Source organism: Dipodomys spectabilis, unplaced genomic scaffold (genome assembly GCF_019054845.1).
Source record: "Dipodomys spectabilis isolate Male_0828 unplaced genomic scaffold, ASM1905484v1 ptg000095l, whole genome shotgun sequence".
In the NCBI taxonomy this organism is placed as follows: domain Eukaryota; kingdom Metazoa; phylum Chordata; class Mammalia; order Rodentia; family Heteromyidae; genus Dipodomys; species Dipodomys spectabilis.
This window is the reverse complement of record NW_024870772.1, coordinates 42,616,411-42,687,358: the sequence shown is the minus strand read 5'-3', so window position 1 is coordinate 42,687,358 and position 70,948 is coordinate 42,616,411. Positions and strand designations below refer to the sequence as shown.

At 43.4% G+C, this 70,948-nt stretch overlaps 3 protein-coding genes and 1 pseudogene across 3 annotated transcripts in view; 1 reads left to right on the top strand and 3 right to left on the bottom strand.

Moving 5' to 3' along the window:
• Window positions 1-12,315: 12,315 nt before the first annotated feature.
• Window positions 12,316-38,064, bottom strand: LOC122112509 (28S ribosomal protein S31, mitochondrial-like). The gene is made up of 8 exons (XM_042685306.1): window positions 37,888-38,064; window positions 34,123-34,401; window positions 28,330-28,488; window positions 27,171-27,311; window positions 22,937-23,016; window positions 18,810-18,953; window positions 16,242-16,494; window positions 12,316-12,327 (listed from the first exon to the last, which is right to left on the bottom strand). Exons 1-7 carry the CDS (start codon window positions 38,010-38,012, stop codon window positions 16,265-16,267), a joined length of 1,158 nt encoding a protein of 385 aa, XP_042541240.1. The 5' UTR covers window positions 38,013-38,064; the 3' UTR covers window positions 12,316-12,327; window positions 16,242-16,264.
• Window positions 38,065-40,778: 2,714 nt separating this feature from the next.
• Window positions 40,779-41,159, bottom strand: LOC122112889 (putative KHDC1-like protein). Its single transcript, XM_042685843.1, has one exon. The coding sequence runs from the start codon at window positions 41,157-41,159 to the stop codon at window positions 40,779-40,781; it is 381 nt and encodes a 126-aa protein (XP_042541777.1).
• A 4,799-nt stretch (window positions 41,160-45,958) lies between these two features.
• LOC122112887 lies at window positions 45,959-46,832 on the bottom strand (annotated as a pseudogene).
• Window positions 46,833-57,372: 10,540 nt separating this feature from the next.
• LOC122112510 (mitochondrial ornithine transporter 1-like) overlaps window positions 57,373-70,948 on the top strand; it is a 14,663-nt gene continuing 1,087 nt past the window's right edge. The window contains 6 exon segments of the mRNA XM_042685307.1: window positions 57,373-57,481; window positions 61,015-61,273; window positions 66,821-66,958; window positions 68,281-68,325; window positions 68,608-68,732; window positions 70,575-70,733. Coding sequence (XP_042541241.1) covers window positions 57,427-57,481; window positions 61,015-61,273; window positions 66,821-66,958; window positions 68,281-68,325; window positions 68,608-68,732; window positions 70,575-70,733 — 781 coding nt within the window. The 5' untranslated portion in view covers window positions 57,373-57,426.

Below are 70,948 nucleotides of genomic sequence, written 5' to 3'. Positions count from 1 at the left end.
TCAGGGTCTGGGGATTCCCTCCAGCTCTGGTCTCCCTTGAGGGATTCACTGTCCCCTGTGGGGTACTCACCCTGTAGGTCGTCAGTTGTTGTTGCAATCCGAGTTCAGTTGGGGTGGTTGCGGGCTGGGTTGGGCGGCCCCCGCCGGGTCGTTGCGATCGCGATCGGGCGGGTGGTCTGCGGACAGGTCCTCTGGTTTTTCTCTGAGTGTTCGTCTTTTTGTTGTTGTCGGTCTCTTGGGGAGATTAAGCCTTGGAACTCGAACTCTCTTTTTGGTTGGAGAGAGCTGTGGCGTTTCCCTACTGCCCCGTCGCCATCTTGGTCCTCATAAGTCTGGTCATAGATTCTTGAGGTGGTCATACTGGAAGTTATTTTATTTTTATTTTTTATTTTATTTATTTATTTATTTTTGGCCAGTCGTGGGGCCTGAACTCTGGGCCTGGGCGCTGTCCCTCAGCTCTTCAGCTCAAGGATAGCGCTTTACCATTGAGCCACAGCACCACTTCCAGCTTTTTCTGCTTATTTGGTGCTGAGGAATCGAACCCAGGGCCTCATGTATGCAAGGCAAGCGCTCTACCACTGAGCCACTTTCCCAGCCCTGGAAATTATTTTAAACAGGTTCTGATGAAGAAATTTCAGAAGTGGACATGGGTAAAGCGATGCTGTTGAGAATCTGGGCCTTTCTTCACTTGGAACTAGATGTCACCTCTTTTCCTGGCAATGCTCATCTCCTTCCACTCCCCTCAGCCACTTTCCTCTTTCTGTCAGCAGGGGGGGGGGGGGCGAAGAATAGGAGACAAAATCTAGAGAAAGCTTTATTCTTTTTTGGAGGGGTGCCAGTATTGGGACTTGAACTCAGGGTCTAGGCACTGCCCCTTAGCTTCTTTATGTGGTAGGCTAGAGCTTTGCAACATGAGCCACAGTTCCACTTCCAGCTTCCTAGTGGTTAATCGGAGATAAGAGTCTCACTGGGCTTTCTGCATGGGCTGGCTTTGAACCAAGATCCGCAAATCTCAGCTTTCTGAGTAGCTAGAATGACTGGTGTGAACCACTGGTGCCCAGCTAGAGAAAGCTTTTTATATGTACTCTGCTATTCACCAGTGAGCCACTGCTTCCTCCTTTAAATAGCCCTGGGTGGAACTTAGTGTGGTGCCTTAGCCTGTATTGTGTTAAGTGCTAGATTAGATAGATTCCCATCTGAGGATAGATCCCTAGCTCTGGCATCTGCCTTTAAATCCCTTACATATGTATTCTTATCATATATAAAGTATTATTCTAAATAGTTATATGTATATATACTATTCTAAACACATACGTATATCTATATACAATGTTAAACTAGTGATATAAAAGATTGTCACTCAACAAAGCAGCTTATGAGTACAATTCATCTTAATGTCACTTTTTCTATCATTCTCTCCCATCCCTCCCAACCCTAACCCTTTCCTCAATTTTCTTCATTTTGTAGGCTATACATTGAATTTTAGGACTGCACTTCCCCACTTTCTTCTCTTCATTCATCTATCTACCTTCTCTTGACCCCACTCCCTACCTTTCTAGTCCCTGGCATTTATTTTACTGCACTATGAGTAGTCTTTCTAAAGAATTGAGTTCTCTGACTAATGTTAGCATGTCTAAGGTTTTTGCTTTCTTTTTTTCTTTTTTTTTTTTTTGCACAAGGAACCTGCTATTAGCTGAGCTGTCCCCTCCACATTAAAATATTAAAGTCCTAGCCTTCAGTGACTCACAACTTGGCTGGAGATAAGGCCTTTAACAAAGGGATGAAGTTAAAATGAAATTCTTAGATTGGGTCCTAACCCAATCCAACCGGTATCTTTACAAGAAAATCAAACAGATACAGAAACACCAGAGACATGCCTATACAGATACAGAAAAAGGCCTTGTAAGGACACACATAGAAAATGACCAACTGCAAGGCACAATGAGGGGTGCTTTGATCTTAGGCTTACAGACTCCAAAACTATGAGAAAGGAAGTTTCTTTTGCTTCTTTCTTTTCTTGTTTCTCTCTCTCTCTCTCTCTCTGCCTGGGTACTATCTCTCAGCTCTTCAGCTCAAGGCTAGTGCTCTACTGACCCGTCCAGCAGGTTCAGTTATTCGTTAGGCTCGAGGAGGCACCTCCTAAAAACCAATGGTGGTGAGAGAGAAAGGAGACCAAGCGCATAAAGAAAGACAAAGTCAGTCTGATTCACGTCAAGGTCTGCTTTATTAAAGTGAGGCAGGGTTTATATACCCAAAAGGACAGGGGAAGGGAGAGAATGAAAAAACTTTGCAGAAGCAAGGGTGAGAAGTCCCGGGGTCAGGGATGGGTCGTGCTTATCCTTTGGCCGTTGTGCTAATCTTAAAGGTACCTCCTGTAGTTTCTCTAGGAGACATTTATGGTTAGCCAGGCGCCGCTTGCTTAGGGCTGGAGATAAGAGAAATGTTTATGGTTAGTCAAATGTTGCCTGCTTAGGGTTGGAGGAATATTTATGGTTAGCCAAATGTTGCCTGCTTAGGGCTGGAGGAATATTTATGGTTAGCCAAATGTAGTTTGTTTGGGGCTGGAGGAATATTATCTTTCCATACACTTTCTTGGCTCCCAACACTCTACCACTTGAACCACAGTGCCACTTCCTTCTTTTGCATTTATCACTCAGACTTGGACATTTTATGGCTGCTCTAGCAGACTAATACTCTAACCAAATGATCAACTGTCTTTTCAAAGGTTAGGTTAGATTTTTTTGGGGGGGGGGGGGTTGGGGTGAGGTGGTAGTGTCAGTCATAGGGCTTGAACTTGGGGCCCGGGCACTGTCCCTGAGCTCTTTTGCTCAAGGCTAGTATTCTACCACTTTGAGCCACAGTGCCACTTTTGCTTTTCTGGTGGTTAATTGGAGATATGAGTCTCACGGACTTTCCGCCTCCCGAGTTACTAGGATTACAAGCATGAATCACCCAGTTCCCTGGCTTAGATTTTTAACATTTAGTTGAAGAACTAAAGGACTCTAATCCAGAAAGGCAGTTAAACAAATAAAATACTAATTTGACAGTTGAAATAGCACCTAACACTCTCTCTCTCTCCCTCTCCCCCCCTCTCATTACCAAACATTAAAAGTTATTTTCATAGAGAAAGACACAGAACTAGTACTTACTCTGTGCAAGGTATTATTCTAAACATACAGAAACTCAGGAATCCTTTTCCCTTCCTTCTTTTTTCCTTCCTTCCTTCCTTTCTTCTTTCTTTCTCTCTCCTCTTTCTCTCTCTCCTCTTCCTTCCTTCCTTCCTCTCTCTTTCTTTCTTTTGTTTTGGGGAGGGGGTCCGGTCGTGGGGCCTGAACTCTGGGCCTGGGCTCTGTCCCTCAGCTCTTCAGCTCAAGGCTAGCGCTCTACCACTTGAGCCACAGCACCATTTCCGGCTTTTTTTCTTTTTGCTTATGTGGTGCTGAGGAATCAAACCCAGGGCCTCATGCATGCAAGGCAAGAGCTTTACCACTGAGTCAACTTCCCAGCCCCTCTTTCTTTCTTTCTTTCTTTCTTTCTTTCTGCAAGGTTTTAGGCAAGGAAAGAACACACAGTAGAAGGTGAAGAAAGGAACGTTTATTGGGGTAAGCTCCAGGGTAAACTCCTTGGTTGGGATCAGAGAGGTGGCACTAAGTCTGGTTGTAGCAGGGTTTATATGGCCAGGGTCAGCAGGAACTTTTAGCATGTAACTTGTTTTGCCACTTTGAACAGTTTTTGGCTAGTGCTCCCGAAGGACAGGGCGATTGGGACCGGTGGTGTATAATTGGGACAGGTGGTGTATAAGGAAGTGGCTTTTCTCAGGGGCTTTTGCCCTCCAGCGGCCTCTCTTTCTTTTTTCTCTTTCTTTCTCTCTTACTCTTTCTTTCTTTCTTTTCCTTCTTTCTTTCTTCCCTACCACTTGAATAATACTTCCATTTCCAGCTTTTTGTTAGTTAACTGGAGACAGTCTCTGATTTGCCTGGCTGGCTTTGAGCCACTATGCTCAGATCTCAGCCTCCTGAGCAGCTAGGATTACAGGCACAAGGCCAGTAGCAACCGGCTTCAGGAATTTCTACAGATGGAAAAAAGTGAGGAGCCTAGAGATGTAGCTTGCTAGAGCATTTGCCTAGCAAATGCAAGGCCCTGGGTTGGATCCCAGCACCACACCCAAAATGATAGACAGACAGATAGAAAGATAATTAAAAAAAACTCTTAAAGAAAAAAGAAACTGAGGCACAGATTGGTGAAGTTACTTGTACATAGTCAAGTAGCTACCAAATCAGAGCTGAAATCCAAATCCAAACATTTTTGCTTTAAATGGTAAAGACACCAATTCTTCAGAGACTTAATACTTCCTACCCACCCCTCACAACCAAACTCTTTGCAATACCTAGCCAGGGAAATACACCTGGAGTTAAAACCCTAAACTCAGATTCCAACCCTACTTTTATCCACCACCAGGAAGTTTCCTAATCTGATTAATTGACATGTTAATAGATACCTTCTGTGGGGGTAGGCAGAGATGCTGGCTTAAAAATGCTTGCCAGTGGGGTTAGCCCCAGGCATTGCATGGCCTTTTATCTCTAGCTGAAGTGCTTTTTTAAAGGTATTCAGGGGGACTGGCTTCCAGGAAATCCTCTTTGGCTTTACTTCCACTGAAGGGTTCACAGCTCCTTCCTGTGAGGGTTGAATCTACTAGTCCTGACAGTTGAACCGGATCCATCCATCAGTGAGATCTGTCCATTATCCCTGGCCTGCTGAAGCCTCGTGAGCACCAAGGAAGAGGAGAATCACAAAAACTCTCAAGCACTTAACAGAAAGACAGGCGCCCACCAGCTCCATCCTTAGGCACTGCCATAGGGGATCTGCAAAATGATCAGACCTCCTTTCTACATTCAGTTCTCCAGTTAGGTTCCTGGTCCTCCATGGTTAGCTTAATGCACCCCAATGAAGGAATCAGCCTTCCCCTCAGCTGCCCCCATTGGATCAGAGGGACTGTGTGGATCTAGTCCAACCTGATTGCAAACTGCTCTTCCCTAGGTCCTGTGGCTTTCTTCAAGTCCCTTACAGTTTATCTCTAGGATTCATGGTTGGCTTTGATTCTGGTCGTTATTGCTTGGGAGGAAGGCTTGTTTGGGCGGTCTGGAGGTCTTCAGCCACTTTTGGCTTTTTCTGCTTATGTGGTATTGAGGAATCAAACCCAGGGCCTCATACATATAAAACGAGAACAGTCTACCCCTGGGCCACCTTCCCAGCTCCCTCATTGACTATTGGTATGTCTGGTTCGACAGTGCACAGTTGGAGCCACCACACTCCCAGCCCTTGAGGAGCAATTATTGATAAAGTGACTGGAATCGTCTTTGCCTCTGTCATCCACTTTTTCAGCTGGTGACAGCAGGTCTGATAACAGCACACAGAGATGGAGTGGGAACCACCCTTGAAGAACTCACTCTTGTAATCAGCACTCCCCAGGGCAGTCCCATTCCCCTCAGCCCACATTACTGCAGCTGGGCCTGAGTCTCATTAGCTCTGTCTCCAGTGTCTCTGTGTGGGAAGTCACTGTGAAGAGGCCCAGTGCAGAGTCTCCCCTCTGGAGCCTAGCTTTGTTTTTGTTTTGGTGCCTGTCCTAAAGCTTGAACTTGGGGCCTGGGTGCTGTCCCTGAGCTCTTTTTGCTCAGAGCTAGTGCTCTATCAGTAGAGCCATCAGCTTTTTGGTGATTGGAAATAAAAATCTCATGGCCTTTTCCTACCCAGACTGGCTTTGAACCATGATCCTCAGATCTTAGGCTCCTGAGTAGCCAGGCTAGGGCCCTGGTTTTGATATATGTCTGAACATATTCAGAGCCATAGGATTTGGTTTTCTTGCGCTGATGATTTCTTTCCTTGCTAGTAAAATTTGCAAAAACAAATTATTTTTTTAAAAATTGCACCAGGCCAGCCTAAAATCCAGAGCATATTCTTTAACTGTGCTGTGCGGCCTACTAAAAATGCATGAGCTTGCTTTTCCTTCTCGTTCCCATGAAAATAAACAATCTAAGAAACAGAGCGTTGGCCTTTTCAGAGCCAGATGCTTACTGACTCACTGGGTTGGTTGTTTCTGCTAGTTGATGAGCATGGCACCCAATATTCCAGCCTGACCAGGTGAATGCAACACACCAACACCCCAGATGTACTTGGCTTTATTATATACCCACACCACACATACTGCAGTGGATGGCTCAATAATGTCTGTTCAAACTACAACCAGTCTGGAAGCTATTACAGTCCCTATTTTTAAAAAGTATTCATTTCTCTTAAGTAATTACAAAGAGGTTTCAATTCCAGAAGTCAAGTACAATGCATCATGATCAATGTCACCGCTTTCATCATTCCCACCTATCTTTCCCCATTCAGTCCCTACACTCAAGTTATGTAATTCAATTTTTGCATAATGAATCCTAAATGCCTCATTTTTAAAAAGTTATATATTGTTGGTCATCTAACTGTATAGCTGACCATACACAATTGAGTTTTTCCTTTGTTTCAGAGAGGATTTCCATACTTAATTGCCCACTGAAGTTATGGACTATCCATGAGGCAGTCATCAAAATTAAAAATACTCTTCCAGCGGTTCTTACAAAGAAAACAAATCTCTTGTCCGCAAATTTATGTTGTAGTAACTTGTTTTGACTTTTCAGTGAACTGCTTCTGTTCCTTGTCACTTTCTTTTCCCATAGTCCTTTTTCAGTATTTTATGTTTTGTAAATGCATAAAACAATGTTGTATCGCCATCTACTGGCGATGTTATATAATAGTTATTAATAAGATATTAGTAGCTATTTACAATACAAAATCAAAACCAAAAACCAGTATGCATAAATGTAACCCCTTTGTGCAGCATCTTTACAATAAAACAAAAACAAAAAACAAAAAACCATTACAGGAACTTCTGACAAAAGATAATCTAATTTTCCAAAAGCATCTTCAAAAAGATCTTTTTATGCCTGGGCATTGATGGCTTGTGCCTGTAATCCTAACCCCTCCAGGAGATGATCTGAAGCTTACAGTTCAAAGCTAGACTGGGAAGATTTCCAAATTAATCATCAAAAAGCTGGAAGTAGAGCTTTGGCTCAGATGGTAGAGCACTATTTTTTTTTTTTGGGTCCGGTCGTGGGGCCTGAACTCTGGGCCTGGGCGCTGTCCCTCAGCTCTTCAGCTCAAGGCTAGCACTCTACCACTTGAGCCACAGCACCACTTCCAGCTTTTTTCTTTTTGCTTATGTGGTGCTGAGGAATCAAACCCAGGGCCTCATGCATGCAAATCAAGCGCTCTACCACTCAGCCACCTTCCCAGCCCAGTAAAAAAAAGCTCTGAGTCAGCACCCAGGTCCTGAGTTTAAGCCACAAGAAGGGCACAAAAGATCTTCTGTATATTTAGTTTCCAGACAGTTTTAGTGGTACAGGCAGGCCTGTAATCTCAGCTATTCAGGAGGTAGAGGTAGGAAGATCTTGAGTTCAAACCAGCCTAGTCTAAAAGTTGTTGAGATCCTATCTCAAACATAAAATACAAACAAAAGAAAGAACAGACAGGATGGCTCAAGTGACAGAGTGCTTGGCTAATAGCTAGGAGGCCTGTTCACATTGTTTTTTTAACGTAAAAGCTCACAAGTAATATAAATATCATTTTCACTTTTCATTATAAAGACATATTTTAACATTAACTGACCTGTCTACACTGTCTGCACTGTAAAATCTATGTAGCAGTTGCTTTGGTAGAAAGCAAAAACAAGCAAATACCTATCAGTTACTTTTTTTTTTAAGTTCTGGCAATAGAACTCAGTACTTTTCCCATGTTAGACAGGTGGCCACCACTGAGTTACATTCCCAGTCCCTTAAGATACTTAGACAATTTAGCCTTGTCTTCATATCCTCTCTAAACCATCTTTATTTCACCTAAAAATAACAATCTTCGTTGAAATAAAGGAAAGAAGTGGACATTGGGAATGGATCAACTTTTCTTTGTTGTTTGCATGGGTTTTGAAGTCAGGACCTTGCACTTGTTTGGCTGGTGCTCTGCCACTTGAACCACACTGCCAGCTGACTTTGTTGGTTAGTTTGGAGCTGGAGACTCATAGACTTTTCTGTCTGTGGTGATACTGAAATGTGATTGTCTGGATCTCAGTCTCCTGAGTAGCTAGGACTACGAATGTATTGGTATGTACTCAGGGTTTTGTGTGTTTGGATTTTTCCCCCCACATCTAGCTGGATCCATTTTTATTTATTTATTATTTTGTTTTTATAGGTTGTAGGGCTTGAACTCTGGGCCTGGGCGCTGTCCCTCAGCTCTTCAGCTCAAGGCGAGTGCTCTACCACTCGAGCCACAGTGCCACTTCCAGTTTTCAGAGTGGTTTATTGGAGATAAAGAGTCCCACGGTCTTTTCTGCCCAGGGTTGGCTTTGAACTGTGTTCCTCAGATCCAAACCTCCTGAGTAGCTAGGATTACAGGTGTGAGCCACCAGCACCCGGCTTGGATCCATTTTTAAATAACAATCCTGCCTTGGAATTTCATGACCAATTATACTCATTACAGAAACCAACTTCCTATAAAGATATAAAGATATAAAGGCTGTCTACATGAGCTGAGTGGATGGCAAGGTTTGCAAGAACAGGAGCTAAATAATGTTGCTGAGGTGTAAGAGACCAGGAATCAGAATGACTGTGAATTAAGAGTGGAGAAAGGCCTTGTCTCTAATAGGCAAACCCTGTTTCAGATGGTAAAACAATTTTATAGTATCAATTCATAATGAAAATAATTTTTTGTTATGTTTGGATAGAATGGAAAAGGGCACAAGATAGCTGGATAGGCAAACGTCCTCTCTCTACTCTTAAACAGAGAAAGGTCCTTCACCCACTACAGCCTCCCTTCAGGAAGTGGTCCCAGAGGTTAGGGGAACACAGCATCAGTGACTCAGTGTCTTCCAGTGCAATGATGGGTGCGCCCATTTTCCCAAAGCCAAAGGGAAACCAGACATTTAGATTCAAATAAAATATGAACCAAGCGAAGCAAGTTTGCTTATAATCTTGACAGATTTGAAAGATTAGCCTTGACATTAAATATATCCTCAGTGTATTACTGTTTCAAAACATGCAAAACTTCCAGGAAATTCAGATTGCCTAAAACACTCTTTTTTGTTTGTTTGTCAGTCGTGGGCCTGGCTACTGTCCCTCAGCTCTTCAGCTCAAGGCTAGCACTCTACCACTTGAGCCTTCGCACCACTTCTGGCTTTTTCTGCTTATGTGGTGCTGAGGAATCAAACCCAGGGCCTCATGTATGCAAGGCAAGCACTCTACCACTGAGCCACCTTTCCAGCCCCTAAAACACTCTTCTGTTAACTCCTGAAAGACTACTATTATTATTTGTGTCAGTACTGGCCTCATGTATGCAAGGCAAGCACTCTACCACTGAGCTACCTTTCCAGCCCCTAAAACACTCTTCTGTTAACTCCTGAATGAACTATTATTATTTTTGTCAGTACTGGGGCTTGAACTCAGGGCCTGAGGCCTATCCCGTGTGTGTGTGTGTGTGTGTGTGTGTGTGTGTGTGTGTGTGTGTGTGTGTGTGTGTGTGTGTGTGTGTGTGTGTGTGTGTGTGTGTGTGTGTGTGTGTGTGTGTGTGTGTGTGTGTGTGTGTGTGTGTGTGTGTGTGTGTGTGTATTTGGATATGAGAGTTTCACAGACTTTCCTTCCAGGCTGGCTTCAAACAGTGATCCTCATATCTCAGTCTACTGAGTAGTTAGGATTTTAGGCATAAGTGCCACCAGCAACAGGTCCCTGAAGGATTTTTTCTTTTTGGTTGTGGGTCTTGAGCTCAGGGCCTTGGTGCTGTCCCTGAGTCTCTTTGTGTTCAAGGCTAGCACTCTACCACTTGAACTACATACAGCACCTGGCTTTTGACTGGGTAATTGAAGAGTCTCACGGGGACTTTTCTGCCCAGGCTGGCTTTGAACTTCAATCCTCAGATCTCAGCCTCCTGAGTAGCTAGGATTACAGGTACAAGCCAGGGATGCCTAGCCCCTGAAGGATTTTCTAAGCTATTTTCAGATCATTATGCTTGATCTTCCTCTCATCCGTTTCTCCCTTATCCTAATTTTACTTTTAAAAGTCACCGGAGGAGTACAAGTGTCACTGGAGGACCTGTCAACCATTTCCACCTATTCTGTTAAGTGAAAAGTGAACCTTTAGTCAAGGTTTATACTTAAAATGTCCCAAACCATGGAATGCTCTGCCATAATCTTAATTCTAGGTATTTTAACTTCAGTTTTCTTAACTGCCATATTAACCATACTATAGGATTTTTAAAAGCTGTGTCACAGGCTGACAGTTCTTCCCCTGCCCCCCAGCCCCCAACCCTCACCCCACCAGCCTCAGGCTCTCACTTGGCTTTTTCTACTCATGGCTGGTGCTCTATCCCTTGAGCCACACCTCCAGTAACTGTTTTCCAGTTCATTGTAGATAAGTGTCTTCCAGACTTTTTGTTCAGGATCCTCAGATTTCAGCCTCCAGCGTAGTTGGATTACAGGTATGAGCCACCAGTACCTGGTTTTAGCAGCTTCTTTGGTAAACTGTGCACCTGTCTCTAACTCCAGGCAGATTCCACTGTCACTGGAGATCATAACTATAATAGTGGGTTTATAAGTAACTAAAACTATCCTCTATAAATAGTGAATGTCAAAATCAGTGGGAAGTGACAGATAAAATGTGGTTGAGTTAGCTCAGGGCACTGATCATTAAAACACTAGTCTCTCGGTTCTATTTTTGTACCACACAGGAAGGGGGCATTGGCAAAGTTTCAGATTTCCTAGAGTCCCTTAGGACTATATGAAATGGAATCAGTTTGAGGAGCCTGGTGCAATGGCTCACATCTGTAATCCTACTTTTTCAGGAGGCTGAGATATAAAGAGACTCAAAGCCAGCCTGAGCAGGAAAATCTATAAGACACTACATCTTCAATAGACCAAGAAGGCAGAAGTGGACAGAGCTCTAGCTTTGTGTGCAAAAGCTAAGGGATTGTGCTCAGGCCCTGAGTTCACCCTATGATCAACAAAACAAAACAAAATCCCAACAGTCTGGCCCGTTTCACTTATTCCTCTCTGCCTTCACTTCCAGGGGAATCTGGTGCAATTAACTAGTGATTCTTTTTTGTAGACAGGGAGAGGAATATTATGTAGTGTAAAACAGACAGCAGCTGTTTTGTATGGTTAGGTAATTCCTAATTATTCATGCATTATGCACCCACCTTCCAAAAGTGTTTAAATCTTTCTCTGCATTCTTCTCAATTTTAGGCTCCTCATATATTTTGCCAGTACTGTGATTTGAACTCAGGTTCTCCTAACTGCTTCCTTCTCAGGGAGCATTCTACCACTTGAGCCATGCCTCTCGCCTGGCTTTGTTTTGTTTTTTCCACAATTGTTTTGGAGATGGAGACTCTGGGACTTTTTTGCCTGGACTGGTCTTGAAATGTCTCCTAGGTAGCAGGGATTATAGGCATGTTACCAGTACCCAGGTGCTTCATGCCTTCATCCTTATACTGTCATTTAATGTTCTTTTATTGTCATTTAAATGAGCAGTGGATGGCATGTGTTTAATCCATTATCTTTAGACAGAAACTCTGGCATAGACTGCAATAATAATAATATATTAAAATAGTTAATATATTTATATATAAATATATATTTACATATTAAAATCATTTATACAACAGGTGTGGAGAGGTATTTGTCAGTACTAGGGCTTGAATTCAGGGCCTCACATTGTCACTTGGCTTTTTCTGCTCGAACTTGGTGCTCTTCCACTTGATCCACACCTCCACTTTCAGCTTTTTGCTGATTAATTGGAGATAAGAGTGTCTTGGATTTGTCTTACTAGGCTGGTTTCAAACCACAATCCTCAGAACTCAGCCTCCTGAGTAGCTAGGATTATAGATATGAGCCACCAGTGTCTGGAAATAAGAGAAAGTTTTGAAGATATACACAATACAGATATGCTGAGCTCATTACCCAGCAGTTCTCACTGGCCACATTCAGTAGTTACTAACCCATGGCCATTCTCTTCACATCTCTATCTGCCCTTTGCCCTTTCCAGCTTATTTTGAGGCAAATTCCAAACTTCATTTATAAATCAATTATGGATCTGAAGTCCTTATGTAACCCCCTCTAGAAAATGAATTTCTGATTAGGGTACTTCAATTGCTCACTAATTCCCCTACAGTGTGAATGCCTAATTAGAGTTCTTCAAATGGGAACAGCCCCTAGGGTGTAGATTAAAGCTAATCTATTTGCCCACACATTGGGGACTAGTCATACTAAAGTAGTTGAAAGTGAATCACCATACAGACCCCCTAAACACTGTGAAACTCAAATGACTGAGAACTACCGGGTTTTGTTGTATGACTAGCAGAGGATTAAGAGAGAAAATACTCGAGTTGATATGTTTTACTCTTGTGAGAAGAGAGTTATCAGGGGGCAAAAAAGGTATTTTGTGGATCTGTCTCCACAAAATACCTTTTTATGGCTGTTCTTGTGGAAATGTGTACAATGCTTTTGTGCTCACCTAAGAGAATTCTCTCAGTGTGGGAATAGTTCAGAATGACCTTGGGGGGATAGAGAGAGGAAAAGGTGACACAAGTTGACAGAGAGAGGGTCAGGCCTTCACTCCTGCCATTACGTCACAATCCTCTTTCACATAAGTGGTAAAAGAAAGGCTGTGTCTGCTACTCTCCTGGGCAGGGGAGGTTTTAAATCCCTTGTACCACTGAATCTTTTGATAGTCTGAAATTTGTGGACTCCCTCTCGGAATAATAATAGTGGATTTTTTTTGCGGGGGGGGCATTTCTGGGGCTTGAACTCAAGGCTTGAGCACTATCCCTGAGCTGCTTTTGCTCAAGGCTAGCACTCTACCATATGACCCATAGTGACACTTCTGCATTTTTCTGTGTATGTGGTGCTGAGGAATCAGGCAAGCACTACCACTAAGCCACATTCCCAGCCCACTTCTCTTTTTTCTTTCTGTGTTGGTTATAAGACTGTGTGCTGTCCTTGAGCTTTTTAGCTCAAGGCTAGCACTCTAACCACTTTGTGCCACAGCTGCAATTCTGGTTTTTGAGTGGTTAATTGGAAATAAGAGTCCCATGGGGACATTTCTGCCTGGTCCGGCTTTGAGTCACATCCTCAGATCTCAGCCTCCTAAGTAGCTAGGATTATAGTTGTGAGCGAGCATAGCCTGGCATTGAAATCATTTTCTTAAATACATAAAAGAAAATACACAGGATTAAAAAGAAGCCAATTATGTTGCAGTATAGTTACCAAAATATTTTAAACATGTGGTGCAACAATAAAAATTGTTCTTTTATTGACACATTAAGTAACAAGATCTTGTGGCAGGTATAATTAATATAATTTGGAAGTGGGAATGAGTATAAACTATGTTGAGATATCTGCAACAACTCTAAGGTGATACAAAAATAAGTAAATTCTTTAGGTGACAAATTCATAGGAATTGCTGGTTTGTTTGTTGTTTTGTTTTGTTCAGTCATTGGGCTTGAAGTCATGGCCTGTATGCTGTCCCTGAGCTTTTTCACTAAAGGCTAGCACTCTACCATTTTGAGCTACAGTGCCACTTCTGACTTTCTGATGGTTAATTAAGGTAACAGTGCCATGGACTTTCTTGCCCAAGCTGGCTTTGAACCACGATCCTGATCTCAGCCTCCTTCCTGAGTTGTTAAAATTACAGGCGTGGGCCACCAGTGCCCAGCTTACACTAGGTTCATTGCTTCGTATGTTCACCATGGAGGGAGTGTTCATTTGCAGTGAGCGTAAATAAGCCCCTTTTCTCTGATCCAAGTTTAAAAAACATCTTCCACTCAAAAACTGTATCTACAAGCTCTCTTCCTACCAAGGAACCCCAGAATCTTGGCTAAGACTCTAATGCCAGGGGAGTTCAAATGAGTGGTTTATGTTGTAAAGTCCATAACCGTCTATGCTGGACATAGAAATGCAGGAATAAAGAAGCCACATTTGGGACTGGGGAATGTGGCTTAGTGGTAGAGTGCTTGCCTAGCATGCATGAAGCCCTGGGTTCGATTCCTCAGTACCACATACACAGAAAAAGATGGAAATAGTGCTGTGGCTCAGGTGGTAGAGTGCTAGCCTTGAGCAACAGAAGCTCAGGAACAGTGCTCAGGTCCTGAGTTCAAGTCCCAGGACTGGCAAAAAAAAAAAAAAAAGACCCCACATTTGGCAGGTACAATGACAACTTACTGTGCACAGGAGTCCAGGAGAGGGACAGAGGTCTCTTGGAAGAGGGATGCCTGAAATGCAAATGTAAATAGAGATATGTGTATCTATATTTGATTTGAAGTCAAAGTGAACTTGGATCTTAGTATGGTGGTGCACAATGGAGATTGTGGGCGAACTGTCCCTATTATTCTCTCCATCTTGCCTTGGGGTCAATCTATGTTACAGCATGAGATGCCCTTCCCTCCTCAACACACGTACACTCAGTTCTTTCCTATGAGCCTCTTTCTTATTTAGGCAGTACTGGGGTTTGAACTCAGGGCTTTAGGTACTCTGGTGGAACCATACCTCCAAGTCCTTTTTGCCTTTTTTTGGGTGTGTGTGTGTGTGCAGGTCCTAGGGTTTGAATTCAAGGCCTGGGTGCTGTCGCTGAGCTTATTTTTTTCTTAACACTCTACCAAATTGAACCACAGGTCCACTTCTGGCTTTATGGTAGTTGGTGATAAGAGTGTCATGGACTTTCTGCCCTGGCTGGTTTTGAACCTTGATCCTCAAATCTCAGATTCCTGAGTAGTTGTGGTTATAGGCATGAGCCGTCAATATCCAGATTTGTGATTTTTTTTTAATACTTCAGGAAGCTTGATGAAGAACTCCGTTTATCACTTAAATCTCTTGATCTTACATAGCAATAAATAACATCCATCACTGGTAAAATTCAATATATCAAATCAGAAACTTCACGTAAGGACATATTAAACTCCTTCCCATCTACGCCTTCAGCAGTCAGACATGACATGCACACCGTAGTACTCTCCCCTTTTCTTTTAGATCTCTCCCACCCCCTTTTTTTGGTGCCAGTCCTGGGCCTTGAACTCAGGACCTTGGCACTGTCCCTGACCTTTTCTTGCTCAAGGCTAGCATTCTATCACTTAAACCATAGCTCCATTTCTGGCTTTTGGGATAGTTTGTTGAGATAAGATTCTCACAGGTTTTCTGGCCAGAGCTGGCCTTAAACGGCTATGCTACCTCAGCTTCCTGTGAAGCTAGGATTACAGGCATGAGTCATGTGTGCTTGGCCTGTTCTGGACCTCTTGAAGACCTCAGGTATTGTCAAAGTCAGAACCAGAAATGGCCTAAGTCACCAATCCCTGGATTATTATGAACAGAACCATTTTGTTCAGGACTGTAATGATCCTGGAAAATTTATTGTTGTAGCCATTCCCAAGACAGTGCTGGCCAGGGACAGCCTACTGCAGGGAAGGTGGAAATGTGACTCGCCTGAGGAGACGCTTCTCTACTTGTTGTTTCCACATTCTAGCAGTACCCCAAAGTCTCATGTGAGGAAGAATGGGCCTCTGAGTGGCCCTTGGTGGCAGGAGGCCCTTAGGGCATTATGGGTGTGCACTCAGAAAGGATGGTGGGACACCACCCATTTGGTTTCCTGTTTTGAGATGAGATCTTACATGTTCTTCATTCAAGATGGGACTTATACTATGCCATTTGGACTTGAAGCCTTAAAATAGGAGCTAAACAACCTTTTCTCCTTATAAAGCTTGCTGGCTTCACATAGTCTATCATAGTAATGAAAAGTGGGAAAATGTAAACAAGTACTCTGTTGCCATTTGAGATATGGCTAACTTACTGAATTTCAAAGAAGTATGGTCACTGAATGAAAAATGTTAGGAGGATTGTCTAAAATTTGTTCCTAATTTTGGGTGGAATTTTGTTTGTTTGTTTTGGGGTTAAGGAATGGGTCCAGAGCCTTGCACAAACTAAGTGCTTTCCCACTTGAGTCATGTCCCCAGTCCATTAGATAATAGTTTTGAAGCTTTAAACGCTGGCTTTTTTCTCAGGAATATTTTTTAGGTACCATCATACTTTTTCAAAAAAATTTCAACATTTATACTAGTCAAATTAGGAATAATAACAAAAATTTCTAGTAAATTTTTATTTATTATAATGTCCACCTTTTCACAGCTTGAAAAAAATTCCATGATATTAATTGATCTGTATGTTATTTTCTTTTAGAATGTCCCTTTTTTCATTGAAATAATTTCTAAACCACTCTATGTGTTCAACCTTCTGTTTAACACTCAGATATGGGTTTTTAGAAAGGCCACACGTCACCAGCTCCATGAAGTGGCGGATGGGACCTTGTTTTGGAAAACCTTCAAGGTACTTATCCAGAAATACATGCTCATGAAATTCTGAACCATCATCATCAAAACCTAGAAAACAAGACAAAATAAGTCACATTATAATGTTGAATGTGAAGCCTAAATCACAGATTTAATATCAACAAGATAACATATAACATGAAGGCATAAACCTTGGAGGTAGACCTAGGTTTAATCACAAATTTAATAACTCTAATTTCTGGCAAATTAACTTCTCCGAGTGTTAAGTTTCCTTAGGAATAATATGAAGGTTAAAAAAATAGGTTCTAGGGGTTTTTTTTTTATAAAGATTAACTACAGACAAAAATATCTAACCAAGCTGGGTGCCCATGGCTCACACCTGTAATCCTAGCTACTCAGGAGGTTGAGATCTGAGGATTGGGGTTCAAAGCCAGCCCAGGCAGGAAAGTTTGTGAGACTCTAATCTCCAATAAACCACCAGAAAACCGGAAGTGGCACTGTGGCTAAAGTGCTAGATCACTTGTCTTGAGCTGAAGGCCTGAAGGACAGCACCCAAGCCCAGAAGTCAAGCCCCACGACCAATGAAAAAAAAAACCCTCAAAAACAAAATATGTATCCCAAACTAAGCATCCAAAGTATAGAAGCATTAGTTGCTAATGAGATGTAATTTTTTATTCTTGGGAAAAACACAACCCAGGAAGTAAAATGTGAACAACAGGATGTATCACTGTGTCATTTTCTTTATTATGTCTCAAATGACACAGTGAGCCACTATAGACAAAACATCTTTCTCCAACAGCATCAAGTTTTGCATCAAAGTATGGAAGCTCCAGGTTACAAAGCCAGTCTCCTAAAGTATTCATAGGTTTCCAAGTTTGTACTGAGCAGTGATCTATGAGTTTCCTGTTTCCTTTGGATAAGCATTGCTTAAGGAGCTGGAATGAGACACCTTGCTTTACATACTTACAGACATTAACCCAAAAACATGTACGGCATATGTGGCACTTTTCAAAATTATCTTGTTAAAATTATGTCCCCCCACTGGGTGACACTGGCTCACACCTGTAATACTAGCTACTCAGGAGGCTCAAATCTGAGAATCACGTTCAAAGCTGGCCTGGGGAAAAAAGTCCATGAGACTGTTATTTCCAATTAATCACTCAAAAACTGGAAGTGATTCTGTGGCTCAAGTGTAGACCACTAGCCTTGACCACAAAGATGATCAGGGACAGTATCCAGACCCTTAAGTTTAAGTCTTGCAATTGACAAAAAATAAAATTTCCCAACTTGATTTAAACATCTCTTTTTTAGACCTTAAAACTGGGCTGGGAAGGTGGCTCAGTGGTAGAGTGCTTGCCTCGCATGCACGAGACCCTGGGTTTGATTCCTCAGCACCACATAAGCAGAAAAAGCCGGAAGTGGCGCTGTGGTTCCAGTGGTATAGCACTAGCCTTGAGCTGAAGAGCTGAGGGACAGAGCCCAGGCCCAGAGTTCAGGCCCCATGACTGGCAAAAAAAAAAAAAAAAAACAGAACAAAAAATAGACCTTAAAACTTCCTCAAAAGTCAAATTTTATCCACCATCATGCCCAGCTTTATTGGTTGAGATGAGGCCTTACTAACTTATTGCTGGGGATGGCCTTGAGCTGCAGTCCTCCAGAGTAGATGGGACTCTAGGTGTGAGCCACAGTGCCTAGCCCTCCCAACTTGCATTCAGCAGCTTACACAAGTACCTTGCATCACCTTAAGGCAATGGTTTATGAAGTTAAAACACCACTATGAGAATCTAAGAGTTACAGCCAGGTGTCAGTGGCTTACACCTGTAATCTTAGCTACTCAGGAGGCTGAGATCTAAAGATTGTGGTTCAAAGCCAGCTCGGGCATGGAAGTCTGTGAAACTCTTTATCTCCAATTACCTACCAGAAAACAGGAAGTGGAGCTATGGCTCAAGTGATAGAGCAATTGCCTTGAACTGAACAACTCAGGATAGTACCCAAGCCCAGAGTTCAAGCCCCATGACTGACTGGAAAAAAATAAAAAAAGAAAAAAAAAGAAAAGAATCTAAGAGTTGCAACATTCTCCAAAATTGAACAATAATTTCAAATCTAATGCTGTATATATTAGAAAACACACCAAGAAACGTCCCACTTGCAACTAGAAACTTTGATTTGTAATCCTTCATCCTTTTATCCTTAAATAAAACATTGTTGGGGTTTGAGGAATGGCTCAAGGGATAGAGCACTACTTAGCAAGCCTTGAGTTCTAGCCCCTGAGAGCAAAACAGCATTAATTTGCTGACATCATAAAGCTATCTACAATGTTTTGAGACTCATAAATCTCTATATTGTAAAATGTAACATCTTTCAGAAATATCTACATGTTGGAAACATCTGAAGGTAGCACTTACCTGCCTCATTGTTGATTGGGAACTCCCATAACTTGCCCTCCTTGGTCCACTGGATCATCTCTTCAAACCCATTCTGAAAGGGCTGTTCATTTACTGTGGCTAACTGCTTCGCAAATTCTATCTCCCAAAGGGAAGGCGATGTCTCTGTGTCATAAAAAAAACTTTAAGTAAGCACAAGGCAACATAAATGTCTTTCTTCTTAAAGATGTTATCAACTTGGAAGTGAGAATCTATTTGTAAATCTTGATATTCCTAATTAAACAGTATACAATGAGAACTAAAATTGTAAAAGAAAAAAATATATAAAGACTACAATAATGGCAAATCTTAATTCTGGCTGTGTACGCATGGGCATGTGCAAGCACACGTGTGCATACATTTACGTGCTAGTACTGGTGCTTGGAACTTGGGACCTGGGTGCTATGCCTTAGCTTTTTTGCTCAAAGCTGGAGCTCTGCCACTTGAGCTACAGCTCCATTACTGACATTTTGCTGGTCAATGTGGAGGTAAGTTTCATGGACTTTCCCATCCAGGTTTGCTTCAAATTATCCTCAGATCTTAGTCTCTTGAGTAGCTAGGATTACAGGCATGAACCACTGGCACCCAACTGGAAACCTTAGCTTTCATAGCACTGCAATGCCAAGTACTTATTATTTTTTACTGGGAAGGAAAAACAATGCATTTTTATTTATGATTGTGAAATGTACCTTTTTTTTTTTAATCATGGGGCTTGAACTCAGGGCGTGGGCACTGTTCTGAGCTTTTTTGCTCAAGGTTAGTACTCTACCACTTTGAGCCACAGTGCCACTCCAGTTTTCTGATAGTTAATCGGAAAATAGAGTCTCACAGACTCTGCTGCCCAGGCTGGTTCTGAACCATGATCCTTGTATTTCAGCCTATTAAGTAACTAGGATTATAGGTATGAGCCACAGGTGCCCAGGTTGAATATCTTTTATAAATGTGATCCTGATGCTTATAGTTCAGAATGTTAATTTTTAGTCTGTCAAAATTTATCACTGATGTAATATTACTACTAAAGACCAAAGTAGTTAAGCTAACTGAACAACAAAAATACTAAAGGGCTGGGCAGTTATGGCTCACTCTTATAAATTCTAGCTACTCAAGAGGCTGAGATCTGAGGATCAAGGTTCAAAACCAGTCCTGGAAGATAAAAATCTCAGATTTTTGTCTTCCTGGACTGGTTTTGAACCTTGTTAAACAGCACAAAGCAGAAAGTGAAGGTATGGCTCAATTGGTAGAACACCCACCTTGAGTGGAAAAGAATGAAGGAAAAGCTCAAGTACCAGCACAAGAAAAGGAAACAGAATCTAAGGGATACTGAATGCTGTGGTATATCAATATAATTTTCATAACCAACTCTATGAGTAAGATAATATAGTGGCTCTCTAGTACCATGTTACCATGCTACAAGCTTCATTATTTACTTTTGAAATTTAAGTCTTTTAGGAATGAGTCATATTCTTACCAGCCACATACAAGGACACTGAAAAAACAGTTTGATAGCTTCTTTCTTCATTATTTTTTTTTTTTTGCTAGTCCTGGGGCTTGAACTCAGGGCCTGGGTACTGTCTCTAAGCTTTCTTTTGCTCAAGGCTAGTACTCTACCACTTGAGCCACAGTACTACTTCTGGCTTCTTCTGTTTATGTGGTAGTGAGGAATTGAACCCAGAGCTTCATGCATGCTGGGCAAGCACTCTACCACTAAGCCACATTCCCAGCCTGATAGTTTCTTAAGAAGTTAAGAATATACTTGCAAGCCGGGCACCAGTGGCTCATGCCTGTTATCCTAGCTATTCAGGAGGCTGAGATCTGAGGATTGTGGTTCAAAGCCAGCCCAGGCAGGAAAGTCCCTGAGACTTTTCTCTAATAAACCACCAGAAAACCAGAAGTGATGCTGTGGCTAGAGTGGTAGCGCACTCTCCTTGAACTGAAGAGCTCAAGGACAGCTCCCAGGCCCCATGATTGACAAAAAAAAAAAAAAAAAAAAAGAATATACCTGTGGTCCAACACAGGCATTTCACTCAGCATTTGCCCAAAGAGAAAAGATAACATATTCACACAAAAATTTATCAAAGTGGATTTTTTGGTCATGTGGGGGTTTTCTTAGTTTTTTTGTTTTTTGTTTTTTTTTCGGGGGTCAGCCGTGGGGCCTGAACTCTGGGCCTGGGCACTGTCCCTCAGCTCTTCAGCTCAAGGCTAACGCTGTACCACTTGAGCCACAGCACCACTTCCAGCTTTTTCTGCTTATGTGGTGCTGAGGAATCGAACCCAGGACCTCATGCATGCAAAGCAAGCATGCTACCACTGAGCTACCTTCCCAGCCCTTGTTATTGTTTTAGACAGTCTTACTATACAGGTATAGTCTGGTCTCTAAATCATGATCCCAAGCCTCTCCAAGGGTGGAGTAAAAGGCATGCAGAACCATACTCTCACACTCTCTAGTCTAATAGGTTTGTATAATCAAGAACAAAAGACATTCTTGGGCTGGGAATGTAGCTTGGTGGTTGAGCGTTTGCATGTATGAAGCCCTGGGTTCGATTCCTCAGTTACACATAAACAGCAAAAGCTGGAAGTGGCGCTGTGGCTCAAGTGGTAGAGTGCTGGCCTTGAGTGAAAGAAGTTGAGAGGCAGTGCCCAGCCCCTGAGTTCAAATCCCAAGACTGGAAAAAAAAAAAAAAAAAAAAAAAAAAATATATATATATATATATATATATATATTTTTTTTTTTTTTTAAAGCCACACAAAATAGCTTATTAGAATAGAGTAATGTAGAGTAGAATGGTTACTACATAAATTGTGTGTTATTTATAAAAGACATAAACTTCAGTTTCCTTGCTAGCTAATTTGAGTTTTAGAAAACTGACGTTTGAAACTTTAAAAACTCGGCTGGCTCCTTCAAGAACCCAATGTCTCTTTTGTCTTGCTGAGATGCCCACAGCAGCTGCTCTGACAACAACCGCTCTTCGAGGCGGGCCTCCCTTCAGTTCCGCTTCACAGCACTCCATGGACGTGTATTTTATGGCTCATTTTGTTTGCAAAGGACTTAACATTATGATAACTATTTCTTATGATTTGTAAGTCACTTGAGTTTATTGAACAGGAGATGTTTATATTAGTCAGTGGTAATAAGATTAAATGAGCCAACAGAGGCTTTCCCAGGACACCTAACTTCATGCACAACAGTATTATTTATACTTGCATAACAGTATTGTTTATACGGAATTCCAAAAACCAACCTCCATTCTTCACAAATGTATACTGTATAAAAGCTAGAAGCCACTTGTATTCCTCTATCAGGAAAACAAATTGAATGTTAAGCAAAGAACACTTCTCTTTTGGTTAGACTTAAAATAGAAACCAAAACTCCAAACCAAGTACTGATGGCTCATGTCTGTAATCCTAGCTACTCAAGAAGCTGAGATCTAAGGATTCTGGTTTGAAATCAGCCCAGGCAGGAAACTCTGTGAGACTCTTATCTCCAATTAACTAGCAAAAAGCTAGAAGTGAAGCTGTGGCTCAAATGGTGGAGCACTAGCCTGGAGCAAAAAGCTCATAGACAGCAAGCACCCAGGCCGAGCTCAAGGCCCTGGACCGGGACACACAACACAAAAATGCTCAGGGATAGCACCTAGGATCTAAGTTCAAGCCTTAAGACTAGAACCAAACAAAACAAAACACTACATACTTGCTACATTCCCTGACTGTTTTTCTTCCTATCTTCTGAGTAAGGCCTAACCATCTCACCATTACTTCTATAAATGCCATTTTCTCTTCAAAATAGTGAGCACTCCTAACCAGGAACCACAGTTTATTTATCATGATATAAGAGCACAAAGGGTACACTCCAATGGCAGATGATTACTAACGTTCTAACCTAAATTACTACTGTAAATTACTAGTTCCTATGTACCTCTGGATGGTTCAGCTGGGAATCCTGACCTCCTGTGAGTCCACAGATTATAACATTTCCAGGTATGATCAGGATTAACAACCGCAACAGCTGCATTCCTAAACCGGCTATTCCCAACCACTACCCAATCACACCACCAAAAACATCTTTGAGAGACAGACATTTCTCCACTGGAGGAACAGTACTTTTAACAAACCTGCTTCAGATGCTTCTTCAGAAAATGTCTTTTCGTCAAAAATATTAAGTCTCTTTCCCACGAATAAATTTTTCTGCAGACTAAAAATTAAAATAAAATGTTTTAGTGATTATATTTATAAATTGTCAATAAACTGTTCATGAGAAAAAAATGATATAAAATAGTCTATACAGAAATTACTGATCCATATCAGACATTTAAGTTAAATTAGCCAAGTTTTTAGGACTCTTAACTTTATAAAAACAGGAACATAGCACCTTGAATTTTTGTTTCAGGATATAACAAATCAGTCATAAAGATTTAATTTGCAAATTCCCTCACTTTTTAAGTAAGCTTAGTTTTTTCCGTGATTTTTATTTGATCCTTTTCATATCAAAGTTTCAGAGAACTTAGTACAGTGGAAAACTACAAACTTTGCTAAAATAGAAACTGATGAAGTCACCATTTGTCTTTAAGGGCAGAAAATTATGCAATGTTTAATTACAAGTTATAAAAGGCTGCACAGATAAATCTAAGCGTTCTCTCTTTTTTTTTTGCGGGGGGGGGGGGGGGGGGGGGGGAAGAGTCCGGTCGTGGGGCCTGAACTCTGGGCCTGGGCGCTGTCCCTCAGCTCTTCAGCTCAAGGCTAGCGCTCTACCATTTGAGCCACAGCGCCACTTCCATCTTTTTTATTTTCTGCTTATGTGATGCTGAGAAATTGAACCCAGGGCCTCATGCATGCAAGGCAAGCACTCTACCACTGAGCCACCTTCCCAGCCCAAGCATTCTCTTTTATAATCATTCCACGGCTTAAAAATAACTAACTTCTTTTTAGATAACTATTTCCAATTAACCACTGAAATGGACGTGACAAGAATTAATAGGTAACTTTTACTGGTATGCTTTATCAAATGCTTTATGCAGTGATTCACATATTTACTTGAACAAAACAGTGGCCAGATTAAAGACCAGTTTATACATGGGAGAATGGTTTTTAAAAGAACTTCTTTTGTTGTTGTTGTTTTTTGTCAGTCCTGGGACTTGAACTCAGGGCCTGAGCACTGTCCCTGAACTTCTTTGGCTCAAGACTAGCACTCTCCCACTTGAGCCACACCTCCACTTCTGGCTTTTGCTGCTTATGTGGTACTAAGGAATTAAACCCAGGGCTTCATGCATGCTAGGCAAGCATTCTACCACTAAGCCACATTCCCAGCCCAAGAACTTCTTTTCTAGATCAAATTGATTTTGTCCACTAAGTAAAACTGGAAAAAAAATGCAAATAATATATTAGAATGAGATTAAGTAACATCATAACATGGAAGTTTTCCCCTAGCAAGTTCCCTATATTTGTAAACATAGGCTTATCTGCTTAGAACTATTCTCACTGGCTTATTTTCTTTTCCCTAGCAAATATATACTCGCTGGCAAATTAGGTAAACAGGATGATAGAATGAAGTAACTCATGACTATGGAATACTCCACTTGGTGGAGTATGGAACTTCAGAGGAATGTAAAAAGAGGAAAGGGATGCCGATTGTGGAGCACATACTCTGTATTACAGAGCTCACATACATTTTTTTTCCGTGCTCTTCAAGGAAAATATTTAAGCTGGGTATCACTTTTGGTATGCTGATCGAGGCTTTAGTCACAAAGTCAGTCCGTGGCAGGGCCAAGACTCCAAGGCAAGCCAGAGTGACTCCAAAGTTTACACTTTACTACTCACACCTCTGCCTAACTAGATCAGTTCACACCTGGGTTTTTTCTCAGGCTGCAACTGCAACAAATTCTGCCTCAGTCACTGTAGCCTTAGACAACTTAAGTTATCTCCCCGCTGCTTCCCTGTAACCCCTTTACACACCTCTTCAACACAGTACACACAGAATCCACTTTCCTACCTTTTAAAGTTTCTCCTTGCAGATGCTCTATTTTTTCTTTCTTTGTTTGCAGTGCTAGGGATTGAACTCAGTGCCTGGAGCATGCAGGGTAAGCACTCTACTTCTGAGCTCCATCCTGAGCCTTTCTTTGAGACACTACCCCCAAGCACAGGCTGCCTTCTTTATCCCTTGGAGACTTAAAGCTCTTTTTTTACAGTTAGAATACAGAGGTTTTCATTGTGATGCCATGGATGTGTACAGTGTACTTTAAAACAGGTCACTCCTCTATTACACTCCTATTAATCCCCTACTTCATCCCTGCTTTTGCTACCTTCATATATATCTGTATCTCCAGATATAGATGCACATGTGTGTAACATACTTGGATCTTCACAACCAAGTACACTCTCACAACCAATCTTCTGTCCCCTTGGCTGTAGCCCCCTTTCATACTCGTGTCCCATCCTTATCACTACTACCATCATCATTGTAAGTCTAAATTCCACCTATGAGAAAAAATATGCAATATATTTTTTTTTATTTTTTGGTGTGTATGTGTGTGTGTGCGAATCCTGAGGCTTGAACTCAGAACCTAGGTGCTGTCCCTGGGCCTACTTGAGCCATAGCTCCACTTCTAGCCCTTTTGTGGTTAATTGGAGATCAGAGTCTGACGGACTTTCCTGCTCAGGCTACATTTAAACCACGATTCTCAAATTTCAGCCTCCTAAGTAGCTGGAATTACAGATGTGAGCAAATGGCACCTAGATATTTTTTAATTTTTAATTACACTATGCTAAGGTTAAAAATCAAGTTATAAGCATAAACTCCAGGATGTGATCTCAGCACTGCAAATAATAATGTTATGATACACTGTACAGAAGTAGTCACAAGAATCGTGGAAAGACAATGGTTCACTTACATGTTCTTGGGCCTTAAATATACTTTCAATAATATGCCAGACACTAAGTCACTTTAAAAATTCAAATAATTATCCAAAGTCAGTGTTAACTTTAAAAAAAATTATTTTGTTGGCCATGGGGCTTTAACTCTGGGGCTTTAACTCTGTCCCTCAGCTCTTCAGCTCAAGGCTAGCACCCTACAACTTGAGCCACAGAGCCACTTCAGCTTTTTCTGCTTCTGTGGTGCTGAGGAATTGAACCCAGGGCCTCATGCTCAAAAGGCAAGCACTCTACCACTGAGCCACCTTCCCAGCCCGTGTTAACTTCTTGAACTTGAGTTAAATGCTGACTACCTTTTCCAATTTTCCTGCACAAATCAGTAATACCCAGAAAGAGTAAGTCAAGTGCCGGAGTTTTTACTTAAAATAGAATCCATGGACTGTGCAACATATTATAAATACTTTAGAGTGTATCTTGTGTTTAAAAACAAGTCAGTTTTTTTTCAGAGCATGTCAAATATCTGGTTCCTTCTTCCCAACTGTCACTTGTTAGGCATAAAAGAAAGCACAGAAGCTTCATGTAAGTACAGAACAACTTTCCATTTACAAACGATTATGGCAGTTTCAAACCCTAAGAATTTCACATTGTCAAGGCAACACATACTTTGTTTTGGATGATAAACTCTTCCTCTAAGCTATAAAAGGTGACCATGTATAGAGATGCAGAGGGCATATAAATATTCAGTGGTTGGGGGGAGCGGGGGGAGGATGGGAAGGGATGGGAAGGGGAAACAAAGGAGGAGGTTACAATGCTTGATAAGAAATGTACTCATTATCTTGCCCATGTAATTGTAGCCCCTCTGTACAGTATTTTCACAATAAAAAATAAATAAAAATTTAAAAAAAATTCAGTGGTAGGAACATTCTCAGGAATGACAACCTAATGCTTCTTGCAAAATATTCATTTGTTCCAAATTCAGTCAGTAATATTCATTCAAATTCAGGGATCCCTAGACAGCATAAGTAAATGTGAGGTAGGATCCATTCCAATATACGGTTTAGGGAAATGTGGTAATATAAAAGTCAGAGTAGGGCTGGGAAGGTGGCTCAGTGGTAGAGCGCTTGCCTTGCATGCCTGAGGCCCTGAGTTCGAATCCTCAGCACCACATAAGCAAAAAGAAAAAAGCCGGAAGTGGCGCTGTGGCTCAAGTGGTAGAGCACTAGCCTTGAGCTGAAGAGCTGAGGGACAGCGCCCAAGCCCAGAGTTCAGGCCCCATGACCAGGCCCCCCCCCCCCAAAAAAAAAGTCAGAGTATCTTTCCCTTTGCAGGAAATGGTACAGAGGTGGGAAGACAAATGTACAGGCACCCACAATGCTCAGACAACCCATCGGCAATACCAGGTATAAGGTATGCAGCAAATCCTCAGCTAATGTAGAAACAAGCCAAACAAATGAAGCCCAATAGGCCGCAAAGCTTGAATACCTGTTTTTAAGATCAGCTGTGTTCTTCTTACCAAGATAATTCTCAGATTCTTCATCAAACTGAATCTGATGCTCCGGTCTTGTTCTAACTCTAGCTGTAGGTTTTCTGACAACTTTCATTTCTGATATTATGTTACTGAAACTGAAATAACAAAACATCAAGTATATTAGAAATCTTAGCTATGCAACAGTAAGGCACTTTTCTTAAACAGGAGACGAACAATTTAATACTCATTTCACTTTTATGCACTAACATAGCATAAAAATATAAGTTAAAATACAATCATATCTATGTTCTTATCATCTACATAAGTAACAAATAAGATCTGTTCACTATTGTATCTGTTGAAAACACAAAAGGGGCCTTTGACTAGCAGTGCAGGTATCTAAATTTGTTCTTTACCTTCCTGAGATAACTTGGAACAAATGCCACTGAGGATGGCTGATTTAGATCACATCCTAAACAAAGCATTGGCACTGCTTTCTGGTCTTTGGTCAGCTAAGTACAAGTGGGCATGAAGAAAAAAGGTGCGGTGTGGAAATAGCCCAGCTCCACACGAAGAGAAGGGAAGGAAACAGGTCTATAGTCAACAGTGCATAACTAGAAACTATTTTCTCACATAAGCTATTTTGTTATTAGCTCCTTTATTTACTTATTTTTTTGTGTCAGTCCTGGGGTTTTAACTCAGGGCCTGACTACCGTCCATGAATTTTTTTTTATTTTCTGCTGGTGCTCTACCACTTGAGGAACAGCTTTACTTCTGGCTATTTGGGTGGTTAATTGCAGGTAAGAGTATCATGAATTTTCCTGCCGAGGTTGGCTTCCAACTGTGATCCTCAGAACTTAGCCTCGTGAGTAGCTAGGATTACAGGTATGAGCAACCGGTGCCTGGCTTGTTTATTTTAATACCATTACTCTGAACTTTTTTTAGGGGCTAGAAGCTTCATAACTTCCTAAAATAAAAGTAGAGTCATAGTCATTGAGTTGGTTTCTTAATCCTATATCTTACTTAATATAGAGGTTTAAAAAAAACTGCTAAACTTGTTTCTGGGGCATTTCAGATGTAAAATACAAATGCAACACATATCGCTCACCAGCTATGTGAAAAGGGCCTACTTTAGGTTTAACCATTACTGTCACAACTATGTGAACCACTGACCTAATTTTACGTTTCTCTCCAGCTTTCTGTGCCCTTGTGTCTGCCTCGTGCTGCTGGAGCTGCCGGAGCAGCTCTGACTTGGTCATCTTCTTGTCAAAGGGAAGGGACTCTGCAACAGCAGATGCAGCTGCCACCAACTCCAGATTCAGGGACTTGCTTCTGGAAAAGAAAATGAAGAAATAGGAAATAAAGAAGAGGAATGATGCTTATGTGCCTAGTTTAGTGACAAGTAAAATGAAGTGGGGAGGATATCTTGGACAATTTCTGAAGGCAGGGACTACAAGTGTATGCTTCCATACCCAGCTTTAGACATGGGTTTTAGATATACTTTGAAACATTAAAGTGTAAATGAATATACTCCTGAAGCACATGAACAAACCTGAAAATGACATATTTTTTTAGCCAAGAATTGCAATTTAATAAGATGCAAATGAACGTCTAATTACACTTAGATTTCTATAGGATCTGTTACCTACTTTGCAATTAAAGTTTCCAAATTATTATTTTTGTGTGTGTGTGTGTGTGTGTGTGTGTATGTGTGTGTGTTTGTCAGTCATGGGGCCTGAACTCTGGGTCTGGGCACTGTCCCTCAGCTCTTCAGCTCTAGGCTAGCACTCTACCATTTGAGCCACAGCACCACTTCCAGCTTATTCCTGCTTATGTGGTGCTGAGGAATGGAACCCAGGGCCTCATGCATGCGAGACAAACACTCTACCACTGAGCCACCTTCCCAGCCCCAAATTATTTTTTTAAATAGAGGATAACTCAAAAATTTGCATGTCACCCTTGCACAGGAGCCTGCTAACTTTCTCTGTATCATTATAGTTGTTGGGTTTTTTTTTTTTTTGGGGGGGGGGGGTCCTGGGGTTTGAACTCAGGGCCTAGGTGCAGTCCCTGAGCTCTTTTGCTAAAGGTTAATTGGAGATTAGAGTCTCACAGTACTTTTCTGCCTGCTAGCTTTGAACTGCAGTTCTCAGATCTCAACCTATTGAGTAGCTAGAATTAAAGGCGTGAGCCACCAGCACCCAGCTATTGTTCCACTTTAAGTACTGTGCTACCTGAATGAAGACTAGAGTCTCCAAATTCTTAAAACTTCTGGATAAAGATTAGACGGACTTTATCAGGACTTTAATCTGATCTTTTGGAAGATCAGAAAAGAAAAATAGAAATGTGGGGGGAAATATAACAATGAGTCAAAGAAAGTTCTACTTTCAAAACTCTTGATCTACGAATACTGCTTAAACCTCACCCATGTCACTGTATTCCTTTCATAACTTCCTAACTTCATTTTCACATTTTAAGGTGGAAGTTTTGACTCAAGTATGCAAGATAGGCAGGCAAGTACTCAGTCTAGAGCCCTGCACGGCCTCAGGGTTTGCAATTTGAGATGGCCCAATAAAAATCATGGGAGAGATTCTGTTATTGAAAATAATTAACTTTTACTCTAGTCTGTGCAAGAAGCACAGATTAGAATCTTTATCATTTTAACTATCTATTCTCCGGTATTTCAGATTATTTTACAAATACTTGTACCTTTCATCCCTTTATACTCTCTGAATTTCTTCAAAATAAACCATGACATACAATTTCAGGAAAGGAAATCTCATTGTGCAAAGCTTTTGGCAAGCAACTTGGTGACATTAAAATTTGTAAATACATGCCCATATCGTAACCCAATAATCCCACTTTTTTTTTTCTTCTTGTAGTTCGTGGGGTTTGAACTCTGGGCCTGGGCGTTGTCCCTCAGCTCTTTAGCTCAAGGCGAGCACTCTACCACTTGAACTACAGCACCACTTCCAGTTTTCTGGTGGTTTATTGGAGGTAGGACTCTCACGGTCTTTCCTGCCTGTGCTGGCTTTGAACCGCAATCCTCAGATCTCAGCCTCCTGAGTAGCTAAGATTACAGGCATGAGCCACCGGCGCCCAGTCCAGTAATCTCACTTCTTAGGAATTTTGTCTTAAGAAAAGAATGTGGAATTTGAGCAAAACAGCATACTTTGCACTCAGGACATAAGCCATTCTACTTCTGTCCAGAAACAATCTTAGAATCTGTCCATATCATTCCTAGCTGTATTTTGAACTTGGGCTAAAATGTTAATCAGAGCTTTTCCTTAATCATCCTTAAAAATAGCACTCTCCAGTTCCATCTTTGTTGTTCTTCATCTGTTTATCTGACATAGTACATCCAGGCCTAAGTATATCCCCCTTTCCCACATTACTTCTTACCACTTCTTCACCCGTTTTTGTTGTTTTGTTTTGAGAAAAAAAAAAAGTCTGGCCTATAACTTGCTATGTAGTTCAGGTGGTTTCAGATTCTCAATCCTTTCCAGTCTCCCAGGTGATGGGATTACAGGTGAGTGCTACCCCCTGGCTTCTCCCATGTTAAGTTAGGAAGCACGGACTATGTTTTGTTCAGTGTTGTATCTCCAGGACTTTGGACTCCGACTGAGATATAATGTCAAAGAAAATTTGCTGATGAAACAATGTTAATTGTAGCACTTATACCAGCAAAACCCCCCAAACAATCTAAGGATCAAGTAACAGTGAGTCTCCTTTCTTACTGGTTGTTTAGGGCAGGTAGTTTCTTCATTAGGAGAAAATGAAAGCAGAAATTTTGGTCGTGCTACATCCACTCAACACTCAGCTCTCCAAGGCTGTCCCAGCCATACCTGACCCAGGCTGTTAGGAAGATAAAAGACCTACAGCAGCTGGTACAACAGCCTCTCAGAGTGTCCTCTCAGCAAATGTCCTTGTAGCACTCATACAGGTGACATTTTTCACAGTCATGCGAGAGTAGAGACAGAGGGCTGCTCCATGCAAGCCAGGAGGCTGAATGGTTTATGGCCCCATTATAGTGGACAGTTCTTACATCAAAGCCACAAGCGATTTCTAGGGTTCCTTCAGTGGTCTGGGGCAAGTCTTAATATGGTGCCCTCTATGGGTCAATTTTGTGCTGACCACACTGCCTATAATCCAGCTGGTTTTCTATGGTTATCAGGTGTGATGTGTTTAGTTTTCGGGAAGAGAGCAACATTTTCAGTGCCATACTGGCACCCATATTTCTCTTCTCAGTTCCCTGAGGGAACAGAATGGACAGAATGGGCGAAAAGGGACATTCCATATCTTGTGAGGCTGGACCAAACATGGAATTCAGTACTCCCTATTTGAATGAACTCACTGCCTTCCACCCAACTATGCATTCCAGGGGAGCCTTTTTTTTTTTTTTTTTAAACTCTCGGGGCCTGAACTCTGGGCCCAGGCACTGTCTCTCAGCTCTTCAGCTCAAGGGTAGCACTCTTCCACAATACCACTTCCGGCTTTTTTCAGCTTATGTGGTGCTGAGGAATGGAATCCAGGGCCTTATGCATGCAAGGCAAGCGCTCTACCACTGAGCCAACTTCCCAGCCCCTAGCAGAACTTCTGATAGAAAGTAAAAAGTAAGAAGTTCCAAAAAATGTTAAATCATTTTGGAACACAAGAACCTCTAGTATGTCTTCTGGTAAACGTTCAGTGATAGAGATCCTAAAGTTACAAACCTTATTACTCGAATAGATGATATTGTCTATTTACAAAGAATATTTTACATTCCACTAAAATAAAAACCTACTTAAGCAGTAATACAACACTATTGCTGATTGCGCTCAGAATCAGATAAGTTAGATATGTTGATAAGCACTATTATAGTGCACTGGAAAAAAAGAAAGCATAGAAGAAAGAAAACATGAATTCCTGATTAAAAAAAGTTATATACCAGGCGCCGGTGGCTTACACCTGTAATCCTAGCTACTCAAGAGGCTGAGATCTGAGGATCACAGTTCAAAGCCAGCCTGGGCAAGAGAGTCCCTGAGACTCTTATTTGCAATTAACCGGAAGTGGCACTCTGGCTTAAGTTGTAGAGTGCTCACCTTGAGCTGAAGAGCTCAGGGATAGTGCCCGTGCCTAGAGTTCAAGCCCCATGACTGACCAAAAAAAAAAAAAAAAGTCATATAAAACAGTTGTAATCAGGCTGGGAAGGAAGGTGGCTCAGTGGCAGAGTGCTTGCCTTGCATGCATGAGGTCCTGGGTTTGATTCCTCAGCACTATATAAACAGAAAAAGCCAGAAGTAGCACTGTGGCTCAAGTGGTAGAGCGCTTCACCCTTGAGCTGAAGAGCTGAGGGACAGCGCCCAGGCCCAGAGTTCAGGCCCCACAACCTACAAAAACAAAAACAACAACAACAACAAAAAAGTTGTAATCAACATGCTGAACTCTACTCCAGAAGCAAGGTTTTTTACTTTTTGAGACAAAGTCTAACCCAGGCAAGCCTCAAACTTATGAGCTTGCTACCTTAGCCTCCAATGGACTGGATTAGGTATGCACCACTGTGCTCAGCTCAGAAGGATGGGAGGGGCAGGATAGGTTATGAACTCAGGGTTTGGTACTTGCTAGCAAGTCTCTCTACTATTCAAGCCATACCTTCAGCCTTTTTGGGCTCTGGTTTTGAGATAGAGTCTCATTTTTTGACCAGACCAGCCTGGACCGTGATCCCCTTCTTATGCTATCCACATAGTTGGGATGACAGATGTGTCACTGCACCCAGCTGTTGGTGGAGATGGTGGTCTCAGAAACATTTTACTTCAGCTGGCCTCAAATGACCATCCTCCTGATCTCTATCTCTTGAGTAGCCAGCCACCAGTGCCTGGCTGGAAGGAATACTGAAAAAGAAAATGTTAAAGAAGTCTTTTCCTGTCATAATGAGACCTCCAAAACAAGATGTGCATGACACAGTTAACAGTTTAAAGGGCAACTAAATAGCATAAGAAAATGTTAGAGGGGCTGGGGATGTGGTTTAGTGGTAGAGTACTTGCCTAGCATGCATAAAGCCCTGGATTTGATTCCTCAGCACCACACAAACAGCAAAAGCTGGAAGTGGCACTGTAGCTCAAGTGGTAGAGCAGAGAGGCTCAGGGACAGAGCCTAGGCCCTGAGTTCAAGCCCCGGGACCAGCCAATAAAACAAAGAATGTTAGAATCCTCAGATAATTTCTCTAGATTGTATACAGATGACCTGTTATGACATAAATATGAAATGATAACATTCCTCAAATAATCACTAGTGTATCTGTTGATAAGCTGATTACCTTTCACTAAAAAAAAAAAAGATGATGCTAAGCAAAATGAACCCCAAGATATGGACACAAGAGGTTTTTCTTTGTTGTTGCTGGTTTTTTTTTTTTTTTGCCAGTCGTGGGGCCTGAACTCTGGGCCTGGGCCCTGTCCCTCAGCTCTTCAGCTCAAGGCTAGCGCTCTAGCACTTGAGCCACATTGCCACTTCCAGCTTTTTCTGCTTATGTGGTGCTGAGGAATTGAACCCAGGGCCTCATGCACAAAAGGCAAGTGCTCTACCACTGAGCCACCTTCCCAGCCCTGTTGTCGCTGTTTTTAATGTACTATGTGATTTTTTTTTTTTAATGTTCTTCCTCCTATGGTATATACCTGCTGTCACTGTATTTTGTCACCCATTTTGGTACACTGCATCTTGTATATGCATTTGTCTAATTTGGTGAGGGGAAGGGGAATAAAAAAATGTTGAAACAAGGACATAGGACAACCATTGCAACAATGAGACTATGAACTTTATAACTTTGGGGGGGCGGGTGAAGGGAAGGGGTAGAAGAAAAACAAAGGAGGGGGTAACACTGCTTGACAAGAAATGTACTTATCACCTTACTGATGTTAACTGTAACCCCTCTGTACAGTATCTTGGTAAGAAAGAAAAAAAAAAAAAGAATATTCAAGTTGCAATTTCATTTACCTCTCCACTGAAGCATCTTCTGTAGGTCTTTGGAGTTTTCTAACTGTAGTGTCTAAACTTTTATGAGGTTTCCTGCTGGGTGGCTTTGTTGTTTTAACATGTACTGTCTTCAGTTCAACTTTCATGTCCTTGATAATGCCTAGCAAGTCTTTTTTGATGTTCTCCTTGATTTTGTCTTTGCTCTCTGAAGTCTTAGACGTCTCACTGGTGGAAGCAGACTTATCTTTCTTGCTACAGATCATGCTGCTAGTCCCCAAATATCTCTGAATAATTTCTGTCCTAGAAAGATGGATTAGAGGGGAAAAATGAGGAGGACAATATAAAACAATACAGCAATACCTGAAAAAGAATGTAATTTACAAAATTTTAGTTCAAACACTTTCCATTTTTAAATGCTTTTGATTACTGACTATAACATAAGCAATTTGCCATAAGTTAGCATATATTATACCTCTAGCTTTGTGAACACAACGTACATCTATGTATTTTTTCTCATACCCATATCAGATCTGTGAAATAGGCATTATCCTCATGTCACAGAAAAGGAAGTGACTTATCTGTGGTCATGTAGCTCAGAATTCCTGAGGCCTAAGCCACATAGTATACCACAAATAGGTACAGGTGCACTGATATACTAGCCTCCTGGGACTAATGATACTCCTAAGATTGTTGCCTCCTTCCACTTACCCCAGAGTTCAATACAAACATCAGGGGGCTGGGAAGGTGGCTGAGTGGTAGAGCGCTTGCCTTGCATGCATGAGGCCTCGGGTTCGATTCCTTAGCACCACATAAGCAAAAAGAAAAAAGCCGGAAGTGGCGCTGTGGCTCAAGTGGTAGAGCGCGAGCTGAAAGGGACAGTGTTCAGGCCCCATGACCGGACCAAAAAAAAAAAAGAACTAAAAATGTAAGGTGGAACCTGAGATCTAATTTCCTCATTTTTTTTTTTTTTTTATTGTAAAGCTACTATACAGAGGGTTACAGTTACATGAGTGAGGTTATGAGTACACTTCCTCTTGAACATTGTTACCCCCTCCATTGTTTTCCCCCTACCATCCCCTCCCTCCCTTCCCCGAGGTTCTTTTTTTTTTTTTTTTTTTGATTGTGATTAAATGATTACATAATTTCAAAGTCACAAGTTCATTCTAACTTCCCTGGAGCAAATTGTCTACCACAGTCTGTAATATATAACAGTGTTCACATGTTATATACCATATTTGTGATCAGCAGCATGAGGATATTTAGTAGTGGTTCAACCAGATGAGCGGGAGTTCTTTGTTTCTTAAGTCCTGTTAGTTTTGTCGTATCACCTAACATTTTGGATTTAGCATCCACTTATCAGGGAGACCATGGACCGTTTGTCTCTTCGTTCTTGGCTTACCTCGCTCAACATGATTCCTTCTAGCTCCATCCATTTCCCTGCAAATGCCATTATTTTGTCATTTCTAATGGCTGCATAATATTCCATTGTGTATAGATACCACAATTTTTGGATCCATTCATCTGTGGTGGGGCACCTAGGTTGTTTCCATATCCTAGCTATTGCGAACAGTGCTGCAATAAACATGGAGGTGCACGTGTCCTTGTATATTGGTTCCTGTTGTTCAGGGTAGATGCCTAGAAGTGGTATGACTGGGTCGTAAGGGAGGTCAATCTTTAGCTTTCTAAGGACCCTCCAGACTGCTTTCCAAAGTGGTTGTATAAGTGTACATTCCCACCAGCAGTGTAATAGGGTTCCTCTTTCTCCACATCCCCTCCAGCATTTGTCGTTGGCTGATTTGTGGATGTGGGACATTCTGACTGGGGTAAGGTGGTATCTCAGGGTTGTCTTTATTTGCATTTCCTTCACCACCAGGGATGATGAACATTTCCTCATGTGTTTAATTTCCTCATTTTTTAAAGTAATTTTTAAAATTTTTTTTAAGTAGTTGTACAAGTGGTTTCAGTTCAATATGTCCTATTATAATTACAATGTATCTTGAACAATATCACACCTTCCATTGTTCCCCCATCTTTTCCAATCCCAACCATACCCTCAAGAGATTTCCTCTTTAACCTCACCTGACCATTGCTTTTCCTAATCATCAGGTGAAGTCTCCTTTCACTGCCATAAGTTTGGCAATCAGCAAAAAAAGTGTGGACAATTACCCCCTATAACCTGTCCATTGTGTAATAAGTTAGGAACTACACATGAACAAAATAGTGACAAGAATTATCCAGGGAAATGATATTTGTTCTTGAGATGTGTATAACTGAAAAGCATCTCTTGACCAGGCAACTAGGATTAGGTAGGTACTTGACTGCAAACCTTCTCCTCATCAAATAAAGTAAAAACAGGGGTTATACCATGGGGGAAGAACAAAAAAAAAATCACATCGTACCTTATAAATATGTTAGAAACAATAGCAAGAAAGAAAAAACCACTTGTGTCCTTATCTTGGGGTTCATTTCGCTTAACATCATCTTATCTGACCTTTTCTGCTTGTCTCAAATATATACTAGTTATTGCAAATAAGGGAAACCATGGGACCTATGTTTCTTTGAGCCTGGCTTACTTCACTTAATATAGGGAAAAAACAAATTGTTTAAATAGGGATACAGGTGGACCCAATGAGATGTACAAGACGTTATGTGGAAAAACAAACTTTACAATTTAGGCAAGTTGGGGGGGAAGTAGTTGTGGAGATGGGAGGGAAGAGATGGTAGGGGAAAAACAAAGGAGGAGGCAACAATCCTTGATAAGAAATGTACTCATTACCTTGCTTATGTGATTGTAACCCCTCTGTACAGTATTTTCACAATAAAAAAAAACTTATTAAAAAAACCCAACTTCTCTTCCTGTGAAAAGACACCCACCAGGCTGTCATCACTCATCACCTATAGAATAGGTCTCCTAAATTAGCAAGATAAGCTTTGGACAAGCATCCTCTACTTTCTTGATTAACAAGCTTTTTTTTTTTTTTTTTGGCGGAGGGGAGGGGGGTAAAATGAACTCCCTTCTCTCAACACTCGTCTCTTGACTTAATTGGTCTGAAGTACAGTGAGCAGCCAGATTTGGGTATAGGAACAATGATCGTACCTTTAGGCAGACCGCAGCACTTCTTCTCAAAACTAACGTATACAGGCATTTTCTACTACTTGCTGGAATATAGTCTTTTTTATTTTTCGGTGACCGTATTGGGGCCTGAACTTAAGGCCTAGGCGCTGTCCCTGAAGCTTTTTTTTCTTTCTTCTTTTTCTCAAGGCTAGCATTCTACCACCTGGGCCACATCTCCACGTTTAGCTTTTTGGTAGTTAACTGGAAATTTAAAAAAAAAAAAAAAAAGTCTCACGGACTTTGCTGCGCGGCCTGGCTTTGGTGAGCCACGATTGTGGGCGCTCAGCGTCCGGAGTGGGAGGGATGACAGGTGTGCGCCAGCGGCTCCCGGCTGAAGTAGGTTTTTCCTCGTCATCATGCGCGTACAGGAAAGAATGAAGGAGGGAGGAGGGAGACCATCACAATAACCTTCCGGCTGCGGAGCCTGACTAACTGGAGAAACGCCGCGCGCGGGAAGAAACTCCGCAAGGGTGGGACCGCAGACCACCAGGCCGCGGGCCCCGCGCGCCGGGACCCGGGCCCAGTCACCGGTCCTCTCCAGGACGACCTCCCTTCCCTCGCCCGGACGCCGCCGTGGCTCCTAAGGTCCTGCTCGGGGAGTCTAACCCCGCGCACCCGACCAGGCCGCGGTGCCCGCACACCTGCGGGCCCGCACCGCCGCAAGGCGCTACCTGGATGTTCCCGGCGGGGCGGCGAGCGGCGCCATCGAAGCGGCCGGAGTCTCGGGGGTGGCGGGGCTTGGAGCGCGGCGGGAGATGGGGAGCCGAGGCCGGCACGCACACACCCGCCGGAGCATCGCGGATAAACCACAGGGACCTGCAAGGACAACCGGAACAGGCGGTCCGTCCGCCAAATTCGTCCCCCTCTCCCTCCCTCGTCCCCACTCCCCGCCCCACGCTAGCTTCCGTTCTGTCCCTGGTTCGTTCCTGTCCGTTCATAGCCCGGAGCACAACAAAGGTCGGAAACTGTGTTCCGGGCCCCCTGCTTGGCCCCCCCGGAGGCGGCTCCTGATGCTGGGGCCAGGAAAAGGGCACAGACTGACAGGGACTTGTTTTCCTGGACAAAGGATCCGCAAAGGTTATACTCTGAAATGGATCCATGGCCACCGAAGATTTTTTCCTTCCTTCCTTCCTTCCTTGCTTGCTTGCTTGCTTGCTTGCTTCCTTCCTTCCTTCCTTCCCTCCTTTCTCTTTCACAAATACACAATTTTATTTGCTATGTTCAGTGGAAAAGTTGCCATTCCACAAAGCAGCAAAAGAATACAATGACTGTCAGTTGAATAAAAACCACATTTGATAGAGAAAAAAAAGAATACAATGAATCTTGATCAATGTCACTCCATTCATGATTAAGAGGTTATTGGGTGGGGGGGGAAAGAGGGAGAAAATTTAGGGAAAGGGTTAGAAGTCAGACAAGAAATGTAATCATTACCTTACTAATGTAACTGTAACCTCTCTGTATATCACCTTGACAATAAATTTTTTAAAGTTTTTTTATTTCCCATAATACATGCTGCCAGAGAAAGCAAGCTTTCTATTAAATCTCTATTTTTTTTTAATTGAGGGGGAGGGGCAGTACTGGGATTTGAACTGAGGGCCTCATTCAGTTTTCCTATTCATGGCTGAACTTGAGAACTTGAGCTAGGTCCCCAGTTCTGGCTTTTTTGCTGTTTAACTGGAGCTAAGGCTCTTAAGAATTTTGTCTGCCCAGACTGGTTTCCAACCATGATCTTCAGATCTCAGCTTCTCGAATAGCTGGGAACATTGGCCTGAACCACCAGCACTTGGCTTTTCAGTTCTTGATATAACACTAGAACATGTGACATGTATGTTTCATATTTTAAAAATGGCTTTAAAGATTTTTTTGAACATGCAAGAAAAAGATGTAGCACAAAAAAAATGTAGCTTTTCCCTTTCACTTCATAAAATGAGGGAGAAGTACTCTTGCTGGTAGGTTCCCAAACCTAGGCATCAACATGGAGAGCAACTTGGGCCATTATCACAATGAATCCCATTTGGACAAGTAATTTATGCTAATAAAACCTAAAACTAAATTTTAGAATCTGAGAAATGAATCAAGGTTGGGATGTGAATGTCTGTGATGTTGTGACATGGTTTACATTGAACAGATCTGCCTAAGATCCATGAACCCTGGCAGAACCTGTGGCTGGATACTAAATACAGGGCACTTAGCTGGGCACTGGTGGTTCATGCCTGTAATCCTAGCTACTCAGGAAGCTGAGATCTGAGGATCATGGTTCAAACCAGCCCAAGCAGAAAAATATGTGAGAACAAACAAACAAACAAACAAACTGGAAGTGGCACAGTGGCTTAAGTGGTAGAGCACTAGCCTTGAGCTGAAGAGCTGACAGCGCCCAGGCCCAGAGTTCAAGCTCCAGGACCAACAATCACGCTCACGTGTGTGTGTATGTGCACGCGCACGCGCGCGCACACACACACACACACACACACACAACTACTTTAAATGAAAGGCATTTATTATTAAATTATTGAATGTTCCACCACTCCCAGCATAAACCATCCAGTAATAGAGTACAATATAAAGTTGGTATAATACTGAAAAATGACTTTATTCTTCTTTATTTTATTGAGACAGGGTCTCACTTTATAACTGAGGCTGACATGGAACCTGTGATTCTCCTGCCTCAGCCTTCTGAGTGCTGGGATTATAGGAGTACAATGCCATACCTGTCTACTATTACTTTTTTTTTTTTAATATAGTTAATGACCTTTTTTTTTTTTTGGCTGGTCATGGGGCTTGAACTCTGGGCTTGGACGCTGTCCCTCAGCTCTTCAGCTCAAGGCTAGCACTCTACACTTGAGTCACAGCACCACTTTTGGTTTTCAGGTAGTTAACTGGAGATATATGTCTCACAGACTTACTTGTCTGGACTGGCTTTGAACCATGATCCTCAGATCTCAGCCTCCTGAGTAGCTAGGATTATAGGCACAAACCACTGCTACTTAATGTACTTCTAAATACAAGCATTGAAGCAAATGGGATAGAACAATTTTTTTTCAGGTGTTTAAATTATTGTTTATTTTATTTCTGTGCCCTTCATTTTATGGAAACTTGCATCTCAAAAAACAAACGGTTGCCCCCAAATTGCACAAGGTAAAAGTTATGGTAGTCCATGTAATCATAAAAGCAAAGAGCCTTAATTTAAATGTTAAAGTGAAAATATGAGATGTGTTGAGGAGGTATGCCTCTACTGGAAGTTAGATGGTACTGTGTTATAGGAAGACTGAATGGGGTATATCAGCTTGTCAACACAGCAGAGACCTACTTGGAGGCATTGAGGATTACTAAACTTGGGATACTGGATTTGGTTTAGCAGTAGAACACTTCTCTATAATCCCCTCAAACATATGCCTAGAAAGCCTGTGGGAAGACATGATGGCCACAAATTCCAACCATGACTTTCATGACTTTCTCAGCTTCCCAGGGAAGTCGGTCTTCATGGCAACATTAACTCCAGGGAACCCCAAGAGCATCAAGCACTTATCTTGAGGAAGCCTGAGCACCATTAGGAGAGAAGGGATCACTCATCGTGGTTGCCAAAACAGAAGCATGGTATCAGGGAAGCAATGAAAGAAAAGGCCAAATCCTCCTTGGTGAGGGGCTGGCTCCGGACATGCTGCAGCATTTCCAAACCTTGGGCTTGACAACGAGCATCCTGGTGCCCCAAATACTGAGCCATGTTCCTGAGCCACTGCCTGGCCTTTGGTGGACCCACCACAGTGACTTGAGTGTGGCCTGTGGCTGTGAACCAGGGCTCCAGCTGAATGAGGGTGTGGCTGTGTTTCTCAATGCAGGGGAGGAATGCATCCCCTGGGCCGAATATGTCTTTCTCCTGTTCTTCTGTCAGGTAAAAAACCAATGGAGCATCGAAGTTTTCAGGCCAGGTCCACCAGGCTCCCATGCTGTGAGCTCCACTCCCCTAGCTTTACTCAGGACAGAGCAAGTCCAAGCAGCTGTTTTGGGGATAGAACAATTTTAAGGATACAGGAGGGCATTGTTTCCAGCCAGTTAATGTACTGATCTCTTGAATGTATGATGCAAAAGCAGCAATCTAATAGTGTGGGCTTTTGCATTTAGCAGTGGATGTTGAGAAGAGTTTTCCTACAATACTACTTAGCTCTGGATTTGGACAGCATAGGAGCTTTAGAGAGGTTCCTTTCCTGAGACAAAACTGAACAAGAAATAAGCATATGTCTTTACATCGAGAAGACCCCTGTCTGTACTACAGCAGTCCCAAGACTTCCACAAGACCAGGACCTGCATGTGGTGAAAAGCTCTGATAGGGGGAAACTGCCTCTCAGAAGGCCACAGGCTGTGTGGCCCAGCATCCAGCTGAGGAGCACTCTGGATATTTGGGTGACTCATTGGATCTTGTGAAAGGAAGGAACTCGCCCCTGGATAAGGTCCTTAACTCTCCCTGTGCCAAATACTTTGCCTTTGATTACAGACAAATGCCTCCCCTATCCACCTAATTCTTCTCCCACTATAGACTGCTGGTGTCAGAGACACAGGATGGATGAGGGAGGCACTGTTCTGTCACCTTTGAGGGTCCCTCAAAGGAGACATTAATAGTGCGCTTGGATTGGCTGTCTTTAGAACACAGGGTATTAACACATCTTTCCCTAATCTTTGATCCTTAGTTGCTAGCTTGGGACAAGAGCATCCTAGTTAGTTTTACACTTTGTGGAAATTATGTCATATACAATTAGAGGTACAGTATCAAGTCCTCCTGCTCTGAATATTTTGTGTGTTCAGGGAAGGAGGAGATTCTCCACAAAAAGACAGAGATAATCTTCAAATCTCCACTGACCATTGTGATCAAAGTGCAAGAAAGCCAGGCGCCGGTGGCTCACACCTGTAATCCTAGCTACTCAGGAGGCTGAGATCTGAGGATCTTGGATCAAAGCCAGCTCGGGCAGGAAAGACCATGAAACTCCTATCTCCAATAAACCGGAAGTGACGCTGTAGCTCAACTGGTAGAGCGCTCGCTTCGAGCTGAAGAGCTGAGGGACAGCGCCCAGGCCCAGAGTTCAAGCCCCATGACCAACAACAACAACAACAAAAGAACAAGAAAGATGTAAAGACTTAGGGTTGGAAGAGTCTAGGATGGTGGTTACTAAGGAAACTTTTGCTATAACTTCATTATTTCTCCTGCTGTAGTCAATAGTGACCAAAACTAGAAACTTTTGCCCAGAGTACTTTGGTGATTATATAAAATATGTTTAATATAATCATACAATATTTAATATAATTATAATAGTGTAATATATAATATAATACACAATTATATTTTATATGAAATATATTTCAATATATTATATCACATATAATACATAATATATAACATGTAACTTGTATAATATTAAATGTGTATAATATGCAAGATATATCATGTAATATATTACATAATACACCACAGAATACATTGTATGTACACATAAAATAAATCATATAACATCTATTGTACATAACATTATATATCTTGTATGATCTGCTATATGTTACATATTATATGTCAAGCATGCTCTATATGATATATGATGTATACTGTATCAATAATATCAAATAATTATGTTATATTAATAGCATACACTATATATTATATAATATATTCTATATTGTATATGATCTATATATAACATGTATTATACATAGTATATATACTATATAATAAAATATGGCATATATCGTATATATGATAAATATATATTGTATATCTGTTCTTGTAATGCTTATTTTCAGTAATTAAGTGCAAAATATTTGCAAGTTTAGAAATGTTTTTCATGTGTTTTATTATGAGTCAAGTGACTGTTCATTCTATTTCTCAAATAGCATTAACATTTTTGAAAATAGTTTTTTTTTTTTGTCGGTCGTGGGGCTTGAACTCTGGGCCTGGGCGCTGTCCCTCAGCTCTTCAGCTCAAGGCGAGCGCTCTACCACTTGAGCTACAGCGCCACTTCCGGTTTTCTGGTGGTTTATTGGAGATAGGAGTCTTACGGTCTCTCCTGCCCGGGCTGGCTTTGAACCGCGATCCTCAGATCTCAGCCTCCTGAGTGGCTAGGATTACAGGCATGAGCCACCAGCGCCCGGCAAAAATAGTTTTGATTTTACATTGAAGTGAAAACATTGCCAAAGAATGTGCATGAGCCAAGAGCCAGTGGCTTATGCCTGTGATCTTAGCTACTCAGGAGGCTGAGATCTGAGGATGATGGTTCAAAGGAAAGTCGGTGAGACTCTTATCTCCAACAACAACAACAACAAAAAACCACCAAAGAAAAAAACTAGAAATGGAGCTGTGGCTCAAGTGGTAGAGCACTAGCTTCAAGTGAGGAAAGCTCAGGGACATAGCCCATATATACAAAAAAGAAAATAAGGAAGGAAGAGAGAGAGGGAAGAAAGGAGGGAGGGAGGAAGGGAAGGACGGAGGGAGGGAGGGAATATGGCCCAGTAATTGAATGCTTCTTTTATTAGAAGAGAATCCAATGAACATGTGTGTTTATGAGTGTGTATGAGTGTGTATGTGAGAGAGAGACAGAGAGACAGAGAGAAATGAAGAAAGACAGAGAGAGACAGAGACAGAGATAGAGAGGAAGGGAGGTGACAGAAGGGAAGAGAGAGAGAGAATCAGAAAGAGAGATGCAATGCCTTTTTTACCTTGGGAAAATATATTATTATTATTGTTGTTATTGTTGTTGTTGGTGGTGGTGGTTGTGGGGCTTGGAGTTGTGTTGGCCTGGGCTCTGTCCCTGAGCAAAGCTACTCAAGGCTATTGCTCTACCACTTTGAGCCACAGCTCATTTCCAGATTTCCAGTGTTTCATTGGAAATAAGAGTATCTTGGACTTTTCCTGCCCAGACTGGCTTTGAACTGCAATCTTCAAATCTCAGCCCCCTGCGTAGCTAGGATTACAGGGATGAGCTACCAGTGCTTGTCTCTCTTCAATGATGCAATCTGACAGATTTATGGCAATGATTTATGGAGACAGTAACTCAAAGAAACTAGAACAGGGCCAGGGCCTAACAAAGAGGAAGTTACATCTCTGGAGCCTCATCAGGGAACATGGAATGGAACATAAGTAAGTATTGGCTTTTCCAGCCACAAGGAAGTGACGTTGAGCAAGCAGCTCATGCTGCTGTTGTAGCCCAGACTCCCAGGTTCGCTGCAGTGTACGCATGCTGCTATGGTCCCTGGGAACATTGTGGCTTCATGCCTCCCTGCCTTTGCCTGAGCCCTAGGCTTCACCTGATAGGTCCACCAATCTAAAGTTTGCCTATTTTTTTTTTTTCTGGCTGCTTTGCACTCTATCTATATTCAGGAAATTTCCCAACATAGAAGAGGCCCTGCCTATCTGAGATATTTCCCACCTTGCTAGCCTTCTCCACACAGCAGGGAATAGACTTCTTCCAGCTGTGTCTCCCTGAGATGTCATTTACAAAGGAGCAACAAGAGGCAGTGGGAATGGTTTGTCATGCAAAGCTGGTGATGAAAATGTCCAGCTTTGGACCAGCACGTTCTGTCAGGGTCTCAGGAGCCTTGACTGAGGAAGCTGTTTGCAGGGCCCCAGATCACCTTCAACAATCATTAAGTCCCTTAGTCAATTATAATCAGCGGCCTAAGTGATATGCCAAAGTTCATCCTCTCAACAAAGGGCCAGTTGTGGTGCAAACCCCACCCTTTCACGAGGTTGCTAATGGGCCTCCTCAGAGAGCTTCTTCCTCATCCTTTACTGACGCCCTTCTGGAATCTACCCATTCACAGTTTGGATCTTCTGTATTCCTCAAAGGCTCATGGGTTGAAGGCTAGGAATCCAACCTGTGTTATCTATTGGGGACAGGGGGAAATCTTTTATTTACTTATGTTTGTAGCATCAAATCATATTTAATAAACTGTATTTCTTCCATTCTAAAAATGAGCACATTATATTGAAATAGGCAGACACTAGTTAAAAAGGATCTATTACATTTGGAGAACACAGTTCCTGGGTTAGAAACATCTCTTACCACCTCACCTTTACTATTGAGGAGAAATATTGTCCAACATTTGTAATGTATGAGTACGTCCATGAAATACTTATTTGAAAAAAACTTTCCTCATATCACTATTATGATGCCAGTCTTCCATTGTACAAATTACAAAACAGGCACAAAGATCAGTTCTTGCTAGTTGGTTCATAACTGCATAGCCAGAGCTGCTGCTTATGATCTGATTCTACAGTATTCACCAAATGCAGGAATTAAACAAGGGCCATGCCTCTTGGGGTTCTGAGATAATTCTTTTCATTACAATTTACTGTTCATAAATTTTTAAGTAAGCTTAAAAATTCATATGAAAGGGGCTGGGAAGGTGGCTCAGTGGTAGAGCGCTTGCCTTGCAAGCATGAGGCCCTGGGTTTGATTCCTCAGCACCACATAAGCAAAAAGAAAAAAGCTGGAAGTGGCGCTGTGGCTCAAGTGGTAGAGTGCTAGCCTTGAGCTGAAGATCTGAGGGACAGCGCCCAGGCCCAGAGTTCAGGCCCCACGACCGCATCCCCAAAAAAAAATTCATATGAAAGATGTAAGCAAGAAGTCTTCTATAAATGGGAGGATTCTAAACTGTAAATCTGCTACACATGACTTAAAGTGAGAAATATGCAATTATATTTAACCTGTAACTGTATTAGATTTTGATATTTCTTCTACAAGCTGTTGAGTGTGAATATTACTAAACCTTCCCTTTCCATTTATGCTTCTGAGAATGAAGGAAGGGACCCAGGCTTAAAGTAACTGAAATATCCTCCACATGGTTTGGTATGAACACTGGCAAAGTATAAGCCTTTGTTCTTTCAAGTCCAAAGAGAAGATAAAAAGTCTCTGATTTGAAATCAAAATCTATTTCTGTTCTACTGGCCATGGTTTGACTATTAACATAAATCTTCATTGGAGGATTTCCCAGGATGAGTTTGCAGATGGTGGTTCTTGCCATTTTAATGTTTTTGGAAAGACCCAAGGATGTGAACTTTCACATCAGCCCAAACTATCCATGTCTGTGTTATATTCTCGATGATGAATTTTGGTTTCTTTCTTCCTTTGCTAATAATTCCTCCTACTGCCCTTGACAAATCATCTCCTTTAAGGGAGTACCGTCTTACATTTCAAAAGTCTCTAGAAAGTGATCATCCAGCCTGATGAGAGCAAGTGCGCCCTCTTCCTGAAACCCTTCACAAAATCAGCTGCTTTTGTCAGAGCATTAAATCCTTGGTTTCCTCACAAGTTCTGATTTCTACATTTCTTGATTTCAAGTGAAAGCATATCTAAACTCCCAAATGTTTTACAATAGGAGTAATTATCTCCATTCAGTTTTAAGAGTGTGTATCTATTAGCAGGGACTGAAATTGTCTGTCTTTCTTCTTTCCCATTCAGGAATCTATCCCAAGCAAGGGGAGGAAAATCTCGCCTCTGGCTGACCAGGCCTCCGTGTCAATGCAGTTGATCCTCTGTCCTCTCCTGCGGAATATAGCTACTAAGCATGTCGGCCAGCCACCCTCAGGGGTGATCTGGGTAAAGACATCCTAGGCCCCAGCGTCCTGTATCTTCATCTATGCCATCTCCACTGAGAAATCTTTATTTTTAAATTTATAAACTTTCTCAGATACATTTATTTATTGGCATATATTAAATTATATACGGTAAAGGGTTTCATCACAACATTTTTTTTTTGTCATGGGGCTTGTCATGGGCCACTGTTTCTTTCTTTCTTTCTTTCTTTTTTTTGGGTCCGGTCATGGGGCCTGAACTCTGGGCCAGGGCACTGTCCCTCAGCTCTTCAGCTCAAGGCTAGCGCTCTACCACTTGAGCCACAGCACCACTTCCAGCTTTTTTCTTTTTGCTTATGTGGTGCTGAGGAATTGAACCCAGGGCCTCAGGCATGCAAGGCAAGCACTCTGCCACTGAGATGGGCCACTGTTTCTGAGCTCTTCAGCTCAAGGTGAGTGCTTACCACTTGAACCAAGTGCCACTTCCAGTTTTCTGGTGATTTATTGGAGAAAAGAGTCTCATGAACTTTCCTGCCTAGGCTGGCTTTGAACCTCAATCCTCAGGTCTCAGCCTCCCAAGTAGCTAGGATTACAGGATGAGCCACCAGTGCCGGGCTTATTACAACATTTTTGTTGTTGTTGTTGTTGTTTTGTTGTTGTATTTTTTGGGTCCAGTTGTGGGGCCTGAACTCTGGGCCAGGGCGCTGTCCCTCAGCTCTTCAGCTCAAGGCTAGCGCTCTACCACTTGAGCCACAGCGCCACTTCCAGCATTTTTTTTCTGCTTATGTGGTGCTGAGGAATCAAACCCAGGGCCTCATGCATGCAAGGCAAGTGCTCTACCACTGAGCCACCTTCCCAGCCCCCATTACAACATCTTTATACATGCATATAATGTACTTTTGTCATATCTGGGGAGGTGGTGGAACTTCTAGGAGCTAGGGCCTAGCAGGAGGAAGCTAAGTCATGAGGCTATGGAGAAACTGTCCCTCTCTCGACTCTTTCCCTCCCTCTCTTCCTTCTTTCCTCACTCCTTTCTTTGCTCCCTCTCTCCCTTCTTCTTTCTTCCTATCCTCTGTCCCTCCCTTCTTTCTTCCCTGTTTCCTGGCTGCCAGGAGGCAAGCACTTTTGCCCCCCCCCCCCATACCCCTCCCCCCCTCATGATTTTCTGACTCACTACAGATTCAGACACAATGAAGACAACCAATCACTGATGGAGATCTCTACAGTGCTGAGCAAAAACAAATCCTGCTTTTGTGTTTATTGCCTCAGGTACTTGGTCACAGTGACTAAATAATGACTACTAGCTCATTACCCTTTCCATTCCCCTCTTGTTCATGCATCCAGAATTATAATTACTTCTTTCTTTCTTCTCTACTTGCATGGAGATTTCTGTACCCTTCAGCATTTAGGACGGAGGCAAGATTTAGCATGGACAGGTGCTAAAGATGGCTTGTTACTGACCTGAAGCAGTGTGCAGATTCATTAGTATACTAAGGGTCCCAGAGGAATAGGTAAATAAAAAAGATCGGAAAAGAAATGGAATTGTGGAAAAGGTGACCTGGGTACAGTTGTGATCCTGGACAAAAGTGAGCTCAAAGCTACTGTGGACTACATAGAGAGTTTAAGGCCAGCCTGGGATAAATAATGAGACCCTGTCAAAAAACACGCAGAATAAGTGGGAAACAGCAACATACAACAAAGGGGCCCATCAGCTGCACTGGACATAGAAGAAAAAGAACTAAGCAACTCAACGACAGCTATGGGAAGGGAGAAATGAGAGGGAAAGAGGGAACAGCCTACACTAAGCAAAAGGGAAAGAAATGTAAACATCACCTGATGTGGGAGAAATAATTGTATTGTCAAAGCTCATGGAATTCACAAACTTTATAGACCATGATAATGACAATTTGCCTTGTGAAGGTGAAAATGTGTTTGTGACTTTAAGTATCACTATTCTACAATACTGTGAAATATGTGAAATTTATGTAATCACCTAATCTCAATTTAAAAAAAAGGCCGGGCGCTGGTGGCTCATGCCTGTAATCCTAGCTACTCAGGAGGCTGAGATCTGAGGATCACGGTTAAAAGCCAGCCCGAGTAGGAAAGACCGTGCGACTCCTATCTCCAATAAACCACCAGAAAACCGGAAGTGGCGCTGTAGCTCAAGTGGTAGAGCACTCGCTTTGAGCTGAAGAGCTGAGGGACAGCGCCCAGACCCAGAGTTCAAGCCCCACGACCAACAAAAAAAAAAAGGGGGGGGGCTGGGGAGGGGAAGGAGAAGGATTGGGATGGGGGGAGGGGGGAGGCTGGGGATGGGGGGAGGGGGGAGGCTGGGTAGGGATGTGAAGGGTAAACAAAGGAGGAGGCTGCAATGCTTGGTAAGAAATGTACGCATTATCCTGCCCATGTAATTGTAACCCCTCTGTACAGTATGTTCACAAATAAAATAAAATTAAATTAAAAAAAAAGATAAGAAAAGTGAGAGAAGGGATGGGTTAGGAGTGATGGGTGACAATGTTGTCAGACACCTTGTACTCATATACTGTTTTGTAGAATGGGAACTCCTTTGTACAACTACTTAAAGACAATAATAATTTTAAAAAGTTAAAAAAAAGACAAAGACACAAAAAATAGCTGACAGGAAGAGAAAATCGAAAGAAGTTCCCTTACCTCCTTTAAAACATTGCACTTTTCTTTCTTTCTTTCTTTTCTTTCTTCTTTCTTTCCTTTCTTTCCTTCCTTCCTTCCTTCTTTCCTTCTTTTTTTCTTTCTTTCTTTGTTTCTTTGTTTCTTTCTTTGTTGGTCGTGAGCCTGAACTCTGGGCCTGGGTGCTGTCCCTCAGTGAGCGCTGAAGAACTGAAGAACTAGTGACACTTCCAGCTTTTTCTGCTTATGTGGTGCTGAGGAATTGAACCCAAGGCCTGATAAAGGCAAGGCAAACACTCTACCACAGAGCCACCTTCCCAGCCCTACAATTATTTATTTTCTTTTCTTTTTGGGCCAGTTCTGGGGCTTGAACTCAGGGCTTGGGCCCTGATTTTCTTGTTTGTTTTTTTGGGTCCGGTCATGGGGCCTGAACTCTGGGCCTGGGTGCTGTCCCTCAGCACTTCAGCTCAAGGCTATCGCTCTACCACTTGAGGCACAGTGCCACTTTTGACTTTTTTCTTTTTGCTTATGTGGTGCTGAGGAATCAAACCCAGGGCTCTGGTATGCAAGGCATGCACTCTACCACTGAGCCACCTTCCCAGCCCCCTGATTTTCTTTTACTCAAGGCTAGCACTCTACTACTTGAGCCACAACACCACTGCTGGCTTTTTCTGTTTACATGGTACTAAGAAATTAAACCTTCATTCATGTTAGGCAAATATTCTACCACAAAGCCACATTCCCAGCCCTGTAACTATTATTTCTTTGGAAGAATATTCTTTTTATTCCATGAATACGGATTGATAAAAATACAAATGCATATCTATTTATTTCAAATACAGATTCTACCTGATTCTAGCCAAGTCTTGGGGACATGGCTCAAATGATAGGTCATTTGATAAGCAAGCTCAAAGCCCTGGGTTCAATCCTCAGATGGAGAAAAAGGGAAAGGAATAAAACAAACAAAAAGCCTGAGGGACTATTTAACAAACGTTGTATCAGCAGACAAGAATATTTAATGTTCTCAGTCCAAGATGTTTTGAGGTTTTGATGTATTTGTAGCTCCATTTAACACTTGGTGAAGTTCTTTCTTGTGTGGTGTCATTAACCAGCACATTGTGAAACTCTGTTGCCCTTGCAAAGGGTTGCTTTTCCATGAGACCAGTCTGTCCCTCCTGCCTGCGTCACACCTGCTCTCACCCCAGATCGGCTACTGTGATGTTCCAGGGGGTTGCACAATCCCGAGCGGGGCCAGCATCAGAGAGGCCGTGCATTGCTGTGTTGGCTGTTTGGAACCCAAATACTTTGCGTTCACCCATGTATTCTGACAGCAGTGATCTATATTTCTAAGGGGTGAGGGTTCCTAAAGATTTATCCTTGGAATAAGTTTGCTTAGAAACTTTCTTGACTTCATGTCAACCAGGTGACTTTCTAGTCTGTTCTCTGAGCTATATTTTTTTCTGTGTCTTTCTTTTGGTGCCAATCCTGTGGTTTGATATCAGGACCTTGGGGCACTAAGCCTGAGGTTTTTTGTTTTGTTTTGTGGCTAAAGGCTAGTGAGCCACAGTGACTTTTATTTAAAATATATTTTAATTTAATTTTTCGGTTGGTCATGAGGCCTGAACTCTGGGCCTGGACGCTGTCCCTCAGCTCTTCAGCTCAAGGTGAGTGCTCTACCAGTTGAGCCATAGTGCCACTTCCAGCTTTTTCTTCTTATGTGGTGCTAAGGAATTGAACCTAGGGCCTCATGCATGCAAGGCAAGCACTCTACCACTGAGCCACCTTCCCATCCCCTTAAAACATATTTTTTAAATTATCTTTTTGGGCTGGGAAGGTGGCTTAATGGTAAAGTGCTTGCCTTGCATGCACGAAGGCCTGGGTTCAATTCCTCAGCACTACATAAACAGAAAAAGCTGGAAGTGGTGCTGTGGCTCAAGTGGTAGAGCAATAGCCTTGAAGACAAAGAAGCTTAGGGACAGAGTCCAGTCCCTGAATTCAAGCCCCTGGACTTGCAAAAAAAAAATTATGTTTTTAAGTAGTTGTACAAAGGAATTGCCATTTCGCCAAGCAGTTTATGAACACATCTTGATCAGTGCCACCCGTTTCATCATTCTACCCCATCCTTCCCAACCCCTCCCCTTCCCTCAATTGTCTTAATTTTGTAGGATATTCATTGACGTTTATGACTGCTTTCCCCCTTCACCCTTCTATTCATCTGTCTACTCCCCTCTACCACTTCAAGCTTTTTTTTTTCTTTAGTGGTTAATGAGAGATAAAAAGCTCATAGACTTTCCTACCCTGACAACTGGCTTTGAACTTTGATCCTTTGATCTCAGCCTCTTGAGGAGCTAGGATTACAGGCGTGAGCCACCAGTGAGTGCCAGGCTTGAGGCCCTGTATGTTAACATCATCTATGTATTTGTATTTCTCTCACCCTGTTTTTTTGAGCTCTTTATTTGCAGGCCCACTGTGCTAGGCATGGGGGTTTCCGTGTGCAAGCCAGCCAGAGGATAAAAGAATGAGGGTCTGTACTGTAAAAGTAACTTTGTAGATCAGGAGCTAACATTTTGAGCAAAAATCTTGATTCTTAGTTAATAGAGCAAATTGAAGGTGTGGAAAGTGAAGGAGAGAGGAAACAAGTGTGGCTTGGGAGTGTTGAGAATGGAAAATAGCCTATGGAGGACAGAAGGGGAAGAAGGGATTAAAGGCAGACAAGACAAAGCATTAGGTTGGGGACTGGTGGCTTAGTGTCTGGAGGAGCAGCCACCAACCATCCGGTGATGGATTACTCCAGCAGCCCTAGGGAGCAACAGCAACAGAGCTTCCTAAAAGCCAGCAAGGTAGTCATCCTTTGGCTAGAGTGTTAAAAAGGTTAAGTGATTCACTAAAGGTCATATAGGGACTTCAGCATTGCCTCCAGGCTTGAAGTCCAGAGTGCTTTCTAAGCTGTAACAGGAGATCCAGGTGTGTCCTTAATTATATTTCCTTTTGGTCTCTTTTTCCTCAGCAAAACCATTTGGGGCAAGTGGCATTGCTAGGCTGTGGAATATCCTAGCTTGTTACAAGTCACTTTAGGCAAGCCATGCAAACTCTATAGCTTGTTTCTGTTCAATTATGTTCCAGAAATTCAAATTCTAATACCAATGACTGCCCTGTTTATTGAGTTCCCCGATAGATATCTTTATAGCCACCACTGTGACCCAGGAGGTCTCTTGCTCTCAACATTAAGCACTAATACATGCCATGTCAAATATTAAGTCACTGATCCATGCCCACAATCATTGAGACTAATGGACAATAATGCAATGCCATGTCCTACAAGCTGGAAATTTAGTTTTCTTTCCTCTCTTTCTCTCTTTCTTTCTTTCCTCCTCCTCTTCCTCCTCCTCCTCCTCCTCCTCATTTCTTCTTTCTTGTCCTCCTCCTCCTCCCCTCTCCTCCTCCTTTTCCTTCTTTCTTTTTTTTTTTTTGTTGGTCATGGGGCTTGAACTCTGGGCCTGGGTGCTGTTCCTCAGCTCTTCAGCTCACGGCGAGCGCTCTACCACTTGAGCCACAGCCCCACTTCCAGGTTTCTGAGTGGTTTATTGGAGAAAAGAGTTTCACTGACTTTCCTGCCCAGGCTAGCTTTGAACTGTGATCCTCAGATCTCAGCCTTCTGAGTAGCTAGGATTACAGGCGTGAGCCACCGGTGCTCGGCCTCCTCCTCCTTTTCTTATTCTTTCTTCTTGTTCTTCTCCTCCTCTTCCTCTTCCTCCTCCTTCACCTTTTTCTTTATTGTCAGTTCAAGGCTTAAACTAAAAAAAAATCTGGTGGCTGGCTGGTGCTCTACCACTTGAGTTCTACTTTATTTTGGGGGTGGGGTAGTTCTAAGGTCTGAATACCATTTAGAGCTAGCTCCACTTGCACCTTTTGCAGGTTAATTGAAGCTAAGAGTTTCACAGACTTTCCTGTCTGGTCTAACCTTGAACCTTGATCCTCAAATCTCAGCCTTCTGAGTAGCTAAGATTAAGGTGTGAGCTACTGGCACCTGGTGTTCAGTACTGCGTTTTGCTGGTCAATTGGAAAATGAGTCTCTTAGCAAAATTAAGATTAATAGACTTTGTCAGAGAACCACGCAGACATCCAGGTACAGAGAACAAAGAAAGGTTTATTGCTGGGAAAGGGGGCCTGCAAGACTCCTTCTCACAAGGGAGGAATGAGAAGAAGCACCAGCTATTGTCTGGGTGACCTATGTAACCTAGGAGGTTTAGGAGGGGCTAGAAGGGGCTAGGAGGTAGAGACCCTGGTGTAGACCTGTGGGCCAGGAGCTTCATCATGGCGGACTAGGGTTTATGGCTGCTATCCAAATAGTAGATAAGGGGTCCTGCAACTGCCCAGACCTGAAGGTCACTCTAAGGGGCTCTTGTTGCCTTATATGATGGTAGCTGCCCCAGAGAAGTGCCATCCCAAGGTAAAGGGGGTTGGAAGTTGGTTATTTACTGCCTTTACTAGATGGGCCTAGTGTTGCTTAGGAAGAGAGCATGCCAAGCTGTGGAGAGGGCAAGAAATGGACTAAGCTACGGGAAAGGACTCATTTTGCTAACAGAGTCTCTTGGACTTTTTTTCTTTTGCTCCAGCTGGCTTTGAACAGCCATCTGTACTCTATCTCCTCCAGGTAGCTGGAACTACAGGCTATTGGGTCATTCTTTGGAAGTGTAATTTCTTCAATTTATTTTTTATTAGTATGTATTCATTGTAAAAGGGCTTTCATTGTGGTAGTTCTGTCCTGTCCAGGCTGGCTTTTAACTGCAATCCTCAGATCTCAGCCTCCTGAGTAGCTAGGATTACAGACGTGAGCCACCAGCGTCTGGCTCCCTTTTAGTCTTCTAGAGTTCAATGTTTCAAGGAAGAAAACACAAATGGTTGTGGTGGTGCACAGCGGGAATCCAGCACTCAGGAGGGAGGATTTGACGCTAAGGTCAACCTGGGCTGCATAGTTGGACTCTGTTTCCACCCCCAAAACACACAAAAGACAAGGCAGAAAATGAAAGGAAAGCAAGAAAGCCTGAATCAAAGCAATGGGAAGGTAGTGAATAAGTACTATACGAAAGATCTATCCAAAGATCCTTCCAGTTGAGCAGGTGGCTAGCTCAGAATTAAAACTCACTCCGATGTACATTTTCAGCTTTGCAGAAATGCGCCGGAGAACCCCAGATAACATTTCATTCATCAGAAACTGAGACCGGAGAGGCTGAGTTGGATCTGCAGTTTTCATCAGGATATTTGCCAGAATGTCACTGGGGGTGGATTTCCTTGGGGGAGAAATATTGCTAATAATAATAATAATAATAACTGGCAATGTGCACACTAATTTTTCATCCAATTCTTCACCATATTTCATCCAATTTTTCATCATCTTCGTTTGCAATTTACCATTAAACCACAGCCTCTCAGCCTCGGGTCCTCAGGGAGCCCCTGTAGCGACAGGGCACCGCTGAGTCCTGTCCAGGCGGTGCGCAGGGGCGCAGGGGTCTAGCGAGCATCCCCAGCCCAGGAGCTCCGGGCCGCCGCGGCCGCGCGGTCCCCGCCGACTTCCGCTTCCCGGGAGTGCGCTGGGCCGCGCGGGCCGCGGAGTCCCAGGATCGTGGAGCAGGCGGCACAGCCCGTGCAGAGCACGGCCAAGCCGACGTGGCGGTGAGCGGGGCGCGCGCGAAGAGGGAGGACGGGCGCGGGACGGGCTCCAGAGCTGGGCGGCCTGACCTTCCCGGGTGGCCCGGGAGGCGACCGGCACCACGCGTGCCAGGGGACCCGTGCGCAGCCAATGGCGCTGGCAGGGTCTCGCCGGAGCCCCTGGAGCTCCTGGGCCTCCTTCATGCAGAGCCTACCTTTTGGACCACGTTGCCCTCTGCCCCGAGTCCTGTCGCCTGGCCAGGCGCCCGGCCGGGCTTATGAATGGGCGGCGCGCGGGCAGCGGGCGGCGGCAGGGTCGCGTGCGGGCAGCGACGGCGGGCGGAGGGTTGGTCGGCTACCGGGAGTCGCGCCTGGTCGGACTGCTTGGGCGGGATTGCACCCCCAGATCTCTGCGTCCGGCCGAAGGGCTCCTAAGGCGATGGGCCAGCGCCGTCCAGCTGCGATTGTCCTAAGTGGAAAAGTGTGGGCCGCCTGCGCTTCTACCACCTGAGAAATTTGCTTCCCCCCAGGACCGAGGAGGAAATTGGGCTTAGCTTTGGTGTTCGTGTCCACCGAGTCGGACCCTGGGGTGGTTTGAAAAGTCAGGCCACGGCTCGCCGAAGAGATTCAGTGTCTCCATTCTTACAGCAAGCGCACACACTGGTTTAGATTCATGCTGACCACCAGCTCTTGGGTCCCGCAAGTCCCGCGTCTTTTCCAAGCCACAGCAATGCCCGGCTCTCGTGTCATTTTGTACGACTTCTGAGTTTGTTTGTTTAGTATCTGTGGCCTTTTTCTATACTTATCATTCTTAGAGGTTTATCTAAGGACCCACGTTAGATAGTCTTGTCTATCTATATATTTGCCTCCTTTTCTTTCCCTCCCCTAAAATGCAGGGTTGAATATTTTGGGTTTGTTTTTGGCCAGCTTGGTAAACCCTGGAATTAGGTATGCATTTGAACGTACAGGTTTAAAAGACTTAAAAACTTGCCAAGTTAATAATTTCTCTCTCTCTGTCTCTCGGTTTCTGTCTGTCTCCCTGTTTCTCTGTTGCTCTCTCCCTGCTCCTCTCTTTCCTCCTTCCTTCCACCTACGGGTTGCATTCCTTTGGAAAAAAAAACAAAACTGGTCTCCATTTTGGAGTTTGTTCATTGGCAAAGTGCAAAAAGTGACTGAAAACCTTGGCTAGCATTATTTTCTATTTAGGACAATGTGTTTGAAAGGACCTTTGCCCTTCATCTCTGATCTGTGCCAAAGTTTGCAATAAGATAGGGAATGAAATTTGTCCCTTGTTATTTACTTAGAAATCACTCCATTGTTTGAATGAAAACTGCATAAAATTGGTTGCTGAATTGGTTATTTTAATCCTATGTGTTAAAACATTGCCTATTTTTCTTTCGATTCAGTATTTATGAAGTTCATGTCTCACCAGTAGTTGATTTTTGTCTAACTTTAGAGAATAGTTTATAATAGCTTTCCCAAACTCTGTGGGCTACAACTCAAAAATACCAAATCAAGACTCAACTGGAGAGAAGCCTAGGAAACACTGAAAAAGTGTCCCCAGGTGATTCTCAAAACAAATGGAGAACTTAATGACCCAAGGTGTTAATGCTTCAAGTGTGGTTGGAAGGCCTGCATTATCAACCTCACCTTGGAAACTTAAGCCTGGTCCCACCTGAGGCCTGCTGAATCAGAATTGGCTTTGTACCCTGACCACTGGTGAACCTGCTTGTTTACTGCTGGGAAAAGCTGGGGTGGATGGAGGGTCTTGCTCTGAGAATGCATGATATATCAGTCCCATGAGTTTTGTTTTTGTTTTGTGTGTGTGTGTGTGTGTGTGTGTGTGTGGTTTTTGTCATAGAGCAGGCACTCTCAATAGGTTTGAGTGACTCTGCAGGGGTTTTGATCCCGGGGTCAAGACTTCTTGCATGCACTTCTCAAAACTTATGGGTCTCCCAGCACAGGCTGCTATTTTCAGGCTCTGAAAAACTAGTCTGTTGTGGTTTGGGATGTCTGTGGTGGCCTTCTTACCTGGTATTCATTTGTAAGGTTTTCCTAAAGGTTTGTCAAATTACCGGTGAGGGCTGAAGCAATGAAATTCAGGGAAGGATTTTATTTTTGAGCTAGGGGGTGTGAACTTTTTATGGAGCAGTACATCACTCAGCTACATTGATACCCCAAGTCCAATTCCTTAGGAGCCTTCTTCTCAGTCCCCAGAAATTCAGGTGTAGTAACTGTGCAACAAGCACAGAAAATGTGTGCTGCAGAGATTGGGCTAATGATAGGCTCTTGCCTCCTCCCAGGAATATCGGTGCCTGTCCTGAGTTCCAGAAAGTTGTCTCCCGCAAATGCCAGTGGCACCATGAAGTCCAATCCTGCCATCCAAGCTGCCATTGACCTCACCGCAGGAGCCGCAGGTAATCCCAGAGCAAACTGCTCTCTGTGTTCTTCAAGCTTCTCAGTGGGACTGAAAGAAAGTGGTTTAAGAGCATTCCTGTTGTCCTGTCAGGTGATACCCCATACCCATGGAATGAATCCACTTAATGGCAATTTGAAATTGTTCAGAACATGACAATAGGTAGAATAATATCTGTTACATTAAAACTTGCAGCAGTCAGGGTAAAGAGAACTACTGGAAAATGGCTCAGAGATGAAGTCATGTTTACTGCCACCTGGCTAAGATATGCAGTGACACTGGACTTCTACCCTAAACTTGACAGTCTTCAGATCCTTTGTCATACAAAAATAACGGTGGGCCACCTCTTAGTAGCCCTGCCTTTAGTGGTGCTGGGAAGGAAAGAGGGTCCCCTTTAGAAGGAAGACTGACCCTCCACTTGTCTTACAGTCAGGAAAGAAAAGAAGAGGTAATAGATCTTGTTGGGACTTACTGAGCTACTCAGGCTGACCTTTAGAGCCTGAGCCCAAGGGCAGGCTGAAGCCAGCACTAGCCACGTGCAGCCAACAGTTTAGAATGATCACTTTTAAGATGCAGGCACAGTGGGAAGTTGAGTCTGGGGCAAAACTGGGTTGTCTCCCATGTCATTTTGTTTTATTAGCGTCTTCTTTTACCTCAGGGGCAAAGGGTGTGTTTGTTGCTCAATGCTCTCTTATCCAAATGGTACTTCCTGGCTCAGCAAACCAAGTGTGATGGGGGGGGGGGGGGAGGAGGGGAAGAAGGGTGGGCACCATCTCTCAAACTGTCCTTTGCCCAGTTGTATTAAAAAAAAAAAATCCTTGTTCAGAGAAGAGCAAAGTTTTTTCCATGAACCAAAGGTTGGCCAAAGTAGGCTAGTGAGAAAGCTTCAGACAGCATATTTCAGATACTATAAAGATCCCAGAGAAGCATACCTCTCCAGATTAGAGACCATAGGCAGCTGTTCCAGACCAGTGAGCAGGCCTGACAGCTGGCTACATTGCACCTAGAGGGCTCTAGTCAACTATGTACCTTTTGGGCAGACCCCTACACTCTATGGAGGAGAACTGTAATTCCCCAGGCACCCTGGGAACCACCTCCCCTTCCCCATTGCTACCCTTGAGGACACTGTGAGAATGGCACAATTTCCCACCCTCCTCTGGCTTCCTAGTAGCGTCTGGGGAATGTTCTGGGTACAATTCTCATCTCTGTAGTAGGAGTGCTTATAACACGGAAGAGATTTCCAACTTGGGGCATTTTATGTCCTCCTGTCAGTCAGTGGAAGATCTATCTGTTGTGATCAACTTATAAGGCTTATACCTTTTTCTGTTTCTATTCATTCAGGTATTTGTATATCATAAGTAAAATCCGTTTTAAATGTAAATTGCAACATATTTACCTTGAGTTAAGCCTGGTATGTATATATTTAACAATAGTAATACCATGTTTCAGACCTTCTACATATTGATACTTTGTATTCCTGCAGCCTCTGGGGAAGGTATTTCTTTCCTGAGCTCAGCAACACAGGTTTGCCCCTGCCTAGGACAAGCTCCTGGCAGGCATAGCAACTCATACCTCACTAAGTGACAAAGGGCTTTCATCCTAGTGTGGATGACCTAAAAAAGGAAGCAGCAGTCCTACTTTTTTTGGGGGGAGGGGAGGCTGGGACCGGTCCTGAGGCTTGAACTTAGGGCCTGGCCACTGTACCTGAGCCTCTTTGTGCTCAAGGTTAGCACTCTAGTGCTTGAGCCACAATGCCACTTCTGGCTTTTTCTGAGTAGTTTTTTGGAGATGAGAGTCTCACGGACTTTCTTGCCCAAGCTGGTTTTGAACTGTGATTCTCAGATCTCAGCCTCCTAAGTCGCTAGAATTACAGATGTGAGCACTGGTGTCTGGCTTTGGAACTGTGTCTTTTTTTTTTTTTTTTTTTTTTTTGGTGTGTGTGTTGGCGGGGAGGGGAGTGTGTTTTAAAATTTAAACAAAGATCTCCTGCCAGGCAGGTTTTTCTATCCAGTTTACGTCTTCTAAAGTGCCAAGAAGTCATTGTCCCTGTCTGCTTGCTGCAGAAGTTCTAGGACAGGATCCTGGGAAGCTAAAAAGGGGAATTTAAAGCAGATAGTTGGGTAGTTATTGAAACGAGATATCAGGGATCCTCAAAAGTGAATGACCTGAAACAAGTCTGGGTAGTACTTTAAGAGCCAGTAGTTTAACAATTCCAGTGTTGTAGCAGAGCAGCTATCTGGCCACTGTGTGCTGTGCCTTCTTAGGTCCCATAGTGGGGAGATGGGGTATTTTGAGTCATTGAAACTTAGCCTCTTAAATGTCTAAATGGAAAACAACTAAAAAAAATCCTTTTGGGTGTGTGTGCGCCCATAAATGGGGCTTGAACTCAGAGCTTGGGCGCTGTCCCTTAGCTTTTTTGTGCAAGGATGGCACTCTTTCACTTGAACCACAGCTCCATTTCTACATTGTGTTTATTTTGTATTTTTTTTTTTTTTGGTGGTAAGAGTATCATGGACTCTTCTGCCTGAGCTGGCTCATACTGTAATCCTTAGATCTCAGCCTCCTGAGTAGCTAGGATTGCAGGAATTGGCCACCAGTGCCTGGCTTTCAAAAACCTTTTGGGACGGGACTGTCTTAAGAACTGTATGTTCCACTGCCCCTTTGAGCTGGGCTGTTATTGGTTGGGTATTTTGAAGTTCCCTCATCTGACCGTCTTGTGAGCTATCCTTTCTTCTACTCATGATGCCCCTGCTGACAGATGGCTTCAGTGCTTTGTGATTTGATTTGCTGCTTGTGTTGAAGATTAACAATCTGAATGCTACTGTGTTAGTTGGACTTTCTGTCACTGTGACAAATACTTGAGCAAACCTACTTAAGGAAGGAAGGGTTTATTCTGCTCATTGTAGGTACTTCTCAATCCTGTTGAGTAAATCTTAGTCTGACCTGCTCTGAATGCTGCAGAATATTAACCATTAGAGTTCAAGTTAAAGAGGTTTCCGGCAGGGGTCAGCTCTGTTCTCTGTGGGATGAAGTAGCCAGGCCCCTCCCTTTACCTGGTGTCTGAACCACGGTTGCTTTTCTGATTGCAGGCCAGCTGAGCAGGCATGAGGTCAGGGAGTTTCTCCCTCACCCTGTGTGTGGCTCCTGTCACTCCCAGACATTAGCTACACTGTTGTAACCACTTGGGTGGGAGGCGTGTGCCAAGTCCTGCCACCGCTAACTTTAGTGCTACCCTATGAGGTGGGCATGGGGGAGAGACAGAGATTCCAAGGTGCATCCCCTGCCTAGGACCTCATGGTCCCTGGGATTGCCACCCCTTGGTAGCCTGAGGCTGGGACTGTAGAACACAGGTCCTCCCTGCAAATGGGAGCTTCTAGGACTGGGCACAGTAGGAAGTTATTTACTGGACTCAGCTAGAAGGTTTGGGGAGAAAAGGAGCCAGAAAGAAGGGAAAAAGATAAGCCTCTGGGGCTGGCCACATGTCTTTCACAGAGAAAGCTGCAGACTCATGCTTCAGAATTGTCCTGCTTCCAGGGGGAACAGCATGTGTACTGACCGGACAGCCCTTTGACACAATGAAGGTGAAGATGCAGACGTTCCCTGACCTGTATCGGGGCCTCACTGACTGCTGCCTGAAGACCTACTCCCAGGTGGGCCTCCGTGGTTTCTACAAGGGCACCAGCCCGGCGCTGATCGCCAACATAGCCGAGAACTCGGTGCTCTTCATGTGCTATGGCTTCTGCCAGCAGGTGGTGTGGAAAGTGGTTGGATTGGACAGGCAGGCGAAGCTGAGGTGAGTTGGGCACTGGTGTTCTGTTGTTGGTTTTGTTTTTAAACTAGTGCTCCTGCATGGTCACAGTTTTAATGACACATACTGGGAAGAAAGTTTCCTTTTTCCAAACAACTGTCTCTGTGATTCTGATGTCACACACTATTCATGCATTGAGCAAAGGAGGCCTGACCACAGCCCACCATCAAAAGGAGCCACTGAATAGTTCCATCTCTTCAAAAAGATGCTTGCTTACTTCTCTCTCTCTCTCTCTCTCTCTCACACACACACACACACATACACTTTTGCTTTCTTTCTTCTGGTTCTAGGGCTTGAACTCTGGGGCCTAGACACTGTCCTTGAGCTTTTGTGCTCAAGGCTAACACACTACGGTTTGAGCTACAGCTCTACTTCCAGATAAGAGTCTGATGGGGGGGCTGGGAAGGTGGCTCAGTGGTAGAGTGCTTGCTTCGAATGCATGAGGCCCTGGGATCAATTCCTCAGCACTACATAAGCAGAAAAAGCCAGAAGTGGTGCTATGGCTCAAGTGGTAGAGCGCTAGCCTTGAGCTGAAGAGCTGAGGGACAGCGCCCAGGACCAGAGTTTAGGCCCTATGAATGGCCAAAAAAAAAAAAAAAAAGAGAGAGTCTGATGGACTTTTCCTGCCTGGGCTGGCGTCAAACTGAGATCTTCAGATCTCAACCCCACTGGCCCCTGGCAAGCATGCTTTTCATATGCACATAAGTGCTGGACTAAAATTGTGGAAGCATTTTAGGCTCCCCTCCATCATTAAAATTCAGAGTGTTGGAAGAAGTTGCCTGGGCCAAGTGGATTTGAAGAGAAAACGTGAAACATGAGCAAGAGTTGGAAACTGGGACTGAGTTTCGCTCCAATATTTGTGTGGTCTTCCTTAAGGTATTTATTATGCCTTTGGCTCATGTGTGGTCTTCCTTAAGGTATTTATTATATGTATATAGAGAATTTGGAAACCATTGGGATGGATAGCCATCTTCCTTTGAACACTGATTTTTTTTTGTTCTAGTATTGGGGCTAGAACTCAGGGTCGCACACTGGTTTTTTGTTGTTTTGTTCTTTTCTTTTTCCTCCCCGCCTTGCCTCTCCTCCCCTCCCCTCCTCTCTCCTCCCCTCTCCTCTCCTCTTCTCTTCCTTTCTTTTTTTTCCAGTCCTGGGGCTTGAAACTCAGGGCACTGTCTCTGAGCTTCTTTTACTCTACGACTTAAGCCACAGTGCTACTTCTGGCTTTTTTCTGTGTATGTGGTACTAAGGAGTTGAACCCAGGGTTTCATGCATGCTAGGTAAGCACTCTACTCCTAAGCTACATTCTCAGCCCCTGTTTTCTTTTTTTGTTCTCAAAGCTGACACTCGACTACATAAACCACAGCTCTAGTAACATCAATTTATTTGAAATGATTTAAAATGAATACATCTGCTCTGCGCCTGCGAAGGGCAGTCTTGTTGGTTGTCCCAATAGGAATTGGAAGGCCAATGCAACTTGTAACCCATCAGATTAAGGATGGTTCCTTGTGGACAGACGTGTTTTCTGGTGATGCTAGGGGGGGTCAGCCAGGCCCTTTTCATAGACCACGATTCTTTCATGATTGATGGAACTTGGCTTTAATGGATGGGATGGTCCTAGGAGATGGTGGAGGAGAGAGGAAGGCTGAGCACTGATCCTACATACAGCCTCCAACACAGAGTGGGCAAGAGAGAGACATGAAGCAGAGGCAGAAGTGGGGGCAAACCAGGAGAGAAGACGGGAGACCACAGTGCCTCACAGGGGAGACTGAACAGACGCAGAGTGATAAGTAGCCTCAGCCTTCTCTCCAGCTCAGGGGGGACATTCTGCCTGAGGAGCCTGGATTCTTGTTCTCCCTCAGCCTCCTGGTGAAGTACACAGGGGAGAAGCCAGGGATGTGGGATGGGCACCTGTGTGAGGTTCTGGGGGAAGAACCCTGCACATCCCACGGAACAAGGCTGCACCCCCACCCTGCCCCCGGCCATGGGACAGGACTGTGATTTTGCCTTCTGATGGGGATAAAGCTGTGAGGGAAGGGCCTCCCTGTTCCCCTATTCCCCCCCCCCCCCCGCCCTGCCCACCCCCCTGCGGAGACCAGGGTGAGAGCAACACACTTCTGGACTTCTGGTAGAAGATGAATGAATGAACGACACAAAGCCTTCCAGCTCCTTTTCCCCAAACTGTCTCCAGAAGCCTGAGTCAGGGTCAGTGAGAAAGGTTAGGGAATGATTTATTGTATCTCTCCTCTGGGGCACTGAAGATGTTTATTTCAAATAGAACAAATGACATTTAGGTCTCAAGAGATCTTCCAGCTAAGTTCTCCCATAAGGACACCAGCCTGTTTGGCATAGTCTAACACAATGCTAGAATCTTCTCTGAGCTTGGACACCTTTCCTGTTCACATGCCAAAGAATAGCAGTTGCCTGTAACTATTGGGAAAGTGGTACCTAGAGTCTTGACCAAGCTGTCTGCCTTACAGATGGGGACTTGGCCCATGTGTTCTGAGCCCCTCCCACCAGTCTCCCTTGTTAGGTCAAGTCAGGGCTCTGTAACTCATGAAGCACTGAGAAGGGATCTACTGTGGAAGCCTGCTGTGGACTTCTGCAGTCACATTGTAAATATTTGCCTGTTCCTGGTTTGAGCATGACCTCTGACTGGGTAGGGTCTTACGCAGCCAGAGCATTTAGGTCATGCTTTTTGTTGAGCAGATCGATCATACAGTGGACTCTTACAGAACCCATCCTATATCTGTGCGCTTTCAGTTCCAGCTCTATATATTTAGACAACACATAGGACTCACAAGGCCTATGTGCCTCCTTTTTACACTGGTAGGTGAAAGTATTTGTTAGAAAGATAAAGTCCATGGCCAATCTGACTTGGCGCTATTTCTGCACTCTAATAAGGTGTCCTGTGTGTGTTCAGACACCTGAGCCACCAGGCATTGGAGACTGGATCTACTCCCACATTTATTGACTGCTGCCTTTGTTCCAGAAAACTTGGCAAATGCTTCACAATGATCCCAACTGATGGTTACCTGTCAGCAGCTTGACAGTGTCCCAGAGTAACATCAAAGACGGATTTGCAGGCTGTCTGAAAGACAGCAAAAACCATTTTAAGCTTTGTTGTTGTTTTTTTTTTCACAATCAAGCTAAGGAGAGATGTGAGGAGGAAGGAGTGGACTGAGCAGCACACAAGTTTCTCTACACCTGAAGGCTGTGTGTCAAAGACACTTATGTCCCTGGCTGGCTCTCCTTTGTCTGATCTTGACTCTGAGGTGTGCGGAAGTCTCCACTGCAAGCAGTGGCCACCTCCTCAAAGCAAGCCCCACTCCCAGCCAGCACTTCTGACACCCACTGTGTCCGCAGCAGCTCCCCGCACCATCTGCAATCACTTGCAGATATGAGGCAGAGACAAGACCTCAGGAAATCAGAACTCAGATCTGTCCTTTGGGCAAGCTTTGATTTCACATTAACATTCACCCTGGCGAAACTTCAGGGCATTGAGTGTGGTACGTTGGTTTGTATTTTTGCTTGCTGTTTGGAGAAACATTATTAGGGATTCTCAGGGCTTTTGGCCATCTGGGAGGGTTTCTAAAACAGCAGGAGGCTAATGCTTAATGGGTTAGCAGGGGAACCAATTCAAACTTTCCTAGTGCTAGCAGAGCTGCAGGTAAACACTGATTCAAGAACTGTTCAGACATTTCCTCCTTTTTCTTGAACTCATACTAGATTCTAGTTTCACAACCCTGCTGCTGGTGTGTGTAGATGGTGTTATAGGCCATATGAGAGGAGGAGAATGCTTCTGGTTTTGTTATTTGTGTGCATTTATCCTGTTAGGATCTCCTTCTGATTGCTACCTTGGCTCTTCCATGTAAAACCACTGCGTGTGCAGAGGTGTACTGGCTCTACCCACCTCTGAGGCCCCACTCTCCCCTCTCTTGCTTCCTTTGTGGCGAGCTGTTTTCCTCTATTTTATGTTATTATAAGAGGAGATCTGGGTGTTCAGGGTAATGTATAAAGAAAAGAGCTTTACTTGGCTCTCAGTTCTTGAGATTCGAGAGTGTGGCCAGCTCTGTCATCAGGACGTGGTGCATGGTGTCCTGGTGAGTGTGTGAGAGGGGAAGATTACGTGGCATGACAGAAAGTCAGAGAGATTCAGAGACGAGGCTAGCTCTGTTGATAAAAATCATGTGAGGACTAACCAGAATCCTGTGAGAGCCACATGAATCCCTTCTGAGGGTGTCAGTGCTCCCAGCCATGCAACCACCTTCTATGGCACCACCCCCTCCCGCGAAGGTCCCAGCCTTGTTGCTTCACAGTGCAGGTTGGACCTCCAGCCTGTGGGCCTTTTGGAGACACACTCAAGCCATAGCAGGAGGCTGTCCACTGAATTAAAAAGTCTTTTTGCAGTGTAAGGAATTCTAGTTAGAAATTGATACTGGGCTTTCATCATTGGGTTGGTTTACATCACCTTGGATTTGGGTAGGAAGGGATAGCCTCAGAACTTTATTTATGGTTTAGTGCCATATACACTGAAGTGTTTGCAATGTTTTGGGTAATGGGACTACGGGTAGTATTTTCCCCCTCCATGTGTTTTCTGTGATCTTTTGGCTTCATGCATCACTGTTAAAACAGAATACTAAAAATTGGGCAGCTTGAGTAACAGTCATTTCTCATAATTCTCAAGGCTGGGGAGTCTAAAATCAAGATACTCACAGACTTGATGTCTGGCAAAGGCTTGCTTCTGGTTTTATAGACATGCCTTGGACTATGTCCTCCTGGTTAGTCATGGGGTTTGAACTCTGGGCCTGGGTGCTGTCCCTGCACTCTTCAGCTCAAGGCTATTGCTCTACCGCTTGAGCCATAGTGCTACTTCTGGTTTTCTAGTGGTTTATCGGAGATAAGAGTCTCATGGACTTTCCTGTCTGGGCTGGCTTTGAACCATGAAATCCTCAGATCTCAGCCTCCTGAGTAGCTAGAATTACAGGTGTAAGCCACCAGTGCCTGGCTTCTGGTCCCTTCTTATAAGGACACAAATCCCACGATGACTCTCCCATGCTTATGACCTAATCTAAACCTTGATTGGCTCTCAAGGACCTGTTCTCCAACTATATCACACAAGAACTTAAGCTTTTCAATATATGAGTTTGGGAGCAGGAATAAGCCTCTAGTTTATGGCTGTGTGCTAGAACTCCTGGCCAGCATGCACAAGAGCCTGGGCTCTGGCGCTAGCACTGATAAACACAACACACACACACACACACACACACACACACACACACACACACACACATGAACAAACTCAACATGGATGTTACAGGGCTGGGTTTGACTTCTAGCACTACCACTAAGTAGCTGTGTGAGTTTAGCATGTTATATGGCATCTCTAGGCATCCTGTCCTCATGTGGAGACTGGGATATTGTCATCTCACAGAGTCATGGGTCTCTGGATGGGACGACATGTGCAAGTCTCCCTTCCTGTAAGATGAGAGCTGCAGGAGGGGCCTGATGGCCATCTGCCTTCTCTGCTTTCAGTGATCTGTAGAATGCGGCCGCCGGGTCCTTTGCCTCTGCCTTTGCTGCCTTGGTGCTCTGCCCTACAGAACTCGTGAAGTGCCGGCTCCAGACCATGTTTGAGATGGAGACATCGGGAAAGATAGCCAAAAGCCAGAAGTAAGCTCTGAATGTTGAGGCCCTGATGCTTGGTCTCTCTTGCCTCAGTGTATGGAGTGATGTTTCATTTTATATAGTGTTGTCAAAATTGGGTTTATCTACTCCCAAGTGCTGTTTTCCAGTATACTTTCCCCTAATCGTCAGAGGATAGTTTCCTGAAAGGATTGATCCCACCACCCCACCCTGTAGGAGGTCTTAGGCAGAAATGGTGAAACTAGAAGCCGAATAATTTGCTTTTGTCCTTGGGTGCAAAAGGCTTGATCTTCATCCATATTTGGGAGGGGACCTAGCAGGCAGCTTTGAACCAGATCTGAGAGCTGAGCTTGCTTTTGTTCTGATGTGGACTGTGAATGCCCATTCTCAGGTTTCACATGAGTGTTCATGCTAATCCTTGAGATCCTAATAGAGACTTCCCATCCTCTGCAGCCCTCCAAATGTACCACAAAGGGCTCAGGCTCTGCACACACTCATTATTTCTGTTGGCAGGTTGACCAATTTCAGCGATCTGTCTGCTCCTTACAGTGCCCTATTTTCTACAGCTTTCAGTTCATTCCAACCAACTTGAATCTATTGTTTCTTGTCTGGAAGCTCAAGCCTGTAAGGCTTGAGAACTTTCTGTTGTTGAACTATAGCACACAGTAGTGTAAATACATGCATGTATTCTGGGTTCTATAAACATCCATGAAGTAAAGTCATGAATGTAACCAGTACCCAGATTAAGTAGTAGAAAATCAATAGCACTGAAAAGGCTATCTTCATGTGCCCTGAAAATTGTTTACAATAATTTAAAGATAGTTAATGATTATGTCCAGTGGATTTAGGCAGATAAACACCTTGTAAAGAAGTATTGCGGGGCTGGGAAGGTGGCTCAGTGGTAGAGCGCTTGCCTTGCCTGCCTGAAGCCCTGGGTTCGATTCCTCAGTACCACATAAGCAAAAAGAAAAAAGCTAGAAGTGGCGCTGTGGCTCAAGTGGTAGAGTGCTAGCCTTGAGATGAAGAGCTGAGGGACAGCGCCCAGGCCCAGAGTTCAGGCCCCATGACTAGACCAAAACAAAATGAAACAAAACAAGCAAAAAGAAGTATTGCTTTTGTGCTTGGGGTATAACAGTGTACAGAAGATGTGTGGATGGCAGACTAACTGTGCAAGGTAGATTACTTCTGCACACTGCACAAGGAAAGGAAGTAGTGGATGGGCCTGGCCAGCAGGGAATGTCTGATGGAGCTCTTGGGAGCTAGCTCTCAGAAGGAAGATGTTTGGTGTGCTCATTTTTGTCAGCTTAGGGCTTGCCTGTCCTAACTCTTTCTCACGGTGTCCCTTCCAGTACAGTTTGGTCTGTGGTGAAGAGCATCCTTAAGAAAGATGGTCCCTTTCAGGTGGACCTGTTGCAACAATGAGAAGTACAAAATGTCATGTCAAAACCAGTTTTACAATGTCGGTGTGGGGGGGGGGAGGGGGTATGATTGGGTGCGGGGGAGGGGGGAGGCTGGGAAGGGAGGTGAAGGGTAAACAAAGGAGGAGGCTGCAATGCTTGGTAAGAAATGTATGCATTATCCTGCCCATGTAATTGTAACCCCTCTGTACAGTATGTTCTCAAATAAAATAAAATAAAATTTAAAAAAAAAAAAAAAAAAAGAAAGAAAGATGGTCCCTTGGGCTTCTACCATGGCCTTTCAAGCACTCTACTTCGAGAAGTACCAGGCTATTTCTTCTTCTTTGGTGGTTATGAACTAAGCCGGTCAGGTTTTGCATCGGGAAGATCAAAAGATGAATTAGGTAACTATGTGTGCGTTGACAGAATTTTGGTCTGATGATCTCTGCTTCCTGGGGGTGTGGTTTCTGCAGTCATCTGATCTGTGCACTCCTTTGTGATCCCCACGAAGGCTTTTGATGCCAGAAGCTTCCCAACAGTAGGTGACTGCGAGGACCCTCTCCTAAGGGGCATGACGTTCCTCAGGACAGGAACTGAATCAGTGTCTCCCAGACTGTTTCAACAGTGTTGTTCTTTTAAGGAAGAATAAATGCAGAGATTATTTTCTCCATGTAGAAATCAGTATGATGATGAAAAAGCCTGTAAATGAATCTTGATAGTGGAACTGGAGGCATGGATCAAATGGTAACACCTTAACCATGAGCAAAAAAGCCAAGCAGAAGTGAAGGCCTTGAGTTCAAGCCCCAATGTGTACACACACACACACACACACACACACACACACACACACACACACACACCTCCCACTAATCAAATCAAGCTTACACACACACACGCACACGCACACGCACACACACACACCTCCCACTAATCAAATCAAGCTTGGCAATGTCTTGGTAGCAGTGAAGAACACAGTGAAGAGTTCTAACTTATCCTATTAAACTGCTGGGCACAACTGTGTGCTTGACACTATGTGTCAAAAATTAACATGTTTTTCTTTGTAAACGATTTATATTGTTGTTATAAAGGTGCTGTACAGAGAGGTTACAGTTACAATAAGTCAAGATATGTTTCTTTTTGGACAATGTCACAGCTTCCCTTGCTGTCTCCCAGTTTTTCCCTCCATTCCCACCTACAAGTTGTACAGTTTGTTTACAACATAGTGTCTAGTGAGTATCTGCTGCATTTGTGAGTTGGTTTTTCTTAAGCATCTCATTTCAGTGAATTGATATAAACTGTGGTTAGTCAGGCTCCTAGACTAAACTAATGTATTTAGTAAGATACTTTCTTTTTTTTGTTTTTTTGGTTTTCTTTGGTCCGGTCGTGAGGCCTGAACTCTGGGCCTGGACACTGTCCCTCAGCTCTTCAGCTCAAGGCTAGCGCTCTACCATTAGAGCCACAGTGCCACTTCCAGTTTTTTTCTTTTTTGCTTATATGGCGCTGAGAAATCGAACCCAGGGCCTCATGCATGCAAGGCAAGCGCTCTACCACTGAGCCACCTTCCCAGCCCAAGATACTTTCTTAAATGAAAAAAAAAATGGAGTTGTTGGGTATTAAAATACAGTCACAAGAGGAGTTGGGTATTTGTTGCTGACACTTGTAATCCTAGCTACTCAAGAGGCTGAGATCTGAGGATTACAGTCCAAAGCCAGCAAGAGTCTTTGGGACTCTTATCTTCATTAACTACTCAGAAAAAAAAAAGCTACAAGTGGCTCTGTGGCGCAAGTGGTAGAGTGCTAGCCTTGAGAGAAAAAAAAATCGCAAGGAACAGTGCACAGGTCCTGAGTTCAAGCCCCAGGAACAGCTCCCCAAAACAAAACAAAATCAAATATGAAAATAAGGGTGAGAAAGTTAAAAAATACATGGACTTGGCTGCAGAGGCCTGTCTTCTCATCGCCCATCGATGAGACCTGCTGTTCTAGGTGGGCCAGCCCCCACTGAGGATAGGACCAGAGGTGTGGCCACACTACATGTGACCCCAGCTTAACACAAGCCTTGCTAAGGTTTCCTGTCCTAGTGAGGCCAAGGACAGACCCAATGACCACATGGAACCTTGTGTCCTCCAAGAGTTTTCTTGAAGAATTGTATCCTCCAGCATTACTGTTCTCATTGCCTGTACCACTGCTCCACTGATCTCTGAAAATGACACTGAAGATCAACTCTTATTTGCTATTTTTCTCCTCTAGGCCCTGTGCCTTTGATGCTAAGTGGCGGAATTGGTGGAATTTGCCTATGGCTTGCTGTCTACCCAGTGGATTGTATCAAATCTAGAATTCAAGTGCTTTCCATGTCTGGAAAGCAGGCAGGGTTTGTTGGAACCTTTCTTAGTGTTTTGAAAACCGAAGGTGAGTTGTGCTGAGTGCAGAAACAGATTAGGTACACCCAGTCAATTGGTTCTTTTATTGTTGTCCTGTCAACTAACCCCTAATAGCAGGGCAGGGGCCTGGCATGATCTTTTGTTCTAAATAGCCTAAAAGGATTGTTGAGGATGTGGACTTCCTATGGTTTGAAGTTAGATCTATGCAAAGATGATGTGTAAGAGGATGAATAAGGGCTTTAC

What these genes read in the sequence shown, in the direction of transcription:
- LOC122112509 (XM_042685306.1), bottom strand. Translation starts at nt 38,012, where the DNA reads ATGCTCCGGCGGGTGTGTGCGTGCCGGCCTCGGCTCCCCATCTCCCGC. An exon ending in TGAAGAAGCATCTGAAGCAG is followed by an intron (nt 18,954 to 22,936) that starts GTTTGTTAAAAG and finishes TTTATGACACAG; the next exon opens with AGACATCGCCTTCCCTTTGG. An exon ending in CCCAATCAACAATGAGGCAG is followed by an intron (nt 16,495 to 18,809) that starts GTAAGTGCTACC and finishes CTTGTTTTCTAG; the next exon opens with GTTTTGATGATGATGGTTCA.
- LOC122112889 (XM_042685843.1), bottom strand. Translation starts at nt 41,159, where the DNA reads ATGGGAGCCTGGTGGACCTGGCCTGAAAACTTCGATGCTCCATTGGTT.